At 49.6% G+C, this 71,936-nt stretch overlaps 3 pseudogenes; 1 reads left to right on the top strand and 2 right to left on the bottom strand.

Annotated features, from left to right (window-relative positions):
• The first annotated feature begins 7,071 nt into the window (after positions 1-7,071).
• Positions 7,072-7,785, top strand: LOC124975191 (uncharacterized protein C11orf98-like; annotated as a pseudogene).
• A 5,738-nt stretch (positions 7,786-13,523) lies between these two features.
• On the bottom strand, positions 13,524-14,760 carry LOC124975192 (polyadenylate-binding protein-interacting protein 1-like; annotated as a pseudogene).
• A 252-nt stretch (positions 14,761-15,012) lies between these two features.
• Positions 15,013-53,902, bottom strand: LOC124975193 (peroxynitrite isomerase 2-like; annotated as a pseudogene).
• Between the last annotated feature and the right edge of the window lie 18,034 nt (positions 53,903-71,936).

Consider the following 71,936-nt stretch of genomic DNA (forward strand, 5'->3'; position numbering starts at 1 on the left):
ACAGGACATGAGCTCAGTCAGGGTGACCTACCCTCACTGGATCAACTTTAACTGGATTGGAAACAGGAAGTAAACTACCTAATCATCAAGTCCATGTTCAGTGGTCATCCTGTGCCATACTGTGTTAATGAAAAAAATCAATGGATAACACATGGTCCACCTTTGGAGAGCTGTGTCCTTGTCAACAAGGTGGTCTTATAAACCCAGGATCTCAGTCTACAGTAAGTTTTGTTAGAAATAAGGAAATGTCACACAAAATGATACTATGCCCATAAGTGAGTGGACAAGGCAAACCTTTACTTCTAGTAGAAGGCTATGCTACCAGAACCTGCCTAGCAAGTGCCTGGGTGAGTTGTCCATATGCTTTTATCTCTAACCTAATGCAGTGCTGCCCTTCACTCTGACTTAAGGATTTTGGGGTTACAGTCTACTAAACTGACTAATTTTATAATTATGGCAGGGAAAAAGAAAGGATTACAATTGGATCCAATTAAGGCTGAATATTAGATTCTGAAAATGAACTACCAGGCCTTCTATTTCTGAAAACCAGAAGTGTTTCTCCAGTCATCTGGTGGTACATTGGATCTCAGCATGTTTGGCATCACCACCTGACCTTATTGATAGAGAGCCACTTGTAATCTTTATTTGCCCATCTACTATGAGGATTTTGCTTCATGTTCCTCTCTAAACAGTGGTCTATATAATTAAAGTGTGTCTGGGTGATGCTGGACTGGTTCCAAATAGTGATATGTCTGGCCCAAAGGGGATATTTTTGGTACCAGGGCTTGAACCCAGGGACAATTAACCACTGAACCACATCCCAAATATTTTTTTATTCATTTATTTTTATTTTTAATTTTGAGACAGGGACTCACTAAGTTGCTTAGGGCCTTGCTAAGTCCACCCATCAGCCACAGGGATCTGTAAAGAGTACAGAACCCCCAGGGACTGTCTTTTCAGTCCTGTGTCTGGGCTCCCAGTTGCCTTAGAGGGTAAGTGAACTTTTACTCATCCTAGAATTCCCAAGATGTTTCTGTCTAGGACCTGTTGATATTTTTCTCCCTCTTCCAGAGGCTACAGCCTGCCTTACTTTATCTTGCTGAGCAGAAGCCCCAGAGAGGGTTATAACCTCAGTCATGATGGCTCACAGGTATGTCTGATGATGTAACATGTAGCTGAGACCAGAGGGAACATAGCCACCACACCTAACATGGGCAGAGCCTGTCCTGTGCAGAGATTTCTTACCAGAGTCAAGTCCTGCATCTGTGTCAGGGCAGGCAGGAGTGTTCTGAGGTGGCAGAGGGCCATGGAATCACAACCTCAGAAAGCAGGACATATGATTCCCAGTACCTTCTGCCAGTTCTGTGTACATGGTACCAGAGGTAAGAGGGTGGGCTCTCAGGGTTGAGTAAATGGAGGGACCTCACAGAGTACTAGAAGTGCCAGCCTGCATGCCCTTGGTTGTTTGTCATATCTGGCTCAGGATGAGTGAGCTCTCATTGGGCAAGGATAGGGTCACCTTTATCCCACTCAACTTTGAACATTCCTAGCATCTGAGGGTCTGGCCCTATTGAGTGGTCATTCACTTAAAGTGTGGGTCAACAACTGTCCCCTTGGGTCTAAAACCTGTGGTGCTGGATGTGATATCACCCTAGCTATTCACCCAAAAATGGTTTGTCAGGTCTCTCTCTCCATGCCTTAACTTCTCACCTATGCAGCTGATAACCATCCTCTGTTGGTAAAGGTGAAGTGTGTCAAGATGGGTTGACAGGTCTGGCTACTTGGGGAGTGAGGTGAGATTCTCAGCACAGCTTGAAAAGTGCCTGGGTGTTCAGGGCAATTCCTCAGAGCCTTGTGGGCACTGTGCTTCACCACACTGTGGATTTGATGATTATTGTGTTCAATCCCAGACATTACTCCCTTCCCCAGGAGTGGTTTGCAGGGTTGGCAGTTAGGGAACTGAGGGTAGCCAGGGCTGAGCATGTTCTTCTTCCAGAATTTCCAGGTGCCAGGAAGCATCAAGGAGCTAGTGAAGTTCTGGAATGACATCCACTACCGCATGGATGTGAGGAGGCTGGATGTGGTGGTGCTGACCAACCTGTAGAGCTACTGCTGCAGAAGAGGTTCTGTGGGCATATGTCTGCACTGGTTCCACCAGGGGTTCCAAGGGGTTGGATATACCACCAAGGCCCCAGTGGGGAACTGGTAGAAGGAGCAAGAGTTTACAGTCACAACACCATAAGCAGTATGGCATCAGTGTTTCTTGCTGGCTGTGAGCCAGGCCCAAGCTGCACTCCCCCTGCCTCCTCAGGACTAGGTGGCTGAGGTCATCTTATGACCATATCCTCCCATCTGCCACCTGAGTCTGGGTGGGTGCTAGAGCCTGTGGCCAGTGACAGTGGACATGGATGGCAAGTGTGTCTCATATCTGGGCCTCAGGGAGTCTCTGAGCATAATAGAAGTGGAAGTGTGGCAAGGACTGAACAGGAGTAAGTCATGGAGGGAAGTACTGGGAGGAAATGGGAAGGCAAGACATGTTGCAGCTGGGTGAACAGGAAGTAAGTCTCAGGAGAAAAAATAATTATCAAATATTTAGAACTAAAAAACAGTCAAACATTGGATATAGCTAATGCAGTAACAGTAATTTAAAACACTTGTTAGTTAGCAAGTTACAGTGGAAACTCATAAAGTAAGCATTTAATACAAGAAATGGGAAACTAATAATAGAGAAATGGAAGGACAGAAATAATAAAGACAAGGACAGAAATTCAAGGACAGAAAATAGACAAAAGAAAGAACTAGCAAATGTGCAATGGATTCTTTAAGAAGACAAAATAGATAAACTTTTGGAATTAAAGATCATGAAAAAAAGGCAAAAAACACAAGTGAACATTATCAGGAAGTCACAAATTCATAGTAGAATTCATTAGAAAAATTTTATAAGTCCATGAGCAACTTGATGTAAAAAATGTTACAGCAGATGAAATAGACAAATGTATAAAAATATAAACTATCAAAACTTTCAAAAAGTAATAGAAAAAAGGAAACCTGTGTGTGGTATAATAAAAATAAATATTTGGTCTTCATACCCAGATCCAAGCTCAAAATTCTTGGGATTTTCCTGAGTGAAAAGAATGTCTCTTGTTCTTCTAAAGTTTGGGCTAATAAGGTGAAGTCTGGTGGTGCCATTGTGGCTTGGAGATGCATGCTGGTCACCGGGAACTGGGGCCTTCCAGCTTCATTCCCTGACCTCCAGAGCAAGGAGAGGGGCAGAGACTGCATTTGATCACCAACATCCAGTGATTTATCCATCTTTGTGAATAATGAAATTTCAGTACCACCCTCAAGGAGTTACTGGGTTGGTCAGCATATTCGGGTGTTGGGATAGTGGCACACTTGGCAAGGGCTTGGAAGCTCCATGCCCTCCTCCCCTCAGGCCTCACCTCTACACATTTTCCATTTGGCTCTTCTGAAGGGTCCTTTGTAATTACACTGTAATTAGAAGTAGAATACTTTCTTCAGTCCCAAAAGTTATTCTAGAGAATCACTGGATCTGAGGATGATTGCAGGAACCACCAAGTTTGCAATCAGGGAATGTGGGTGCAGACAACCTGGGGCACCCACCTAGACCCATCTGGCATTGGGTGGGAGCTGTTGTATGGGACTGTCCTTTAACTTGTGGGATCTGCACCAACCATAGGTGTCAGAATTGAACCAAATTTTTGGGCATTGTCTCCTCCAAATTCACATATTGAAATCAGAGACCCAGGGTGATGGCATTAGGAGGTGGACTTTGGGGAGGTGATTCGGTCATGAGAAGATGAAAATAACTCAGATTAAAGGCCTAAATGTGAGAGGGCAAAATGTTAAAAAATATGGACTTTTTAGGAGAAAATATAGGAGAATGTTTTTATGACATTTAGAGAAAGATGTGGTAAGATTCCAACAGCATAATATACAGAATAAGAAATAAATTTAACTTTGAAAAATCTAAAGTTCATAAACCAAAAAGATATTGTGACAAAGTAGAAGGACAAGCTGTACTCTGGGAAATGTTTAAAAACTACCACACTGCTCAGTTAATATGGGATGGGCAGAAGGAAGGAAGGAAGGATGGATGGATGGATGGTTGGATGGATGGATGGTTGGATGGGTGGGTGAATGGGTAGATGGGTGAATGGGTAGATGGAAGGGTGGATGGGTAAATGGGTGGATGGTGGATGAATGGATCAGTGAATGGATAGACAAATGGATGGGTGGAGGGATGAGTGAATGAGGGGACTAAAAGAGAGATACCTATTTAATTATTCTGCCTGTCCTGGTAATGGGAAGGAAGACTGAGTGGGATTTGTTTATTTTTACCATTTTTACACAGGGTATTAATATAAAATCTGAAGTAAAGTAAGACAGATCAGGAGACATCTGCCATCAGAAAGATAATTTTATTCACAGTTCCCAGAGAGGGAAGACACACACCACAGGGAGCGGGTGAGGACATAGGGGGAGCACCAGGGTCTGTTGTGAGGCAGAGGAAGGGAAGGGAACTGTGGATGAGTGTCTTTATTGTGGTTTTCCCACAAATAAATGGAAAAGCAGGGCATGCAGGCTTAGACTGGCTAGTTTGAGTAATTTATGGGTGCTGTGCTGCATGGAACTCTACCACCTCTCTGGTTCCTGGCCCTGGGATGACAAGGGCAGTGTCAATTGTAGCCTCCATGTGAGCCCAGTAAAGGAGATGGTGGGGGTGCTGGCCCTGGGTAGGCTGTTGTGTATTTGGAAATCATGCCTCCTGAGTGGGGGTGTTGTGTGGAGGAGGGGAGGAAGGCAGGAGGCCATGGCAGGTGGCCCAGGCAGGTCATGCAGTGGTCCATGACAGGTCACATCCAGCGATCAGATGCAGAACGGATGTGGAAACCAAGTTTGTAGGAACCAGAGCATGGTGCCCAAGCCCCTCCCCTCCCTGTCTCTTTATCTCTGTTTCCCAGTGAATGGCTGCCCTGTCTGTAGCCTCAGGACACAGGATGGAATCAGAGTGCCCAAAGCAAGAGTTCAGTTATTGGCGTACCTTATTTTTGGTGCCTGGCACCCAAGGCCCAGCAAAGTCTGCCCAAGCCATGATTCCTGCCTTCACCTGCTATGGCAGATAAGGGACAGACTGAGGGAGGTGATGCCCACGCCCCACCCCAGCCTCTAATGTGGATCATCCCATCTCTGCCCATTTGTCTCACAGGCTAAGACCACCTTGTTTCCAGAATGCTTTTCCACCAAACCCCCTACATGTGCAAATTGCCTCTGGCTTGGGTGAGTGAAATCTAGCCTGGACTGATTTTTGATTACTCATTGATGGTGCTGGGGATGGAACTCAGGGCTTTGCACAATGTCCCAAAATTGCTACCAGCCCTATGGACTACCTTGTAGTAGCAATTTTGTGACATTCAAATGGCAGCCCAGCTGTTAGATTTTCTGCTGGGAGTGGTGTTCTGACACAGGCACTCCAGTGGCCTGTGACATAAAATGCCCAGACCAGCATAGAGGTGCCTCAGCCCAATCTGCCTCCAGCATCCACTGTGCAAGGAGCCAACCTGGATGGAGTGGCTCCTCCCAGGCTTCAAATCAGGGAGGTCACTCCCTCTGGATTCACCCAGCCAGGCCTGGATTCATCCACCCAAATCTGGAGCCACTAGGAAGCCTCTACTTCTTGGGAATATTTGCTTAATCTCCTAGTGAGTCCTTCTACACAGCAGGCACTTCCCAGGAGCCCTAGTGTAACTAACAGAGTCCCCATTCTCAGCAGCCCGCAGGCCTGAGGGTGATAGAAAACCACCCACCCAACATGGAAGGACCAGCTCTGTCATTTGCAACCCCTGATGCAAAATGCAAACCCAGTGTGGGTGATCAAAAATTGCTGGGAACTTCAAGTCCATGAGGGTGGACAAGTGAGCCCAGCACAGGGTCCCCACTTGAATACAGCTGGCTTTGGGGAAGAGGCAGGAGACCAAGGTGTGTGAGAAGTTGTATCTACCCAGGCAGGGGGAGAAGGGACAGGGATGAGGGCCTCACGGAGGAGAGGGGAGGCACTATATAAATCCTGTTATTGCAGAGATAATATCAGAGCCTTGGAAGATAAAAAGTTGTTGCCATGTGGGAAAAGTCAGGACTGGGATGGAGCAGGTGAGTAATCTAGGTAGACAGTAGCCACTAGAAGCACAGGAAGTAGGAGGCTCTGGCCTCATCAGATCTGCAAGCAGTTCAGGCCAACTGGAACAGAATGCAGAGGGGCTTGGATGGCAGATCAGTTACCTGTGCCACCTGACAACTTTCCCCTCCCCTAAGCAGCTAGAAGCTATGCTATTTTCTCAGAGCTTCTGGGGGTCAGGAACTGGGTGTGGCTTAGCTAGGTCCTTTGGCTCATTGGCTCTCAAAGGTTTCAGTCAAGATGATGGTGGGGTTGGAGTCCACTGCCAAGCTTGTTCATGTGGCTATTGGCAGGATTCAGCTCTTTGCTGGTTGGTGGCCAGAGACCTCCCTCAGTTTCCTGCCCCATGGGCCTCTCCAAAGACCTACTGTGCTCCAGTATGACAGAGGAGAGAGACTGGGGTCAGGCAGAGCCACAGTCTTTTTATGACCTAATATTGGAAGTAACAGTCCATCACTTTTGCTCTATTTTCTCACAAGAAATGTGGTGTCAGGTCCAGCCCACACTCCTGAGGTGGGGGATCATCATGCTGCTAATGGGGCCAGTCTGTAGCACCCAGTGACTATATGAGATTCAAATCCAGGTGTTTCTCTGGGAAAAAAAAGGTTACAGTTGTGGTTAACACTTGTAGTCAGCAGACTTTAAGTAAAGGAGAACAGCTTTGCAAATGTGGGTGGGTCTCATTCAGTCAGTCCCAGCCTCAAGAACCAAACTCAGCTTTCCTGAGGGAGAGAATTCTGTGTCTGCTCCTGCTTGAGTCTCCAGCAGTTGTCTGCCTGTGACTTCCTTAAAATAAATCTGTTAATATTTACACATACATATTCTATTGGTCCTGTTTCTCTGTGGATATGGGCTCGTGCCTGGGAGGAAGTATTATGGCGGCTGTTCTGGAGGCTGCCCTGCTGGTTCAGCTTCCTGGGGCTGCTCTGGCAGAGTGCCACAGATTGTCAGGCTTGCACAGCACACATTTATTTCCTGTCGGTTCTGGAGGACTCAAGTCTGACATGGTGCTGTGGTCAGGGTTGGTGTCCTTGACTTGCAGATGGCTGTCTACATGTGTCTTCCCTCACAATGTGTCTAGAATCCCTATTTCTTCTCATGAAGACACCCACCAGTCAGGTTGGACTAGGGCTGGCCTGAGTGACCTCATTTTGACTTGGCTGCCACTATAAAGACAGTATCTCCAGGAGGACCACAGAGGAGTGAGGGGCAGCACCCGTGGGGGGTCCAGGGGGAAGATTAACTGGCCCCAAATGGAACTGAAGTAGAAGCCATTCAAGTGCTGGTGGGTGTCAAACAGAGAGAAGCAACTGAGGCAACAGGTGGTCAGGGCTGTGATAGATGAAGGGCTGATCACACAGCATCACCTCAAGAAGCAGGCATCCAGAGCATGCGCCAATATTACTCTCTCAGGAAAGAAATGCAGAAAACTCCTGCAGCAGATCTGGCTTGCTCAGAAAGAGAAGGCAGCAATGGAAGTGGAAATCCCTTCAAAACCAGTCAGGACTAGTAAACCACAGCCCAAATGACAAAAGAAGATCAAAACCCCCTAGGATGTAGAGATGGAGAATCTTGAGAATGAGAACTAAAGTCCTTACCTCTTCCACCAGATTTTCAACTGGAGCCAACAGGATTTGGTGGATGTTTCAGAGGGTTTTGAAGAAAGCATTACCTGCTTTCACTCATCCCTGTTCCTCTTACATGATGGTTTACTGACTTCCCCTGGAGGGATATGTTGGGAGGGGAGAGGGTAGAAAAGATTCAAGGGGGCCTAACTTCTGTTTATAATAAATCCCTAGAGCTTTGACTGATGTGTGTGATAAAGTGTAGAAATAGTAGATGGGCCATAAAAATGTCTATGGGTGTGGATGGAGACAGTATAGAAACACAGACTTGCTTGAGCAAAAATAATGAGGAGCTAGTCTTTGGTGACCTGGTCTCTGTATCTCTCCAACTTTCCATTTCTGACAATAATAGAGATTATTGTAGGAATGACATGGGGTAAGGATCCTAATCCCAGTCTTGCCTTGGCCCCTGTCTGACCAGGATGGGCAAGTCACTTTACTTCACGTTCATCTTGTTTCCTTTGCTGGATTATGTTTTCAATAAAATAAATACCAAACATCAAAAAAAAAGACTATCTCTAATACAGTCATTCATAGGTCCTAGGGTTAGGATTTCAACATATGACACTGGGATACTCAGTTCAGAGTACTCACAGACACATTGCCTGCTTACCACAGTCTGTATGAGTCAGTGTGAGCTTCCACAACAAAACACTATAAACAAGTGACTTAAAACACACATGCACTTAGGTTCTCACAGAGCTGGAGGCTGAAAGTCTGAGGCCAGGGCCGAGTCTGTCAGGTCTGATGAGGGTTCTCTTCCTAGCCTGTTCATATGGAGGAAAGAGAACGTGATGAATTTCTCGGGTGTCTCCTCTCTGGGCACTAATCCCTTCACGAGGGCCACAGCCTCATGCATTCATCTAACCCTAATCACCTCCCATGTTCCCATCTCCACATAGCATCACCTCAGGAGCTAGGCTTCCATGTGTGAATTTGGGGGCAACCTGGGATTGCTGTGGCTCATGCAATGGTGAGCCACCATTGACAGTTGCCCACCAATCCCTTCCAGGACCAAGAATCTCCATACTGGGGATACCTAGGTGATGGCCACTGGCACTGACAAGCCTGGTCAAGCTGCCCTGGGGCTTGGGTACCATCTGCTGCCTAGACTGAGAGAAGTGCTGGTCACAGGAGACCAAGTCACCTAGAAGCTGGGAGCTTGTTGATGCTTCAGTGTGGGGAGGAGGGGATTCCAGGGAGACCCCACTGACCCTTTTAAAACGTTCTTGTCATTGATTTCCCAGCCCAGGATCTTCTCCAGCAACTGAGTTATCAGGTTGCACAAAGAAACCCCCCAGAATGTTCCTGGTCTTTGGCATACATGCATTTCCCCAGGTCCACTGGCATCTGCTGCCCTGAGCTCCCTCCTGGGGACTCTACCCACCAATGGCAGTGTTTGGGAACCTTCTCTACTTCCATCCTTGTCCTCATCCTTGTCCTAGCTGTGTTCTGCACCCCCAGATGGGGGATAGGCAACCCTGGTGCTGGACTGGCCCCTGTTAACATGTACAGCCAGGGGCTGGTGAGGTCTTTAAGACCCCCAAGGCTATTCAACTGGCTGGGGCCAGCTAAGCCACAAACAGAAATGACCGCCCTGTGTATGGAAGACTGTGCTGATGGATTCAGAGTGCTACCCATGCCACCACCTGACCTGGGATTCCTTTGGTCATGTCTCATGGGAACTGTTTCTGGACATTCCCTGGTTAACACCATCCTGGTCAGACCCTTCCTGGAGTACTGCGTGTCCTGCTGTCCCTTTGCACACTTCTCTGGAACCGATTTTCCGGGAAATGCAGAGACCTTTGAAAAGAGAATCAAAGCAAACCTCAGGCCCAAGCTAAGTAAACCCCAGTATCAGCATGTTTGATCAGGGCATGAAGCCCAAAAAACAAAGCACACAGACCATGTGCAAACACTGGGATATTTAGATAAAATCACATATATTTATTCACATGCCAGGAATACATGCCTACTAATATGACATGTTTTGAAAGCACACAAATGCACATCAATCAAAGTTGCAAAAATCTGAAGTGTAGCAATCAATGCTGATTAGGTTCCTACTTTGATTAATGAAAATCAAATTTACAGAGAGATGCCTAGGAGGGACACTGGCTGAACCTGGTATGAGACTGCTCTCATTGTTGCTGGATCTCAGATCAGAATGGTGCTTCCTAGGAAGCAGACACTGCAGGTGGACAAGGCTGGTCTACCATTTACCTGTACCTACATGTTACCTTCAGGTAGGTGACTCCCAAATCTACAATGGAAGCCCTGACCCCTCATTTCCTATGCACTCCGCAACTGGTTGCCTGTGTTTAGACCCAGTGATGCCTAGTGGGGCACAGGCTCCATGCAAGGCCAGAGGGTGTCTGCCATGTGGCCAGTGCCTGAGGATGGCCCCTTCATGCCTCCTTTCATCCATCCCCGTGTTCTGGGCTGCAGGTCTGGTCCACCCTGGATGAACTTTCTTCAGAGCAGTATCCAAAGGACTAGAAAAACAGGTCCCTCTCTAACCACACCTTCATGCCAGGAGACGGGCAGGACAACAGACTGTGGGGTTCTCCTGGGGCGGCCACAAGAAAGCACCACAAACTGGGTGGCCAGAGAATATATGCTCTCATGGTGCCAGAGGCTGGAGACTGGAAAGCAGGAGTTGGCAAAGTGGGCTCCCTCGGGGGCCCTGGGAGAGGAGCTATTCCAGGCTCTTCCAGGGACACTCCACCTCACCAAGCCACAGCTAAGCTATTTACCTGTCCTTTCTAGAAAGGAGAGGAGAGGAGAGCAGAGCAGCATTCACAACCTGCCCTGGGTCACTCCAGCCTGCAGGCACCCCCTTCTTTTTCCTGTGATCCCCTGTCCCAGCAGCACAGATGAGATGGAGGGCACTGGGGAACCCTGCAGCTGCACTGAGTGCCATCTGTCTGAGGATGGCTTCCTTGAGCTGCCACATACCAGGAGCACATAGAAGTCCCCAGAAAGCCTGGGGGGCTGACAAGATGGGACCACAGGAGGCTCAGATGGGGTTCTGCCACTGGCCAGCTGTGAGACCTGGGTCAGGTGCTTCTCCTACACAGCCTCAGCCTTCCAGAGTATCAGCAGGTTGGAGGGATGCTACTTGACAGGTGGCATGGATTGAATGTGCAAGTGTCCACTGATGAAGCTCCCTGGGCAAGAACCACAATGACCTTGTCCATCAGTGAGTCCCTGCAACTGCAGTCAGGGTCTGGTCTTCAGCAGGTGCCCAGTCTAGATGAACAAATGAAGGATGGCAGGAGAAGTCTGAAGTGGAACAGCAGTGGGAGGGAGGGACAGCCCCATGGGAGGATGAAAGGACAAGAAACTATGAGGGTTTACCAACATCTGGGTAAGTGTCCCCGGGGTCAGTCACAGCTATAAGAAATTTACAATTATTAATTCAACAAATGCTCATGACTGCCTTGTGAAGTTAGTGTCATTGTTATATCCATTTTATAGGTGGAGAAACTGAAGCACAGAAACTGAGAGACTTGTTCAAACTCCCAGCAGCTGACAGGGCAGAAGACAGAAGCCAGGACTAGACCTGGCTGTGGACTCCAGGCTCTTAACCCCTGCAGTCCTCTGCCTTCTCACATTCAAATCGCCCAAGCTCCCCACCTCAAGGAACAGAGGAGGAAGATAGAGTTGAGCTGGGATGAGAGGCAGGAGAGGAGGGCTTCATCACACTGGGGACCTGATCTTCATCACCAGCCAGGAAGCACAGTCCAGACTGCAAACCCCAATGGCCCCAGGCACCTGTGTGTGGCTGGCCACAGAAGTTTGTGAAGGAACGAAGAAAAACACTGAGACTTCAGAACAGCACTGGTCCAGAGAGACCAGTGCTCCCCACAGAATCCCAGTGTCTACACCTGAGAGAGGTGGGAACCATCTCAGGGCCCCCCTGGGACCCTGAAAAGAGGGAGGGGGCCCAGCAGGTGGTTCCCACAGGCAGCGGTTGGCGACCACTTTCCCAAATTCCCCTTAATTTAGACTAAGTGGGATTGAGCTCTGTCTTACTAAGGCCAAAATTTGAATCACATATGATGGGGTGGTTTCTAAAATAACTTTGAAACTCCATGCAGAAAAACAGCTAGCAAAACAGAACTTGCCAAATCAAATTTCTTGTTCTTCTAGAATGAAGGGAAGGAGACAATTTGCAATCAACACTTCCATCGTGTGTGAATGAAGAGGTTCAAAGATAATGGAAAATTTAGTGCTCATTCCAACCGGGACCCGACACACCAGCCAAACCCAATGGTGCACTGACCCCAGACACTGCCTGTCTTTCCTATCAGGCACCTCCCAGCCATGCTTCTGGACCCAGGCAGACCTGGATACCCCTTTCCTGCCCCTCTGCCCGGTGCCATCTCCCTCTCCTCTGAACTCCTGCAGACCTTCATGAATAGCACCTTTCTGATTTCTTGCTGTCTTGGAGGAACTGTAATATCTGTTCTGCTTTATTGAGCACTTACTGTGTACCAGGCACTTGGTACACCTTATTCCTCTTAATCCTTGAACTGCCTCCATGCAGATAGTTATCTCTCCTATTTTTTCAAAGTATAATTTTAATTCAGACTGAACAAACAAGCAGAAAAGTGAGAAAGCTAACTGTATTAGCAGACACAGATATACCAAGTGTAAAACAGTGGCTTATTAACAGAACTATTTACATGCATATTTACAAGCAACCCTTTTATATACAAGTTTCAGTTAGTTGGAAAAAGATTTGACATTAAGTAAAAATACTACTTAAATAGGGCTGAGATGGTACATTATAGAAGTATTAGAAAAGTGATCCTCAAGGTATATCGATTACAAAGCAGATGAAAACTTGAATTACAAATATCTAGTAAAATTCTCTAATTTAAAAAAAAAAAAAGGTCAGTGCAACTCATGCTACAAAGCAAAAGTGAGAAAACCATATAAATAAAAGCAGAATAATGTTCTAGGCCTTTGGGCAATGAAGTTAGTGAGGTGAAACAAAAGAACAATTCTTGAATTAGAAAAAAAAATTATCAGTGAAGTGTGAGTTTGGTTGTTTAGTAGGGGAGTTGTAAGTTTTTTTTTTTTATTTTTTCCATTAATGACATTTTTAAAGCCCTTGGTATCAAATAGCATCTACATATGTAAATCGGTTGTTGATATATTCCAAAATTTTAAAGAGTTCATGATTTATGATTAGTATGACACATGTCAAACTGAAAATCTATAATAGTCATACCTAAAAAAAGAATGTTACATTTTTGCAGTAATATGTATTTCTAGGCTAAGATTTTACCCCCTCAAGAACTTAAAGTATAAATATCTAACCAGCTAGCAAAATTTACTTTCAACATTTCATTTATTTCAAAATCAATTTTGTTGCAGCCTAAACAATGGAATTAATTGTACATGATAAACTATTTTATAACTATACACATTTTAAGTTATAGGAAATAGTTTATTTTGGCAGATAGTGTTAAACAAAATTAAAGTTGCATACATTAGTAACATAACTCAACATCCTTAATTTGGTATAAGTGTGACACATTTTCTTGCTTTCCTGTGTTCTGCTAAATCACCATACCTAAACAGTTTTATAAAACTGATATGCTGAAATTTAACTTTACTGTTTTTGCTTATGATATGATTCCAAACAAAACTTTTCATAAGCTTCTTCAATCTCTGGGTCCATCTCATCATCAATATCACCCAAATATGGATCACCACCCCCTTACAAATCTGTTCCATTTTCTTCATAATCTGGAAAAAAGTCCTCTCTTTCAAGTAATTCTTGATATTTCTCTTGGTAATCTGGATCAGCTGCAGTGAAAGGAACACCATCAGTTTTATAAAATGTTGGTTCATTCATAAAGTAGTTAGGATCATTTTCAGGTGTTGCTTCTCCATATGTTGAAGTTGCATGAGCTCTACCCCAATTACTTGACTGGAGTTCTACAAGCTTCAAGAGCATCTGTTTTACATCTCTGCTGCAGTTTGCATCCAGGACAACATTTTCAATTCTCTGAATAATTTCTTCCATATCAGTCTTTCCTTTTTCCTTCCAGGCATCTTCCACAACTGACCCTCTCAACTTCAGTAATTTTACAGCACAAATTAAGCTGTCATTCATAGGATTAGAGAATAGGGCATTCAGCAATTCCCAGAGACCAACCTGAAGGATATCTGCTCTTGTAACCTGTCAATTTGTTCCCTTCATCTCCAAGTTAAGATAAACTCCCAGACAGAGTACAAATGAATGAAATCATTTTTGAGTCACTTCATCTCCTTTTGCAACTTGATCTTTAACTTCATATTCAGTCCAACATCTTTGAAGTAGCAATTGGCGAAAGTTGCCACTCTGTGGGTTTAATGTCAGATGATGTAACAGGTAATTACACAGGCGAGCTCCCATATAAGAGAAATTTGGGCTAGATGTAGCCTGTTGGTAGATGAGTTCCACAAGATCTTGCAAAGCATCATCTGTTGTAACCCAGCCATTCAGGCTCTCTGCAAACTGTTCGATTTCAGTTTCAAAACTGCCAGGCTGCCCTGTAAGATGATTAAAAAAATCTTGAACATATTCTGATAGAGTGGGATAATCCTCACAACCATCCTCGTGGGATTCTCTATAATTAGAAGAATAACATGATGGGTAAATTTCAGGGGCGTTGGCAGTTTAGACATTAACACAGGAGACACAATCACCTGGGGTTTAGCCAGGTGGGAAGTTCTCGAAGTTCTGTGGTGGGATTTTATACTGTGGACTAGGTGGAGCTCTCAGGGGCCTCCTTTGTTCTGAGTGCGCTCCGGGCCAGGGAGGCCACTGGAAGCTTGCGGTGGCCTCGCTCTGGGCCCATGTCGGCGGGGCCGTCCTGGGCTGGCGCATTGGCGGCAGCTGCAGGAAGCCCGGGGCTTTGGGCTGTGGCTGTGGCTCATGCCGCGACCGCTTGGCAGGCCCCGCTTCGTTCGGGAACCCGCCGCTCTCAGGCCCGCCCCCTCCGTGGCCCAGGCCCGGACTCCAGCCCGACCAGTACCTGGAGCCCAGTCGAAACCGTCCCCCTCCCCCTCCCCCCTCCCCCCTCCCCCCTCCCCCTCCCCCTCCCCCTCCCCCGACGGCAGCCGCGCTCCTGCTAGGACGTGGAGGAAGGCGCCCCGGGCCGGCTCTAGCCGCTGCACCTCACTCAGGCCTCATGGAAGAGCTGGGCGGCGGGCCCGGTTCCTCCGTGCTTCAGGAGGAGCGGACCGCAGGCTGATCCCCGCGGAGCCCGCCTCTCTATCGCTCCTCTTTTGTACATAGACTCTAAGGGCTTGAGAGGTTGGGCGTTTATCACAGACAGTTCCAGAGGAGTCACCCAAGGAACCTTCACCTGCACTCCGCAGCTTCCAGACAAGTGAGTCGGATGGAAGAGGACCCAGGGCCTGGTGGAGGGCAGGAGCACACTGCTTGGACCCTGCAACTGTTTCGACCCGGATTGGTCCTGTGTTGATTTCCCTGGACCATTCGACACACTGGTGACATCTGCTAAGTGTAGACTGTGTCAGGAACCATGTGAGTGAATGGAGGCAAATGGCGTGGTTGCGGAAAAGCCACCACAATGTGTCCCCAGGAGAGGGAGTCATGGAAGTGACCACTGCTGTCTGGGGGCATCCTCTGTCCTATGTGAGCTGGGTTCTGAGGAAGACTAGGAGACTTCTGGAAGGAAAGAGAAAAGATTTCACTGGGAAAGGAAATGACAGCCGGGCTCAGCAAGTTCAGAAATTGGAGTGGGTGAGGGGAGAGGTGGGTGGGTGAGGGCGAGCAGCTTTCTCTGGCATCACACCAGAGGCACAGGGATGGGGGTGTGGCTGGACACATGGGCCCATCTTCAGGTCTGTGGGCATGAGCTGTCCCCTCCAGCATCCCTCCAGGTTCGCCTTCCAAACAGCCGTCCACAAGTATCACCGTTCCTGCCACACCTGCCCTACTAAGGGCCCTGGCACCTCTCCATGATCTGATGTGACTTGGACAGCTCCAGTCTGCCCCCAAGCTGCCCTGCCACCCCAGAATTCCCGATCTTCAGTCCCTTCTCTGAAGAACATTTTAAAAGGACAGTATAAATTTATAGAATCATAAAACCAACAATATTGAAAGACAATTATCAAAATGTTAAATAACCAAATCAGTGATGTAGAAAGCCACTTCTCACTAACGTGTTAAATAGCAGGACCCAGAGAATAACCCTGGTGACTTAACAATGGCGATAAGTGCAAAAGATGTTTCAGAGTCTCTGCCAGAGTCACCATGGGCATACAGCTATGCTTGCAATAAATTCAAAAGTACAAGTCATACTACTGAGACTTTGTGGTTTTGTTGACTACATTGGTAACTGAAGGAAATGCTAGATGGCACATAGAGATTTGTGAAAATAAAGAAGTAATTTTTTTTTTTCTGTCCAAAATCACAGACTCCCTAAATTCTATCTCCAAATACCATAGGGACCTCACACTCCAGGTCAAAGCCCCAGTTCTGCACTAAGAACTCTCCCCATCCTTTACTATGATTCTCCCCAGGTTATCTTCAGAGGAGGGCCCTGGAGGAACAGGGTGGCTTCCTTCTGTCTGTTATGGATGTCTGCCCCCTTCAATAGAGAGCAAAATAAGAAGAGAGGGTGAGTTTAGATCAAGGAAGCTAAGCCAATCATCCCCAAACCCAGGTAAGAAAGGCATGGCTGCTTCTCTCACCCCTTGTGAGTTCCAAGACCCCAGCCCACCACCCCAGAGTATGGTCACCACCTCAGCACATAGGTGAACCCTGAACACTTGGCCAAAGAGCAAGACCTGGAGCAAGATGAAGGAACACAGTTATACCTGAGAATGTGTGGGTAGTTCTGCCTTCAAGAGGTGAAGCTTAGCCAGGCACAGTGATGCACATCTGTAATCCCAGTGACTTGGGGGCTGAGGCAGGAGGATCACAAGTTCAAGGCCAGCCTGAGCAACTGAGTGAGATTCTCAGCAACTTGATGGAATTCTGCCTCAAAATAAAAAATGGGAAGGACTGGGGATGTAGCTCAGTTGAAGATCACCCCTGGGTTCAAGTCCCAATACCAAAAAAGAGTTAAAGCTTAAGTTCTTCCCTTTCAGTCTGGGCTGGACTTACAGAAACTTCTGACAAATAGACCATGCAAAAATGATGACATTTCATTTCTGAGATTAGGTCATAGAAGGACTGTGCCTCCTTCCCTGCTCCTTCTCTTGAATCAATCATTCCAGGGAAGTCAACTGTTGTTTTGTGAGAACTCTCACCTAACCCTGCAGAAAGATCTATGTGGCAAGGGACCCAAGTCTCCCACCCACACTCAAAGAAGAAGGGAAACTCCTATTCAGCATCCATATGAGGAGCCAACTTGGAATTTTGAATGTCACAGCCTTTGAAATTTTGAATGTCACAACCGTGACTGCCAGCCTGATGATAATCTCAGGAAAGGCTGAGTCAGAACCTACCTCAGTTGGGCCACTCTCGGGTCCCTGATTCTCAGAAACCAAGGTAGCAATGTTTATTGGTTTAAGCTGCTAACTTTGGAACATTTTGTTAAGTGTAACAGATTGCTAATAAAAGCATGAAAAGAAGTCCTCAGGGGCTGGTGAATGAGGGGCCAGAAGAGGTGACCACAGCAGGAGTCACCCTGAGGCAGTTATCCGGAGAGGGAGACCACACAGAGGGCATGGGGCACATCCTCAGTGTGTGTGCTGAGCTGCCCTGCTGCTGAGGCCTGGGTCTCTGGTACTTCCCTGTCTAAAGGCCTATTCCCAGGTGGCTCTGGCAGTTCCCTCAGCTGTGGTAGGGAGTAAGAAACCACCCAGAGCTGCTGCAGGGTCCAAGGAGGTGGCTCGTGCAGTGCCTAGGGGTTGCCAGGCACCCATAAAGCACTCAGTAAGAGGTGGCAAGGACATCTGGGCCCTCTCTCCACCTCCAGCAGGACCAGACACCCAGGCAAGGCTGTCCCGAAGGAATCCCCCCTCCTCTTGACACCCAGAAGGCCCTGGAACCTAAACAGAGTGCCAAGCTGAGACTGGGACACTTGTACACTGCTTGGGCTCTGAGCTACATCCTGCCCCCACCTCAGCCAATGCCTGCTCGGGGAGGGGCCCCAGAGAGCACCTGACTTGGCCCACAATGAGGGGATCATGAACAGAAGCCACATGAAGATGGAGACCACCAGAAGCCTCTCAGTGGATGACTGGACAAGCCCAACGTGGTCATTCACCAGGAGGGCTCTGACTCACATAGACAAGGACTGTGCTTGTCACCATGCAGAGTGGTGATGTTCCATGCAAGAAATTGGTGACAAAGGGCCACATGCACATGATTGCATCTCCATGAAATATCCAGAAAGGGCAGGTCCACAGAGACAGATGGCAGATGGGTGGTGACCAGGGAGTGGTGCGGAAGAAGAGTGACCACCCAGTGGCTCTGCGGTTTCCTTGACAGACATAGCAGCTGACCAGCACAGTGCATGTCCTCAATGCTGCCAATGTGCTCACCTTAAATGACTGACTCTGCGTTGTGCAGATTTCACCTCAACTTCAAGACAACTACGTGGAGATACCACTTTTTACCCATCAGACTGGCAGGAGTGGGAGTGTGGCCCCCAGGCCATGTCAGGGAGGCTGTGGGGACAGGCCCTCCAGGAGTGGATGGGGAAGTCGCTCTTCAGGAGCAACATGACCATCAGACACCTCCCCAAGGCTGGTGGCCTTTGACCCAACAACTTCCCAGCATGTGTTGGTCCTACAATCTCCAGCACAGGCGAAGAATGACAGATACGTGGAACACGTGACAGCAGTATGTTGGAAGTAACAGAATTGTCAGGACACTGGAAAGAGCTCAGGCATCTGGGGAACCAGCTGCAGAAATGTGGGTTCTAAAAAGAACAAGGCTTTCTCTGTGGTCTCGCTAAGAAAGAAAGTAGGAGCAGATAGTGTGTGTGAACTTCATTTGCTTGTACGTCTGCAGAAAGAGTTGCACACATGTGTACGTGCAGAAAGTCCCCAGAGACCCACAGAGGGACTGGGAAGGATTCTCCTGAGGGTAAGGAAGAGGCCTTAAGGAGCCTCAGGAAGCTCACCTGCTGACATGCCTTCCCTTTGTTGTCCCCTCCCTCACTGTGCCAGAACTGGTCTGTGTCACCCTAAGGAGGCAGCACTTCTGGGACTCCATTGGACTGAATTGTGTCCCCATGAATTCACAGGTTGAGTTCCCAAACCCAGCACCTCAGAGTATGACTGTGTTGGAGACAGGGCCTGAGTTATCATGAGGGTTGTGTGAAGCCAGTTGGGTAGGCCCCGATTTCATCTCCCTGGTGTCCTTAGAAGAAGAGGACATTCAGACAGACAGATGCAGAGGGCAGACCATGTGGAGACCCTGGGAGATGGCATCTATATGACAGGGAAAGAGGCCTCACAGAAAGCCAGTCCTGCTGAAGCCTTGGTCCCCTTTGGTATTTTTCCTGAGTACACAGGTGTCACTGGGTGGTCTGCGTGGTCCTCTGGTCTGTTCCTTGCCCTCCCTTGGCACCGTGCTCATGGTCTGAGCCCTGCAGTCTACTTCCTGGGCTTCCATGTCCCTTGGCTGCCAACTGGCTTTGATTCAAGGGAAGGACCTGCTGGGGGCCTGGAGGGCAGAGGTCTGAAGATTCCCTGCTTCTCTTCTCTGCTGTGAGCTGTGACTCCTCTGTTGGACCCTGCCAGTGGCCCTCCATGAGACCCAGTTCCAAGCCCTGGCATCTCCACTTGCTGTGACCCTCCATCTCCACTGACAGTAGCAGTTTCCTGTCCTAGCCAACCTCTGTGTGGCCTCACTGCCCTGCATGCTCTCAGCTCTTCCATCTTCCTAGGCAGCAGAGTAGATGACACCTGTGGCCACCTCCAGGGGAAGACCCACTGCAGGGAGGGTCCTGTCTGCAGAAGCAGCAGCCCCAGGCCACCAACTGAACAGATACTCGATAGAACATGCTGTGGTCACCTAGAGGGGGACAGCACCACAAGCCTCCACAGCATTGGTGGCCCTGTAGGTGAAACAAGAAGATGGTGTAAACATGCCCCTTCTGGGCTTCAGGCAAAAGATGGTTTTCTTCCCACCAAGAACAGATATGGCAGTGGGTGACCAGTGCCACATGAGGCACATGTATGAGCAGCAACAGTCCCTTTCGATGCCAAAGCAGGGAATGACATCCTGAGGGACATGCATCACAGGTTGGCAGAGCTCTTTGTCTTAAAGAGGAAATGCCCAGGTCCAGGTCCGCTCCTGTGTGACAGGGAAGGGGTCGAGGACTGTGACCAGGACTGGCTTTCCCAACATTCCCTGTATTGAATCCCTCTGACTTAAATACCTGGGGTGTGTTGTTTCTCTGCTTGGACTCCCATTGATATCAGAGTATAATAAGTGAAAGAAAAGGGTCAGAGAGGCCAAAACACATTTGAAAAGCATCTGTCCAGTGTGAACTCTGTCCTCCAGTGGCCCCCAAAGCATTTTCAGCTGGGGTCACTGTTACGGCTGTCATATCTCTTTGCTCATCACCAACTCCCTGCTTGGCCACCTGAGCCACTTCCCTCCTACCCTCCTGCCTCTGCCTTACTCAGAGCTACCTGGACTTGGCTAGTACATGTAGGACATCTACATCACAGAGCCAGGTGTCCTGGGAGGAGGGTTATCAGTCAAAGTGTCTCCATCATCCAGCTTCCCTGGCCCAGGAGCCCCACAGGGACGTGGAGGATGGGAAACAGCAGCACACTGTTGCATTCATGAGGCAGCAGTGGGTAGCAGGGACCCCAGCCCTCCCAGCAGGTCCCTAGACCATGACCCCAGCACTGGCCAGCTGTGGCCAGAAGGAAGAGTCCACAGCAGAGCAGATGATCCCTGCTCAGAGTAAGAGGGAGGCGAGCAACCACCTTCTTGTTTTCAGAGACTGACATGAGATATTTGCTAGGTGACCAGATTTTTCTAAGCTCAGATGGAGACAGATGGTGCTCAGATCACATCACATCATTGTCAAGGACAGGTCACAGGTTTGGGCATTCAGCTGGGACCAGCTCTGCTCTTGGCATTGCAGACGAGCACATTCTGGACACGTGGTACTGCCTGAGGCAGAGACATTGCCACCAAGGCCATGGGCAGCAGAGGAAGGGCTGCAGCCCAGGCGCGCAGGACTACTGGCAGTGTGTGTTGCCTCACCGCCATGAACAGAGGCCTTATAATCATTCACTTCCTTGGTCTGTCTGAAGACTCTGCCCTGAGTGGGACCACAGCTGTCCCCACCTAGCCACCTAGCCACTACCACCTTGGATTCCTACCACTCCCATCTACCATGATGTACTCCACACAGGAAACCAGATGGCAGGATGTGCAGGGGCTCTGCAGGCTCCACAGGGTGGACCTGTTACCTCTGTGCCCTCCACTCCTCCCATGCTCTCCTCACACTGCTCCAGTCACACTCCTGCCTCAGGACCTTTGCACTGGCTGTTGATGCCTGAATGATTCTTTCCCGGAGGTACACAAGGCTAACTCCCTCCTCAGCTTTACGCCAGGTTCGAATGTCACCTCCTCAGCCTCCTCTGATGCCTGCTCCAGATGGCCTCCATCCCCCATGCCCCACAAGACCCATACTCCTCCCCACCCCACTTGGCCACAGCACATACACCTTCCAACGTTCTGTTTAATTCACTTGCAACCCTTCCTGTTCATCTTGTCCCATTACTGCATTGTAACCCGCAAGGACAGAAATCTTTGTGTTTAAGTCAGTAACACAGCCTAGAGAATGCCTAGCACACAGACTTCATGCAATCAATACCAGCTAAATGAATGAATTGCCCACAAGGAACCCTCAAAGGAGACTTAATCTCTTTTTGCACATGAGGATACTGACACTCACAGGAGTTCAGTACCTAAACCAAGGCCACACAGCAAGGAGTACAGAACAGGGATCTGATCAGCTTCCTTCCCCACACTTTAGTGAGGTAGATTGAGTCAAAAATGGTCTCAATCCTCTGCCCTCTGCTTTACCCACACCCTTTGTGGACAGGACCATGTAGCATCTGCTGTGTGGCATCTGTGCCCACTCCTTGCTCTTATTTGTTCTGGTCAAGAGGATGAAGAAAAAGTAAAGTCATGCCAGCTGAAGCTCAGACTCCACCTTCAACTGGGACACTGTCCCCACCATGGAGCAAGTCAGGCTGTTCCTAGCCATGTGATGACAGATGCATGCAAGAGTCCATCTGGGTTTCACCAAGCCACAGCTTTCCTGTGGACAAAAGAAGTTCTTGGTGCTGGCGGCTCCTGAGGGATGGTTGTTTCGCAGTGTTGCTGTGGCAGCAAATAGCTGATGCACTCAGACCAGAACCCATCTTTCCTGCGGTGTCAGCGGTCTAACTGTGAGTGGGCAGTTCTTGCAATGGCACTTTCTGGTGGGTTTGGAGCAGAGGAGGTGCCCACATATATGATGAGACAGAGGCAGGAGAGGCTCTGATTCCTCCATGGGAAGCTTGGAGCCTGGGCAGAAATTGCTGGATTCTCATTTGCCCAGCGACCCCTTAGCCATGGCTTCTCACCCATTGGCTTGCCATGTAGGTGTCACAGAGAAGGCCCTTGGTCACATTCTTCCTCTTCTCAGGATCAGACCAGGGAGGGCAGGTTGGGTGGGGTAGGTGGGAGATGTGGCCTTTCTTCCTTAATGGGGCTCCCCTGAAGGCAGACAAGGCAGGCACTATTTGGGAGTGATTCCAAGAAGCAGACAAGCCAACTGAGGGCATGCTGTAACCTGGGGCTCCACCCAGTGGGGACCCTGGGCAGCCTGTGTATGCACCCCAGCATCACCCCTTTGGGACCCCAGGCTTTGGTTTCCAGCATCATCTCTGGGGTGCTCTGCATGGGGGCCAGTGGATCCAGGTGGCAGAGGATCCCCAAGAGCTGCACAGCTTCAGCTGACCTGGGGACCATTGAGTACTTGATATCTGTTCTTGAACAGCCCATCCACCCTCCAGCCTGGCCGTCAGCCTGCTCTGGACACAGCAGGCCTCCCTGCCTTCGTCCTTTTTCCTTCTCTCCCCACAAGACCCAACTCCAGCATCAGCTCCTCTGTGAAGCTGCACCTGCCCTCCAGGTAACTGGTCACTTCTCCCCTGTGCCCAGTGGTCCTTTGCAGAGGCCTCTGTCATGGGGACAAGGTCTATCCACTGGGCACCTATAGTGGGCCAAGCATCAGGCTCAACAGTTCCTTACACAACTTACTTAATTGCACAATGGTCTGAAGTGTGGGCAGGAGGATGGGCTCCATCCAGACTAGGAGAAGCAGCTCAGGGTAATAAGGCCAGAACTGCAGGAGGAAGGGCAGAATGAGTCCTTGTCCTCACTCCAGCTGAGACGCAGCCCCACAGCAGCACCACACTCCTGGCCCAGTGTCTTTCTTGCCAGGACATCAGACTAGGGAGGACGCAGCAGTCACCTGGCCCAGTCACAGCAGGAGGTGCCGGGGGTGCACAGGGTGGGCACTGTGCTGGGTGCATGCAGCTGACAGATGGCATCCACAGCTCTGCTGTCTTCCAGACACACACTCCCACAGGGCACCGCCAGCAAAAATAGCAGTCTCATTTGAATGGTGTTACAGGAGGAAGAAACACAAACTCAACTTCATACAAATGAGAATATTCAGAAGAGGAAGGCAGTGACCAAACCAGGCGGAACATAGTCCAGGAATTTAGCATGATTAACTGAAGCCACAGCCCATCAATAGAATAGCAGGTGCATTATCAGTTTTGCCACAAATCATTATTCTTTATCTCTGGGTTTCACTGGCTCACCCACAGCAGGCTGCAGCATCCGCTTCTCTCCCAGTCAGCTATATTTTAATCAGTTACATTATGGGAAAAAGTCCCTGGAGAACATGTGGCATCACTTGGTGTGTCAGCTGCTCTCAGATCGGAATGGGAATATTCTGGGGGGCACCAATGTGGTGTGACACTGTGCAAGTTAAGTTATAGGAAAAATTAAACATCATTTGGATCTGAGGGAGGGAGATGAGCTGCAGACTGACTTGGCTTCAGAGGATAATTAAATGGCCTCAGGGTATGAAACCTGGAAGAAATCTTTGCAGGGACTCACGGTGGTCTGTAAATGTCCAAAATTCCCAGCTTGGTGCAGGGATCAACCAAGAAGATGAGAGCAAGATAGGGCCCCAGATTCCATGTATTGATTTAATACCGTGAGTATTATAAGTTGGTGGGAGCTTGGGGGAGGGGCTTGTGGGAGGGGGAGAAGAAGGAGCATGTAGTTCACACACACATTTCCTGAGCTGCATTCATGGGTCAAGCAGGGTGGTTCTTGACCTTGAGAGAAAGAAGAGCAGGGCTCAAAGGCAATTTAGCCTGATAGAACCCTGGGCACTCCACCACTGAGGGAGGAAAACCCCCCCAACACTCAGAGTAAGAAGAGGCTGAACACCTGATACCTGCACCTGATGGATGAGATTGACAGCAGTCTGTCAATAGCAGATACTCCTGGGAGAAGCACATTTCACACCCGGCAGGGCCACAGGGGCTGCATTTGGGAGCTTAGTGAGCCTGCAAGGGGGTCAGCCATGGGAGGCAATGGTGTGTTTTTCTTTGTTTCTTTTTTATTTCAAGACTGGAGATGGAACGCAGTGCCTCCCACACATCAGGAAAACACCTACCACTGAGCGGCACCCCAACCCTGGAGGCAGGTTTTGAGAGGTGCCCCTGCTCCCTCAGGGGGACATGCTGGGCTGGTTTGAGTGGCTCTTCTGACTGGCAGGAAGGGAACCAACCACTAGACTGTGTGCAGCTGGTCCGGCTGCCCAGGGAGCTGGCCAGGGGACAGCGTGTGTGTTCTGGGGGAGGCACATTTGGTGAGCCCAGGAGACTGAGTCATGCCTTCAGGGCAGTGAGAGACTCAAAGGTGTCAGACAGCGCTTCGGGCGGCATCCCAGTGTCGGGCCCCAGGCTGCCAAGGTGCCTATGAGGCAGACGGCGAGCAGGGAGCGCTTCCTGCCCAGAGCCACCAGCATAGGCTCACAGAGCAGGTGGCACTTAAGGGAGTCCTGGAGACTGGCTAGCATGTCAGGACATGAGAAATGAGAGAGTGGGCTTTAAAACTACAGAACTCCATGAGAGGAGCACAGAGGCAGGAAAAAAACACAGGCTGGAGAGGCAAGTGTCTGTAGGAGGGAGCAGAGGTGCGGAAAGCAGGGGGCCTATGGGCCAGCAGGAGGAGCAGGGACTCTTTGGTTGGAGAACAAAAGATTTGGAGGTGACAACAAATGCCAGAGGACTGGGATGACCAGCCTTTCCTTGAAGCACTATTTCAGAGAAGTCAGTCCCCAGCGACCACATGGACCTGGATGACCCCAAAATTTTCATTCCAGGACAGTCTCCCCTGAACTGCAGACTCAAATGCCAGGTAGCCTGCCATCAGCCACCATCTCCTGAGCACCTGTGGGCACCAGGACACAGCACTGAGGGTTCAGCAGTGACAGACCAGAGAGGGTCCTGTCCCCTGGTGCTCCTCTTCCAATGGCTTAGCTTGCTGGGTAATTAGGCAGGTCATGCTTTCTGCCTGTTCACTCTTCCTGTGCAGACTGGCATCTCCTCCTGGTCTCAAGAGAGGTCTGGGACCTGCAGGCCCCAACCTGGAAGACCAGAGATCTGCTGGGGCAGTGGACATGGCCAATTCCTCCAGGTGCCAAGCCCCCTTCTCTGCCAAGGTTTCTCAAGTCTGTCGTCCACCTTTTCCTTCTTCCTCATGACCACAGGCCGGCCAAACCTGTTGAGAGAGATGTGTGCACATGCCCACACATGAGAGTTCTGGGTCTCTCCCTGGACTCTCACCAGACTTGGTACCTTGGATCCCTTCTGTGCAGTCCCCAGGATGACTTTCCAGGACACAACTTTTTCATGCTGCTCCACAGCTCAAGCCATTCCCAGGCTCCCCACTGCCCATTAGAAAAGCCCAAGCTCCATGACACAGCACCAGAGGCTCTGGTTGTTGCCTGACATCTCCTCCATGTCTTCTCACCAGCTCCTCCATGCACACTCCAACTTATTGCTTCTGCTTCTATGTTACCCTCAATCACCAAGGTAGATGGGAGTTTCTCTACATCACCTCCCTGTGTCCTTACCTTTCATGATGTGATTTTGCAGTTCTTTCCACCAAAGGCAAGGAACACTTTCTGCACCTTGACTTTGCTTGGCCATGTGACGTGCTCTCACCAGTGGAATGCAAATAGATGTGACCTAAGGGGAGATATAAAGAGTGACACACAACTGAGCCTGCCCCTTGCACATCTGCCACCACCAGGAGAGGAGCTTCCTGTGAGTACCTGCTGGCTGGTGTATTCTCCCCAGTAGAATATGCAAGGAGGGCAGTCGCCCAGCACACCCAGACCTGAGCAGGAATGCCTGGTGTTGCATTATTCCACCTAGTGTTTGGTCATTTGTTACACATCATGTTGTGTCAGGAGTTGCAGATGCTGGTACTGGACTATTGTTTTGCTTATTTCTTTCCTTTTTCTCAACCTAGAATGTCTTTATATACCCATCTTGGGCTTAAATATGCTTCAAGTGGTTCCTCCACCACCCTCAGAAATGCTGCCATCTCCTCTCTCATCCTGCACTTGGACAAACAGCACTGGGACAGGTGGGCAGCAGAGCAGGGGCTGGGGTTCCTCTGTGTGCTGGGGCTGAACTCATGCCTTCTTGCCTTCTTTCAGCAAGGAGGATGGAGGGGGAGCATCTCCCATTCTTTGAGGCTCAGGCATGAAAGCCAACCAGCTGCTCTCTGGGCCCACCTGCTATTGCACCAATCTAAAAATCTGTGGGATACATTGGCATTCACTTTCTCAGCTATGCTGTGTCAGTCCCCAACCACAGCCCCATGCAGTTACTATGCAAGGAAGACAGAATCACATGCTATACCATGCTCTGGTATTTAAACTGCGTGAACACCTCCTGGGAAACATTGTATTTAGCAACTAGCCAGGCAGTGTTTTAATCCCAGTCTCTTTGTTCTTTCCAGCCTGTATCACACACCAGAGATTTAAATGCAAACTTGAATGTGTCTTCCACACATCTTTGACACTTAACAATCCCTCCACCTTCCTTGCCTAGTGGTGAGGAAGCCCTCATTTATCCCTGCTGCCTCAGGAGTCTATAAATAGAGGGAGACACACTCACATAGGCATACACACATTTGCACATGTGCATGCACACACGTGCACACATACACACAGAACTCTCAATGTTTCAAAATAGCACAGCTTAAAAGAGCTTCAGGTACATGTTCCCAGCCTCCAGAAGTCCCTTGGGCCCACTGACAGCAGTCAGAAGTTGCTGGGTTCCTTCATTAGTTATCTGCTTCCTACCACCTTCAGAGACCCAGGGAGGGCAACAGAGCCAGAGCCTGAGCCCCCTGTGCCAAGGCAATCCCAGTGTGGCACTGGGCTTCTCCTCCCATTCCTGTTCTTCTCAGGCCCATCTAAGCTAGAATGCAGGCTGCCTTTCAGGAAGGGGGGCCATGATCAATTAAATATCATTCAGTAAACATTTGCAGCAAACACTGTAGACAGTCTGCTTCCCTGCCTCACCAATTATCGAGCTTGACTTTGGGACCTGCTTTGATCCATGATGTCATTGCAGACACAAAGTGAACAGTGGCTTGAAGTATGCTTGTGAGAAGGGTCTTGGTCCCGTTCCCACCTGTCTCCTGCTGGGAGCAGGGCACACCCTGAGTGACTGCAGGTCCCCAGAGGATGGAAGCACATGGAGCGGGTGTGGACCCCAGTTACACTGAGAAGTTTACTCCAGATGAGCCCTGATGAGATCAGCCAGACCCTGACAGATGAGTGAGAGAAGAATGCTCATTTTTGTATGCCCCTGAGTTTTGCAATTGTTTGTTAAGCATGATAGCTGGCTCATTCAAAGGGGCAGGTTTCCTACCCTCACACATTCTCCCAGCTGTTCTTTTGAATATGAAATTAGCAGCAATAGGCATTGCTGATTTCATCAAAGAAAAGCATGCACTTGGAGTAGCTTTGTCAGGAATGGACAAATGGAATGGAGGAATGGAGGTCTCATTACATGGATCTGTACCTGTTGTCTTGCCCAGCAAAAAACAACTTGTTATTACTGATCAATAAGGTAGATGCTACCATATTGAACAAAGCTACCAAGAGAAAATCTGGCCCAATGACTAAAGTCAATTGGTCAATGCCAGGCTTGAGCCTGGGACCTTGGCCTTGATGCCATGGGCTAGCCATTTGCACTAATGAGCTGGTAAAAGGAGCTATCTGGGTATACTCAGAGAAAGTAGTAGAGAGCCAGCCCTCAGAAACCTGGCCTTCCAGTGGCACTGTCTGGCTGCAGAGGTGCTGAACTAAGGGTCCATTCTTCTGAGTAGGAAAGCAGAGCTGGAGGGTTTAGTGGCCAGGACACTCCAAACTTTACCAACATGGGCAAGCTGCCTGCCCACCCCACACTCCTTGTTCCTCACTGTCCTCTCCTGATGGTGGTCTTTCCTGTCAACATGTCTTCCCTCAGCTCACCCCATCATGGTCCTGATCAATTAAACCAGGAAAAAAAAACTTGTTCATCCAGTGAGTTGAATCTCAAATCACCCAGATAATCAATGTTTGACTGCTGTGCTAGAGAGTGGAGCATTGATTTGTTGCCCATCATTGCTAGGCAACCAGAAGATTCTGCACCATCCTTATCCAATGAAGCCCTCCATTGAGAGCAGGGCAGCCCCATGTGGTGGTTTCTTGAGTACTGGTGGCACGTGAAGTCAGGGAGCCACAGAATGAGGGGGACTTTCAAATCTCAAGACTCTGGTGTGCTCCACCCAACACCCTGGCTCCAAGTAAACCACTTGTTTAAAGATCCTCTTTATTCTAGAAGTTTTCAAATAGTTCCACAGAGAGATGTCACAACAAATATCCCCATACTCACAGTCTAGCTCTAGCGATTATTGATCCTTGCTCAGTTCAGTTTCATTCTATCCTCACCCCATCCCTAGACTGGATTATATTTGAGCAATTTATTCAGCCTCTCCAGAGGTATTTCAGTGTGTATCTCTGAAAGGGTTTTTTAGAAAAGAAAGAAAACCACAACACCATTATCATGCTTGGGAAAACATAACCTTGATTTCTTCATCACACCAAATATCCAGTCAAGGTTCAAATGTTCCCAAACATTTTAGAGTTTTTTGCAGGTTTATAGGAATCAGGATCCAAACAAGTCTCAAACATTGAGGATTGGTTGGTATATTTATTAAGTTTCTCTATGTCTACCGGTGTTCCTTGCAGCTTATGTGTTGAAAGGGAAGACCATTTGTCCTATGGGGACTCTCTTCCTGAGTCTCTGCCCTGGGCTGTGGTTCATCCCACTCCTCCTCTACAGGTATCCCATGGGGTCACCAGTCAGGCTGAGGTGTGCTGGCTTGTAGCACTCCATCACCAGAACCAGCACCAGTCTTCATACCTGGGCATCTCTCTGTTGTGTAAGGTGAGCACCTGCTGGTGGTTGAGTGTTGGGGACTGGCAGCCCCGGGAGTGAAAGGAGCCATATGCTAGCATGGGCCAGGCAGAGGGAATCCATCTGGGATGCATGGAGATCCTTGACAGTCATGAAGGAAGGGGTCCAACCCCCTCGAGAGGCAACATCCCACTCTTCTTGAATAACAAGTTTCTAACTTTTTTTTTCTTTTTTTTTATTGTAAACAAATGGGATACATGTTGTTTCTCTGTACATGGAGTCAAGGCATACCATTTGTGTAATCATAAATTTACATAGGGTAATTTTTCTGTTATTTTTTCCCTTTCCCCCCACCCCTCCCACCCCTCCCACCCCTCTTTTCCCTCTATACAGTCCTTCCTTTCTCCATCCTTATCCCCAACAATAAACCTAGCCCTAACCCTAACGCTAACCCCTCCCACCACCCATTATATGCCCTCATCCACTTATCAGCGAGATCATTCATCCTTTAGTTTTTTGAGATTGGCTTAACTCACTTAGCATGATATTCTCCAATTTCATCCATTTGCCTGTAAATGCCATGATTTTATCATTCTTCATGGTGGAATAATAATCATATATATATATATATATATATATATATATATATATATATATATATATATATATATACCTCAGTTTCTTTATCCATTCATCAATTGAGGGGTATCAAGGTTGGTTCCAAAATCTGGCTATGGTGAATTAAGCAGCAATGAATATTGATGTGGCTGTATCTCTGTAGTATGCTGATTTTAAGACCTTTGGGTATAGACCAAGGAGTGGGATAGCTGGGTCAAATGGTGGTTCCATTCCAAGCTTTCTGTGGAATCTCCATACTGCTTTCCAGAGTGGCTGCACTAATTTGCATCCCCACCAGCAATGTATGAGTGTACCTTTTCCCCCACATCCTCGCCAACACCTATTGTTGCTTGTGTTCTTGATAATCACCATTCTAATTGGGGTGAAATGGGATCTTAGTGTAGTTTTGATTTACATTTCTCTTATTACTAGAGATGTTGAACATTTTTTCATATATCTGTCGATTGCTTATACATCTTCTTCTGTGAAGTATCTGTTCATTTCCTTAGCCCATTTGTTGATTGGATTATTTGAATTCTTGGTGTAGAGTTTTTTGAGTTCTTTATAGATTCTGGAAATTAGCGCTCTATCTGAAGTATGAGTGGCAAAGATATTTTCCCACTCTGTAGACTTTCTCTTCACATTACTGATAGTTTTCTTTGCTGAGAGAAAGCTTTTTAGTTTGAATCTATCCCAATTGTTGATTATTGCTTTTATTTCTTGTGCTATGAGAGTTCTGTTAAGGAAGTCTGATACTAAGCCAAAAAGTTGAAGATTTGGACCTACTTTTTCTTCTGTACGATGCAGGGTCTCTGGTCTGATTCCGAGGTCCTTGATCCATTTTGAGTTGAGTTTTGTGCAGGGTGAGAGATAGGGGTTTAATTTCATTCTGTTGCATATGGTTTTCCAGTGTTCCCAGCACCATTTATTGAAGAGGCTATCTTTTCTCCATTGCATATTTTTGGCCCCTTTGTCTAGTATGAGAAAATTGTATTTATTTGTGTTTGTGTCCGTGTCCTCTATTCTGTACCATTGATCTACCTGTCTATTTTGGTACCAATACCATGCCGTTTTTGTTACTATTGCTTTGAAATAGAGTTGAAGACCTGGTATTGCGATACCCCCTGCTTCGCTCTTTCTACTGAGGACTGCTTTAGCTATTCTGGGTTTTTTATTCTTCCAGATGAATTTCATAATTGTTTGCTCTATTTCTGTAAGGTACATCATTGGGATTTTAATTGGAATTGCATTGAATCTGTATAGCACTTTAGGTAGTATGGCCATTTTGACAATATTAATTCTGCCTTTCCAAGAACATGAGAGATCTTTCCAACTTCTAAGGTTTTCTTTTATTTCTTTCTTTAGTGTTCAGTAGTTTTCATTGAAGAGGTCTTTCACCTCTTTTATGAGATTGATTCCCAAGTATTTTATTTTTTTCGATGCTATTGTGAATGTGGTAGTTTTCCTAATTTCTCTTTCTGAAGATTCATCTCTTATGTATAAAAATGCATTGGATTTATGAGAATTGATCTTGTAACCTGTTACCTTACTGAATTCACTTATGAGTTCTAAAAGTTTTCTGGTGGAATTTCCAGGTTCCTTTAAATATGTAATCATGTCATCAGTGAACAGGGATAATTTGAGTTCTTCTTTTCCAATTTGTATCCCTTTAATTTCTTTGGTCTGTCTAATTGCTCTGGCTAGAGTTTCAAGGATGATGTTGAATAGAAGTGGTATAAGAGGGCATCCCTGCCTTGTTCCAGTTTTTAGGGGGAATGCTTTCAGTTTTTCATCATTTAGAATTATATTGGCCATGGGCTTAGTGTAGATGAACTTTACAATGTTAAGGAATGTTCCCACTTCCCCAATTTTTTCTAGTGTTTTGAGCATGAAGAGATGCGGAATTTTAATGAATGCTTTTTCTGCATCTATTGAAATAATCATGTGATTCTTAACTTTAAGTCTGTTGATATGGTGAGTGACATTTATTGATTTCTGGATGCATCCCTGGGATAAAACCCACTTGATCATGGTGCACTATCTTTTTAATATATTTTTGTATGCGATTTGCTAAAATTTTGTTGAATTTTTGCGTCGATGTTCATTAAGGATATTGGTCTGAAATTTTCTTTCCTTGATGTGTCTCTGTCTGGTTTAGGTATCAGGGTGATATTGGATTCAAAGAATGAGTTTGGGAGGGTTCCCTCCTCTTGTATTTCATGGAATACTTTGAGGAGTATTGGAATGAGCTCTTCTTTAAAGATTTTGTAGAACTCGACTGAGAACCCATCTGGTCCCAGACTTTTCTTTGTTGGTAGACTTCTGATGACCTCTTCTATTTCATTGCTTGAAATTGATTTATTTAAGTTGTGTATGTCCTCCTCATTCAGTTTAGGTAATTCATATGTCTCTAGAAATCTGTTGATGTCTTCGAGGTTTTGTGTTTTGTTGGAGTATAGATTTTCAAAATAGCTTCTTATTATATTTTGTATTTCACTCATATCTGTTGTGATATTTCCTTGTTCTTTCTGAATTTTAGAAATTCTAATTGCTTCCTAACAGAACTGAACCTCCACATGAAAATCAATTAGTAGAAGGCTTAGGCTGCATTTGGGGGGAGAGCAGGAACATAATAACAAATTGCTCAGCTACTTCAAACACAAAAATGAACATTTCACACCTTTACTAGAGAAGGAGATGAGGGCTCCTTTAGAGAAACCATTAGATCAATTTTCCAAGTCTGACTAACTAAAATTCTTCAGAGCTGCTGAAGGTTTCTTCTGATGACAAAGGAAAATCAATGTCAATACTTAAATCTTGCTGAGTTTCCATGTTGCAATCAGTGATAAGGGAAAGCCACATGGTCCCTGAATTTAGCACATCCACAGAGACCGCTCTAGGACAAAATGCACAAACACTACTAAATTACTTCAAACTTTCTTAGTTTTTAATTAACTGGAGTAATTTTGTAATAATCCCCACAGCTTGTGTCTTAAAATAGAAATCAGTTAAGGATCAAATCCATCTTTCCACTGTGTTTCTCTAGTCCTGGGGCTCAACCCAGGAGAGGCCAGCTCCACCAGAATGGTACTCAAAGGCTCCAATAAAACACACCAAATTGTCTGACTTCACTTCAACCCTGGTAGTTGGTAACAAGTGTCAGAAGCATTTAATTAGCCTGGGTATTAGTTCCTGATTTAATGGGCCCATCTAGTCACAAACATGTGATATGTGGACCTGCAGAGACATAAACTTCTGAAGGGTTATAAAGAGCTTTCTGAGAATGAGGGGTTGCAGCATTTTCTGCAGCACCACTGAGCCAGCAGGATGGTGCCCTGAATATAAACCCTGGCATTTATGTGCCTTGGAATTGCTTTTCAAACAAATCTGCTCACATGACCATGTTTGAGCCTTACAAAGTCCTGTTAAGCAGAACAATTATCCCATTTGACAGGTTAGAGAATCACCATCCAGTCTGAGGTCAACAGTCAGCAAGTGCTAAAACCAACACAGAATCCCTCTGCCTCCCTTCAGAGCCTCTGGTGCGGGCTCCAGCCAGCCTGGCACTGGTGGGGGCCTAAAGGCAGGACTGTAGACTTTCTCCAAGTGCCGGGCAGCTCTAGGGGCCTGGCACTCTGGAGAAACAGCCAATAGTCAGAGGAGGACAGCCTGGGAGAGTGTCCTGGGATGAGAAGGAGAGGGTTCTAAACCCTGGGACTGTGCTGCAGTCTGGCTCCTCCATGGACTTGGAAGTGATGAGGTTTACAGAAGCACAAGATGGTTATTTCCACACCATCAGCAAGACCTCTCTCCATGGGACAGACCAACATTCCTTCATCTCTCGCAAGGGAATGGTGGCTTCCACTCTGAATGACCACCCCCCATGGAGGTACACTCAGAGTCAAGACCCTCTGTCCTCCATCTTGGCAGGTCCCCAGATTCCAGGCAGGCTCTCCACCACTGAGGAGCATGAAGCCACCTCTGTGTCTTTGCAGGCACTCAGGGGAAGTCCTCAGCCCAGACCCTCCCACTTAACCCCAGAAGAGTGTCACCTTAAACTGAGAGGCTGCATCTGTCATGCCCTCAGTCTGTGTTCATGAGGTCTGCCTCATTGGCAGTGATGACGGCAGAGGAAATGGTTTGGAAAGAAATGTGGCAGCTCCTGCAGAGAAAAGCAGCGAAGTGGGATGACAGAGGGGACATCAGCTCCCCCTGTTTCCTCCTTGCAAGTGGGTTTACAACCTAAAACTCCAGAGGTCCCCACATGCCCCTCACAACTAATTCCCAGGGGGAAACCTGGGCTGCTTTGGCCTGGAGCAGGTTAATGCAGCTCTCCTGGTGAAGTCCCAGCAACTAAGGTCTTTAACGTCCCCTTTTGAATGCAGCCAGGGGTGAGAACCACCCTGAGAGGGAGCCTCCCGTGGGGGTGTTCTCCATCTGGCTGCATGCTGGGATCTCTGGGAACTTTAAAGAGCGCCTGAAGCAGGGGCCCAGGCCTGGAGCATGGCTCGGGCAGCAGGAGCTTAAACAGCCTCCAGGTGAGTCTAATGTGCAGTGAGGTTGCTCTAATGCTTTTACTCTTTGCTGTAAATTGAAGCCCTGGAAACTCTGGGCCCCTTTGTCTTGCAGGAACTCATACAGTTCTGTGTAGCCTCAACTCACAGGTAAAACAGACCCTGGAAATCTCAGCAAATTGGAAAATTAACTGACTCCCAGGAATGACTTCACTTCCTTCATGATTAATAATGATCCCCAACCCTGTGTGGTGTTTGAACACCATGTGATCCCTTCCATTGCTCTCATTGGAGAATCGCCAGCACCATGGGACAGTAAGTACTTTATTTTTTTCTGAACCTCTTTCCTTGTGTATGAAGTGGAGCCAAGTGACTGGCCATGGTTGCTGGGTTTGGGGAAGCCAAGAATGTGACCTGGCCTCCTACCCTCAGCTCAGGCCCTCTACCTCTTAGTCCTCATGACACCCCTCACTGGAGAACTGGGAGGGGAGGCAGGCTGCATGGAGGCAGGAGGGGTGTCCTTTTCTGCAGTGCAATAACATCAGAGAGTGGAGAAGATCTGTGGCCACTGTGAGCATGAGGTTTGCCCATGGCTGAGCCTCAGGCCACTATCTGGGACAGGAGCCCTTCCAGATGTCCCCTTGGGATCACAAAACATGGGATTGGTGCTTCACACTAGAGCACACCAACAGGGAGGGCAGGGACTGGCCTGCAAGGCAAGACCAGCTAGGGTGAACCCTGAGGTACAAAAGGCAGGGTGCCTCTGGAAGCGGATGACCTGCCACATGTCCTCCTCTTGTGACACCTGGAACTCCATGACATCTTAATGGAACTCTGCTGGACTGTGGCAGTCACTTTGTCCTGGATGTCTCTTTCTACTTGGATATGACTCTAATAGAAGGATTTCAGAGTCACCAGAACATCACCTCCTACTCCTTCCATGGAAGCTATTGGAGGATGTGCTCCAGCAAAACAAGAGAAGAAAACAACAAAACAGGTCTAAGTAACAGGAGATCCAACCACAGTAAAAGAGTGGAAGAAGTCCCAGAATGATGAAAAAAGGAAGGATGATGGATACAACTGCTCTAGATTAGAGAGGAAAAAACAAAACAAACAAACAAAAAAAAACAGGTCTCCAAGAAAATAGTGGAGCAGGTATATTACCTAATGTCTATGCCTATTTGGAAGATATGATTGATAGACATCAGAAATCTTTCCAAAACATCTAAGTAAACATTAGCAAAAGTTATATTAAACTGTCTGAACTAACGGCCAGTGTGTCCTTGGGAACCCATCAGTACCTCTGAGCCACTAATCCACAAGAATCACAACAAGGCTGTTTCCACCAGAACAGGAGCACATGGTCCTCAGGTCTCAAGTCAGACAGTCTGACCTGCCCAGCGCTGCTGACCTGAGATCACACAGTGCTCTGAAGGACCTGACAGCAGGGCTGCCATGTGACATGCAGGCCCACGGCCAGCCATGCCATCACTCTGTGCCTCACCAATACTTCAAGGGAGCTCTGGAGAAATCTCCCTTTGCCTGCAGCCCAGGACAGCCTGGAACTCAGGGAGACCCTGTCTCAACAGAAAAGGCTGTGGGGTGGCCCAGTGGCAGAGTGCCTCCTAGCATCCCCAGTGTCAATCAGTCAACCAGGGCATCAGAGAGACACTCAGGCATCCAGGACCAAGCCCCAAGAAGAAATCCATAAAAAGTCAGTGATGTAAATGATTTTTTAAAAATATCTGTTTCAGCTGTAGATGGACACAATGCCTTTATCTTATTATTTATTTTCATGTGGTGCTGAGGATCAAACCCAGTTCCTCACACATGCGAGGCAAGTGCTCTACCACTGAGCCACAGCCCAAGTAAATGATTTTAACAAAGTCATGTGATACAAATATATTTAAGGGCCCACTGTGATTTCTATATATTAGCAAAAAATAATTGGAAAATAAAAAAAAAAACATTCATAATAGCAGCCAAAACCACAAAATTCTCAGAGATAAAATTTAACAAATGATATATGATACCAAAACCTCACTGATGGCCATGAAACCTGGCTAGGAGAGACCTAGATCAATCAGTCCAGCCTCATGATGGATGGGCCAACTTCCTCCTCTCCCTGTGGGGTGACAGCTCCATGCTGCTCAAGGCTGCAGCTGCCCCTTCTGATGCTCACAGGCATAGGCATCCACATGTCCACAGTATGAAGAAGCTGACCATGGACTACACTTGAGTACTCAGTCAACAAGATTGTGCCTCCTTACAAATTCACCTAGAAATTCAAGTGATCCCAATAATTGCTCTTCTAGAAACTGAGAAGCAGGTTCTACATGGGTCCCAGAAGAGCCAGAAGAATTGTGGAAAAATGGAACTGCTAGACAATGAGTATCAGCTAACTTAATACAAAGCAAAGCGTGGAGTCTGGAGGTCGAGCCCCACCCATGGACTCACAACCCTCAAGTGGAAGGGAGTCTTTAAGTACCAGTGCTGGAACCAAGGAATGTGGTGGGGGCACCTGGCCACCACTGCACACTGTAAGGAGCAGTTGGCCCCAGGCCACAGACCTCAAGCCAAAGGAAAGGTCAAGAAGCCTCTTGAGGAAGGTGAGATGGAACTCTCTCCATTTTGGCTTAAGTAAAAGTATTTGACGGGACACAGAAAACACTAACTACAAACCAAGGAACTGATAACAGAGTTATCAGTTCTGTTCTTCTAAATGTACCATTTAAGAAGGGAGGGTGGATCCAGGACTGGAGCACAGACCCAGCAGACCCTGAGGGCAGCAAGCATTCACCCACAGGATGGCAGGTTAGCCTCGAGCCCAGGAGGGTGGCAAGCCCTGCATGTCTCAAAGTGCAGTGTGAGGCATGCAGCTGGAGAGACAGAATGAGACCCTCACAGGAGACAGAAAGGGCTGGGGAGGATCTGGGTGGGAGATTGCCAGCAGGGTGCAGTGGCCACATCTGTGATCCCAGCAGCTCAGGAGGTTGAGGCAGGGGGATCACCAGTTTGAGGCCAGCAACTTAGCAAGACCCTGTCACTAAATAAAAAAATAGAAACGGCTGGGGCTTAGTGTGGTTTAGTGGTTAAACACCCCTGGGTTCAATCCCTAGTACACACACAAGGAAAGAAAACAAACCAAAAATGTGGGCAGCAGCACCAGCCCACAGAACCTATCATCTCCCCAAGGCCCAGCCTCCATAGGTGCCCAGACATTGCCCAGCAAGCACTGCAGAGGAGCAGTCAACCAACAGACCATGCCCCCAGTCCCCAGACCCACCCCCCAGGTCCCACCCTCAGTCATAGCCATGCCCCAGCCCCACCCTCAGCCCACAGTTACATCCCTGGCCCCACTCCCGCCTCTTGTGGGTCCCTCTGGGGGAAAGGGCAGATGTCGGGGTTTCTGAGACCCCCAGCCTTAGGCATGGTCAAGATGGCACCTGATGCTGAGCCAAAAGCAGCCAGCTATACAGTAAACAACCAGCGAATTCCAATGATTGGCTAGTTAACGATGTGACTAGAGCATGCCCCCCTCGTGTACCCATCCTATGATTGCAGCTGTCCGCATTTATCTCATGTACTCTCCCCTGATTGGTTGAAGTGTATATAAGCCTGGTGGGTGGGAGAGTAGGGGAAGAAGCTGAGGAAGAGGCAGAAGCGGCGGGGGCTGAAGAAGAGGGAGAAGCGGAAGAAGCGGCGAAGGCGGAGGCTGAAGCCAAGCTGGAAGCTGGGAGTACGCGGAAGCTGGAAGAAGCTGGGAGAAGGGAAGCTGGGAGTGCGCAGAAGCTAGGAGTAAGAGAAGCGTAGGAGAGGGACTGTGCACAATAAACTTCCAAAGCTTCAGACATTTGTCGTGTCTCTCTCTGCGGCCAGAGGGGACGCGATAGGCAGACACACACAGGCAGTCACTTTCTGACCACTTTCCAGCCCTCCAGTTCAGGGACATGCCTCAGGGAACCCTGTGGGCACCTGAGGAGCAGAGTCTTCCTGCAAGGATCTCGTTCTATCTGTCCACCTGTATGTATCACACTGCACACTGGGGTGGGGGGGGTGGGAGGATCGTATGCAAGCTGACCACAACTGTGTGGATTCTCAAACAGCCAAAATGTGTTCCACCAAGGAACTGGGACAGATGAAGTGGCCCAGTGATGGACAGCAGGTGGCAGGTGGTGTCTCCTTGCAGGTGTGGGCAGCAGGTTAGCCCTGGGAGGGCAGGCAAGCCCCACTGTACAGTGGGCAGGGGACTCAGAGAGGTTTTGGATGCAACTGTGGGTCTTCAGGAGGCAGGGTGCGAGGGTCAGGATGATGGCTTCAGCAGGGCACCAGCACAGAACCACAAGGGCAGGACTACACCCTGTAGCACGTGGACTGAACATCTGTTTCTCCATCTGCAGAGCTACTTGTGCTGCATATAAGTGGCTGAGGGCAGTTTCTGGCTGTAAGAGCTCCTGCCAGACACTAGGAAAGGTGGCTCTGGGTCCTGGGTCCTCTCTGAACCTCTGGGGACAGCAGGCAGCCCTGGATTGTCCAGGCTGCTGCCAGGTGTGGTGGGCTGCAGCACAAGTGGATGGACAGCAGATGGCAAGGACAAGATGGGCATGGTCAGGACTGGGGAGTAGAGCCCACGGGCGGCATCCAGAAGCCTGGACTCTGCAGGGTCTTCAGAGGACACAGGGAGGCAGCCCGCCCAACATGCTAGACCCAGGTGGCAGTGGGGAACACATCCTAGGAACAGTTTTGCCAAGAGTGTATTCAGGAGGCCCTTAGGCACTATTCCTGACCACAGACAGCATGACCCCAGCCTGCCTGTCAGTACCGGGGGATAAACAGAAAGCCCCCTCCCCTGGCCACACCTTGAGGACATCAGGTTCAGTGGAGAGAAGCCAGACACAAGAAAATGGCCCCAACTTTGGAAGTGTCCAGAACTGGCCAGTTTGGAGACATGGATGAGTGTCTGTTGAGGGCCAGGGCAGGTGGGGACCTGGGGAGACAGTTGGGGGCACAAGGTTTCTTTTGGGATGTGAATATGCTCTAAAATCAACTCTGTGGTTACACTAAAACTCACAGAATTGCACACTTTAAGGAACTAATTGCTATAGTACATGAATCGTATCTTTAAAAGCTGTTAAAAATATGTCCACATGCTGAGTAGCAGATGTATGGAAAACCAAAACTAAAGGGGACATCGAAGAAGTGGATACTCTGCAGACCCTGCCCCATCTTTACAGGGCAGGGCTTTGGTGCCTCAGACTAGCAGCCCAGCCCTTGGTCAGGCCCAGAGTGCTGGACTACCACGTGAGATTCCCAGCCCTGAACCTGACAGCTGGGCCAGTTTCCAGCAGCAGGACAGTCTCCTTCTTTGGGGTCCCCACAGAAACCTCTCTCCCCTGGGGTCTGCACGGCACACACCAGGAGGGTACACCTTTGGCCTGCAGCCTGCACACCTGCCTCTCTGGTGAACCCTGGGGTGCCTTCTGCCTGGGGAGCAGGAGCCCATTTCCTCCAGACCCACCTGCCCCTGTCCCTTTCCTGCCTTCCCTGTGTCCCTTCTGTGGGGGTCTTAGCTGCCAGTGCCACTCTGTCTCAGTCCTCCTCATGAACCTGGCTGGGGGTGGTGGTGGGACCCCCCAGCACATCATTCATCTAAATAAACCTCAAAGAAGAAATGCAAAACAAAAACAAAAAAATATTAGAAAGCAACTTGGAAGGAAAAAAGGAATGGAGAAAGAAGAAAACTAAAACCGTCACAAGTAACTCAGTGAGAAACTGTGTGCAGTCAGCACCTGAAGCTCCAGCTATTCAGCAGTCAGGGGCAGGAGGAGAGCCCCTGGCAAGAGTTCAGAATCAGCTGGGGGAGCAAGGTGAGACCCCATCTCAAAAACAAAATTGAAAACAAATGCACTCAGAGAGGCAGGAGAAGCTGCTGTACCCATGGATGAAACCAGAGCAGCATGTTTAAAAGGGCGGGCGGGAGAGGGAGAGGAGACAATCCATGGAAACAAGCTCTCCAGCACAGCTCAGAATTCCACCACAGTGTGGAGATGGTGATGAGGAAGTTTTCCGGAGAGCAAGGCAAAGGACCAAAACAGAGAAAACAGCCTGGAGAGGCGGCTCTCGCACTGCGACGGCAGGCATCTCGTTTCTGATGTATGGAAATGGGCTTAGGTAACTGGCAAGAGACTGGGGCTGGACGTGTGAAAATAACATAACAAAGCAGATAAAAAGGCCCTTCTTTTGAACACCAAGAAGGTGTATGAGAAAAGAGCCACCTCTGGCCGCAGCAGAGGCAGCCCAGGAAAGCATGTGTGCTCAGGCCTGGGGTTGAGGGAGCACAACCTTCTCCTTCACAAGAAGAGGAGTATGAGTCTGTGTGAGGCTCACCAAAGAAACATTCACCAGGAGCAACAAACACACTGTCAACACAGATGACCCCAATACTGAACCAACCCGAGCTGCAAGGATGTGGTGGGATGGCGGCACCCACCGAGCCTATGACTCCCACCAAAGGTCAAGGGGTAGAACAGGACAGTGTGGGGACATTGTGACCAGGCTGAAGGATTCAGGATGCAGTAGAACTCACGCTCAGCAAGGCCATGCCCCCACAGCACCTTCGTTGTGAAGAAATTCCAGGCCAGGCACAGTGGCACATGCCTGTAATCCCAGTGACTTGGGAGGCTGAGGCAGGAGGATCACAATTTCAAAGCCAGCCTCAGCAAACTTGAGGTGCTAAGCAACTCAGTGAGACCCTGTCTATAAATAAAACACAAACTAGCACTGGGTATGTGGCTCAGTAGTCCAGTGCCTCTGGGATCAATCCCTGGTACCCACCCCCCAAAAATTCCAAACACATGGTCATGGCAGGGTCACAGCCTTCTGCCCAGCAGCACCTGGCAGGGCAGACAGCTGCTCACCAAGCACCAGTCCCTCACCTCCCACATTCTGGACCCTGACTCCAGCATGATGTGTTTCCACAGTGATTCAAGGGGAAGATGCAGGCCTGCTTCCCACCTGTGGTCAGTCAGGTCAGCAGAGTGCTGGGGTAGGAAATAGATGCAGCAGCAGAGGACCCAGGCCTGGGTGCTGGCTTCTTAGGTTACACCCCAGGCACCCACTCCAGTGCACTGCTTCCTTCCCCTGGCAAAAGAGGAACATTTTGTTTAATTGATAAAACCCAAAGCTAGTTCTCCAGAAAAAATAAAACCCTGAAAGAACAGATGGCCACTGGCGAGTGTGAGGAGGATAAAGAGGCTGACCAACGAGGCAGCAGGGCAAGTGACTGAGGAGGAGAGCTGGGCAGAGGGAGTGAGGCAGGCACACAGGACCCACAGAGGCTGCCCGACACTGGCAGCAGCCAGGGCACAGGCCTGCTCCCACAACCAAGAGGCCTGACCTGCCCAGTGAAAGCAGAGCCACTGAGAGCACTCTACCTGGACTAGGAGGAATGCAGCTGGGGACTAAAGATGCCACCTGATGGAGCCAGCACAGGAGGACCTCCCTGGCCTGCTGGGCCCACCCTGTCAGACATGCCCAGTTCCTGCATGGGCTGCTTCAAGTGGAGAAGCAGAGTCCTCCAATAGAGGCTGCAAAAAGTCTCTGGAAGCCAACCCCCTACAAGGTCTGTGGGCTGGGAGGGTACCCATCAGCAGAGTGCTCGCCCAGCACCAGGCACCAAGAGCTCTAAGCACACTGACCACACAGTCGCTGGCCTCACCAGCACTGCCAGCTGGTGCTCCCAGGCTACTTCACACGTTCCATGTGACTTTCATGTAAAAGTTTGGAACCTCGGGTCCTTTTCAGAAGCCCATCCAGAAAGGGAAATGCTCAATAAAAAGAACCTGCAGACAGAGGTGCATGGGACCCTCCTGCAGACAACAAGGGCACAAGAGCCCCAGAACCTGCACTGGGTGTCATGGGGTCAGGCTGCATGCCCTGCAGTGGCGTCCATGAGGGACCCTGCTCATGCCCTAGAGAGCCAGGACTGCAGCAGTCACCAGGTGCACCCATCTGGGACGTCAGGGTTCTGACTGTAAAGGAAGCTGCAGGAGCACAGGAAACACGGAGCAAGAACCCAAGCCATGGAATGAAAGGAAACCTGGCAAGAAAGGTGGCTACAGAGAAGCTCCCATCACCAATCATGCTGGAAAGCAGACCGCAGGTGGACAACCACAGTAGGCCACGTGTCCACCCACACCAGCAGCAGAACCCATGACCCCAGCAAGTTTGAGCCCTCAATCAAAGGCTGGATTCGAATGTGAATGAGGGACTGTCTGCTGCCGTCAGATTCAGCACCAGAGTGAGGCCAGGGACTGGGGCAGCAGCAGCACACACAGGAGTGAGCCAACCTGGACACTTACACACAAGCACGAGGGTGTTTGTGAGAGGGAAGCAGCCTGGCAACCACCTGCCCATCAGCCAGGGAGGAGCCAGGAGGCCCAGGAGATGGACTTGGGGGAGGAGACACAGGCACCTGCAGAGGTCCTGCTGGCCATCACACACACACCACAGCTATCTTGCGGAGGGCTGGGCTCACCTGCTGCACATGTGGCTCCTTGGTGAAGGAGATCCTGGTGATGGAGTGGGACGTGATGCACAGTTCCTGCCTGTTTACCTCACCCTCCTCCACCTCCACAACACCTGTGAGGGGTGGAGCTCAGCTGTAGCCTCCCACTCTGGCTCCAGAGAGCAGCTTCCTCCCCACAGGAGGCTGGCCTCTGAGTCCTCCTCCCCACAAAGGAGGCTGGACTCTGAGACTTCCAGCACAAGGCCCTTCTTGCCTGCACATGGCCTTCTGGGCTTTGAGTGTGTTACAGTACAGGATGGGTACTCTGGGGGGCTGGCCTCTGCAGAGGTGCCCTGGACCCAGCCCTCCTCCCAGAAGCCCCCTCTGGAGCACTGTGGGGTGGACATACCCACTGGCTTCCACCCACTGCCATGCCCACCAGGGCCTGAACAGCTCCTCTCTAGGCTGGGTGCATCCTGAACATCCAGGAAGGGAGCAGTTTTTGGACAAGTGGGCAAGGTCAAGGTCATGCAAGCTTTTTGAGAATAATTTCTTTTTAGGTACTGGAGACTGACTGTCGGGGTTTCGGCCGGACCCCTGGCCCTAGGTGTGGCAAGGCCAAGATGGCGCCTGGCAGGATGCCAGTGCGGTTGAGTATAGCTAGCTTGTGCGCAAACAACTGATGTCGCTTGAGGAAGTTTCAGTGATTGGTTGAGGCCCCCTCATGGACACTGCATGCCTGTATATGCTGCCTGTATCTGTCCACGCTCTCCCCTCGTGCTCTGTATGATGATTGGTTGCTTGGAGGCATATAGTGAGGTGTAGCTTCCCCCAAAAGAGGAAGAAGAAGCAAGAAAGAAAACCACGGCAGACGCGCACAATAAAGAGCTGAAAAGAACCAGGTGTCGTGTCTCTCTGCGGGCAGGGAGTGCGATAGGTGGTGCCGAAACCCGGGATTCTACAGGTAAAGTAAAAGGTAATTATTTATTTTCATATTAAGACCTTGAGTCCGTCATTGGTATTTCATTTTATGACTTTGAGTCCGTCATAGGTAGTTCATTTATGACCTTGAGTCCATCATTGGTAGCCGGCAGTGAAGGGTAAAGAACCCAGAAAAAATTAAAACTTCATAGATAGATGCAGTGGTACCAGATTGTTTGTGTTGTGTGTGTTATTTTTGTGTTAGTTGTGTGGTTTGTTTTTGTACTTGGATTAGCTCTTAGTGTTGTGAAATTTAACCATGGGAACAGAACTGTCTAAAATTAGAATGCAACAGCCTCTCAGAGAGCTGCTGAAAAATCACGGAACTCCGTTAAAAGTTAAAACAGCTAGAACGTTTCTTGATACCATAGAAAAGGTTTCTCCGTGGTTTTTGGAAGAAGGATTGATAAATATCCCTCAATGGGAGCAATTAGGAGAAGATCTGCGCACAGCAGAGAAACAAAAGTCGCTTCCTGTGGGAACTTTAGCCATTTGGTCTTTGATTAAATCTTGTTTGTAGCACAAAGAGAAACGAAACCTAAGAGGACCTTTAGAAGAGGGAAGTCAGGTCTTAGAGGAGATTAAAGAGGAACGGTCTTGTTCTCATCACTCAGAAGGGAAGTGTGACTCAGGCGGGGAGGATTCAGAAGAGGAACTTTCAGGGGAGGAACTAGAAAAGACATTTGGGAAGCTAACAATGCGATCTGAGCGCTCTGAGCATCCTCTAGCGCCTGTAGCGCCTAGTGCACCACAAATGGAGTCTATAGAAAAGGAACCTTATAGTAGACATCAAGGATGGGCTTCTTTAACATCTACCATTTATCCAGTGTTTGAGGATGCACAGCAACAACGTTATCACCAACCTGTAGATTTCAAGATGGTCAAACAGCTAAAGGAAGCTGTCAGTACTTATGGGCCTCAATCAGCCTTTACGGTGTCTCTGGTGGAAACCATGATGTCTCTAAATCTGTTGCCCTTGGATTGGACTAATCTAGCTAGAGCCACATTATCAGGAGGACAGTACCTCATGTGGAAAACAGCTTGGCAGGAACTTTCAACAGATACTGCAAGGCGTAACGTAGCTGCAGGAAACCCACAAGTAGACAGAGACATGCTAATGGGAACAGGACCCTATGAGGGAGTACAGGCACAGCTTAACTTTCATCCAGCAGTATATGCTCAAATTGCTGTGGCTGCTACCAAGGCCTGGAAAACTTTACAAGGAGCAGGGGACTTACAAGGACAATTGTCAAAGGTGACTCAAGGAAGTAATGAACCCTATGCAGACTTTGTAGATAGGTTGATACAAACGGCTTCAAGAATTTTTGGGGATGCAGAACAGGCCATGCCACTGATTAAACAATTGGCATATGAACAGGCAAACAAATGGTGCAAGGACGCCATAAGGCCATGGAAAAATAAAGATTTAACTGCTTACTTAAGAGTCTGTAAGGACATTAATGAGTCCACTGGAAATAGCGCAGCCTTTGTTGCAGCCCTTGATAGACAAACTACCGCACTTGCTGCAGCCTTAGGTCAACGAGGGGGTGGAAGACGAGGAACTCCTGGGGCTTGTTTTACTTGTGGTCAAATGGGTCATTTTAAAGCAAATTGTCCTTCTGGGTCTTCCGGACATGGGTTAGGGCCTGGATTGTGTCCTCGTTGCCGGAGAGGGAATCATTGGCTTAATGAGTGTCATTCAGTAAGGGACAAAGAGGGGAATCCTTTACCAACTAACCCCAAGCTACAAAAAAACGGGGTGAGGGGCCCACCCCGGGGCCCACAACAAATATACGGGGTAATTCAACAAGTACCACGGCAGTGGTATCCACCAACAGAAAAAGGGATGAAACCCAAGAAAGAAGGGCCACCTCAGGGAGCGCAGGACTGGACATCTGTGCCACCTCCAGACTCCTACTAACGCCTGAGATGGGTGTACAGATGTTAGACACAGACTGGGATGGCAATATTCCTACAGACTCAGTAGGATTGCTCCTAGGCAGAAGTTCTTCTACTCTAAGAGGTCTTATAGTCCACCCCGGAGTAATTGATCCAGACTTTCAAGGACAAGTTAGGGCTATGGTTTCTTCACCCAGAGGGATTACAGTCATTTCTCCAGGAGACAGAATAGCACAAATGTTAATTTTGCCTAGCCAGCATTCCTTATGGCCTAGTAAGGAGACAACAAGAGGAGATAAAGGATTCGGGTCTACAGGCGGACCCTGGGCTAATTTTACTGTGGACCTCCAAGATAGACCCATTATGCAATTAACAGTAGGGCATAAACCTTTTATAGGATTACTGGACACAGGAGCTGATAAAAGTATAATAAGTGAGGCAGTTTGGCCCAAAGGTTGGCGTGTAGTTACAGCTAATCAAAATTTACAAGGGTTGGAAGTGGCTCAATCGCCTAACCAGAGTGCTGCTTCACTGTCTTGGAGGGATAATGAGGGTCATTCAGGGGTTTTCCAACCATATATTTGTAAAATACCTATTTCTTTATGGGGAAGGGATGTCTTAACTCAGATGAATGCTAAGTTGACAACAAACATTAATTCTAAACCTGCAACACGTATGATGAGAAAAATGAAGTATACAGAAGGTCTAGGATTAGGGAAGGAACAACAAGGGTCTTCACAGCCCATCCCCCTTCCTCCTCCAAAAAATGATTTCAAAGGGCTGGGTTTTATGTAGGGGCCACTGTTATTACACCTATTCCAATAGTTTGGAAAGATGATAAGCCGCAATGGATTCCACAGTGGCCCTTAACTACAGAAAAATTACAAGCGGCTCATAAATTAGTACAAGAACAAGTACAGGAAGGTCATTTACAACTTTCTACTTCCCCCTGGAATACACCCATCTTTGTCATTAAAAAAAGGTCTGGAAAATGGAGATTATTACATGACTTAAGGGCTATCAATGCACAGATGTTTCCTATGGGTCCTCTACAATGGGGATTGCCATTAATAACAGCCTTACCTAAAAATTGGCCCACCATTATTTTAGACTTAAAGGATTGTTTTTTCTCAATTCCATTACATGCAAAGGATTGTTGGCGATTTGCTTTTACTTTACCTTCTCTCAATCATGCACAGCCTGATCAAAGATTTGAATGGGCTGTACTGCCTCAAGGCATGACTAATAGTCCCACTTTATGTCAGATATATGTAGACAGAGCCTTAAAACCTACAAGGGACACTTTTCCAGATTTATTAATTTATCATTATATGGATGATATCCTTATCTGCCATAAAAATAGACGATTACTAGAAAAGGCTTTGCAATTCTTAATATCTACTCTACAACAATATGGTTTAAACATCTCTCCAGAAAAGTTACTAATGGGAGAAACTCAAGAATATCTGGGCACTAAACTTACGGCTACTATGGTAAAGCCACTAAAATTAACTATTAGAACTAGTGAACTTAAAACTTTAAATGACTTTCAAAAACTTCTTGGAGATATAAATTGGATTAGGCCATATTTGAAAATTACCACAGGAGAATTAAAACCTTTATTTGATATACTTAAGGGAGATCCTGATCTTTGTTCCCCGAGGATCCTTACTCCAGAAGGACAAAGAGCTCTTACATTGGTGGAACAAAGATTACAGTCAGATCATACAGAAAGATGTGATCCATCCCAGCCTCTAATGTTAATCATTATTCCAGAACAACATAGTCCATATGGAATTATATGGCAAGGAGGACCTTTACAAAGTATTAATCTCCCAGCATCGCCTACAAAACAGTTACAGGCATTTCCAAAAGCCACAGCTCAGTTGATATATAAGGGGTTAGAAGCCTGTGTTACAATATTTGGAAGCCACCCTAAGATTGTTATTGTCCCCTATACCAAACTTCAAATACAGTGGTTAGTTCAACATGATGATGATTGGGCTGTTTTACACTGTTCAACTACAGCAACTTTTGATAATCATTATCCTAAACATCCTTGGATACAATTTTGTAAAAACACTCCTGTTATATTCCCTAAAATTACCAGAACACAGCCTTTGCCAAATTGCCAAACGGTCTTTACTGATGGTTCAAAAAATGGAGTTGGAGCTGTAATAATTGGAAATAAAACAGAAACTATAATTCTTCCTCCTTCATCTGCCCAAGTAGTAGAACTTGCTGCAGTAGTTTTAGCTTTTAACATTATGATAGAACAGCCTTTCAATCTATTATCTGACAGTCATTATATAGTACAATCAGTGCCTTGTTTGGAGACTGTTCCTTATATCCCTGATGGGTCCACTGTTGCTCCTTATTTTCGTACTTTACGTGCCTTAATCTTGGACCGCAAGTATCCCTTTTATATAGGACATATTAGAGCTCATTCTGGACTGCCTGGTCCACTTGCCGGAGCTAATGCTGAAGCTGATAGGGCAACAAAAACTGTTTTTGCTTTTACTATGTTAGAACAGGCTAAAATGTTCCATACCCAATTTCATGTTAATTCTACCACCCTTAAAAGAAAATTCAATATTTCTAAAGATGTTGCTAGACAAATTGTTAAAACATGTCAACATTGTGCTCCTCTATTGCCAGTACAGTCTGTTGGAGTAAATCCAAAGGGACTATTACCTAATCATATTTGGCAAATGGATGTTACTCATTTTTCAGAATTTGGAAACCTTAAGTATATTCATGTTTCAGTAGACACCACTTCAGGGGTGATCATGGCCTCTGCTCACACTGGGGAAAAAGTTAAAGATGTTGTACAACATTGCTTACAAGCATTTGCAGCCTGGGGCGTCCCAAAAATCATTAAAACTGATAATGGGCCGGCTTACACATCCAAAAGTTTCTTACAATTTACACAAACTTTTAATATACAACTCATCACAGGAATTCCTTATAATCCTCAAGGACAAGGTATAGTGGAATGCACTCATTTAACGTTAAAGAATTATCTAATAAAACAAAAAGGGGGAATAGGTGCTGACTTTAGAGCACCTAAAGATAAACTAAATCTAGTACTTTTTATTTTAAATTTTTTAAATGTGGATAAGAATGGACATACGGCTGCAGAAAGGCATGCTAATCCCACAAGTACTCAAGTGTGGGTAAAATGGAAAGATATTCTCACAGGAACATGGAAAGGCCCAGATCCAGTTCTTCGGTGGGTCCGAGGGTCTGTTTGTGTTTTCCCACAGGATCAGCAAACACCGATCTGGATACCTGAAAGGTTGACTAGACTGGTGCATCAAAACAACGATGAAGAACATCGTGCTGATAAGCGCCCTATTAATGATGACATTGACACCGGTGAAGACTCGAGACCTGTGGGCAATAGTTAAAGCTTGGCCATATCCTTTACCGCTAACTAACACCTCCTCTACCCTCCCACCTTTGTTTTCTACAGAACCTAGGACTGGATTGCCAACTGTCATCATGGATCCCAAGGAAGAACCTTATAATTTTTCTACCCTTTCTCTGCCAGGTACCCTTTGCTTTGATATCTCTACCAATAACAAATTTGTTAATGACACTTCTCTTAGGCCTTGCATTCAATTACAGCGTGAAGTGCAAGGGTTATTTTTAAGACAGTCTACTAAAGGGATTGATTTCCAAGAAAGTATGACTATAACCCAGGGTAAAGTTACAGGGACAAGTAAGATTACTACTTCAGGGCAAGTTGTCTTTCTTGAAGGATTAATTCCAAAGCGATTGAAACTGCCATCTACTGGATTTCGTACACCTCGCATTTTCCCTCCTTGTGATCCCAAATTTTCTAGTCCTCCCATTTGGACAGGTTGTCAACATGCTAAAAAAGCAGCTCCTATTCAACATGGATTTTATTTCACCCCAAACTTTACATACCAACAATCTGTGAATGATTTTATCAAAAACCTTGTCTACTCTGGCTTTCACCTTAGTTCTCTACGTATAAATCCTTTTGATAATTGGTTCCTATTTACCTCCCAAGCAGGATATACTAATCTTCAACCTTTGTTTGCTCTGAAAGGGGGTTCATTTAAGACCTGTTATTGGTATCGCACTTCAGACTATACTGGCACAGGCCCTTCCCAGGCCAGTAAGATAGCTTGTAACGATACTATAACATTGTATTCCACTCCTGTGTGTGTCTACCCTCCTTTTATGTTCCTATTAACTAATGTTTTTAATGGCACGACTCTCAACTGCTCTGGAACTAACTGCTATCTTTCTCAGTGTTGGAACGCAACCAAATATTACCGAGCTGTCATTATGCGTATTCCTACCTTCTTGCCTATGCCAGTCTCTGTTAACAGATGATGAATTGCCAGTATTGCTTTCCAGAAATAAGAGGGACTTTGGAATCACCGCAGCAGTCATTACCGCCATAGTTGCATCAGCGGCAGCAGCCGCTGCGGCAGCTGTAGCCTTAACTACGTCTGTACAATCTGCAGCCACAATCAATAAGGTGGTTCAACAGACTGCTACTGCCTTATCTACTCAGCAGACAGTGGATCAACACTTAAAAGCAGGGATTCTTTTAGTAAACCAGCGAGTGGACTTACTTCAAGAACAAATGGACATTTTACAGGAACTGTTAAACGTGGGATGTATTTATCATCTGGCGGGACTGTGCGTTACACCTGTAGCTTACCATAACTTCAGCTATGCAGCAAACTTGTCTAGAATCTTGTCTGTTCAGCTACGTACCAACTGGTCTTATGAATTTGATAATCTTACTGCTATTCTTAGATCTCAAATTGTTAGCCTTAATGCTATTAGAGTTGATGTAGCTCCAATGTCTGAAGTGCTAAATTGGTTATCCTCTTCTTTCAGTTTTGTAAAACAATGGGCAGGTATGGGAGCCTTTTGTATGCTCATGGTTATCACTGTTATCTTCCTCACACGCTTTATCATGCGCATGCGCCGAGATCAAGCTAGAGATCGTATCATCTTCCATCAAGCCATGGCTGCCCTAGAGGCCGGCAGTTCCCCACAAGTATGGCTCACGATGCTGGATCGCTAGCCAGATGGGTAAGGAAGGAGGTGACCCCGTACCGACCTAAGACAGGAGCTGTAGCATGCTCTGCAGTTATCCGATGACGGGTAAGGACGGTGGTTGACCACTCCGCCTAAGACAGGCACGGTCACGAGCTTTCCTTTTCTTTTTAAAAGAGAAAAGGGGGAACTGTCGGGGTTTCGGCCGGACCCCTGGCCCTAGGTGTGGCAAGGCCAAGATGGCGCCTGGCAGGATGCCAGTGCGGTTGAGTATAGCTAGCTTGTGCGCAAACAACTGATGTCGCTTGAGGAAGTTTCAGTGATTGGTTGAGGCCCCCTCATGGACACTGCATGCCTGTATATGCTGCCTGTATCTGTCCACGCTCTCCCCTCGTGCTCTGTATGATGATTGGTCGCTTGGAGGCATATAGTGAGGTGTAGCTTCCCCCAAAAAAGGAAGAAGAAGCAAGAAAGAAAACCACGGCAGACGCGCGCAATAAAGAGCTGAAAAGAACCAGGTGTCGTGTCTCTCTGCGGGCAGGGAGTGCGATAACTGACCACCAGGGCTTAGGGCCTCACTAAGTTGCTGAGGCTGGCCTTGAACTTTGGATCCTTCTGCCTTAGCCTCCCGAGTCCTGGGAATTGCAGGTGTGTGCCTTGACCTTGCAGTCTTAGTGACTGAAGTAATGAGGGTGGTAAGGGTGGCTGATGAACCATTTCAGAAGGACCTCAAACGGGCAAACCAGACTTCCAGAAAAGGCCCTTGCTGCCAGACTGTCCTTCTGAGGAGCCCTGTTTCTCAGGAGGCGGCTGCAGCCCACACGCACATCACGCCTCCATAGTCTCTGAGAAGCACACCTGGGAGGTCATCTGCGAGGCCCTTGCCCCTGCTCCACTGGGTGTGGACAGTACCTGTGTTCTGGGCACTGACGAAGGCTACCTTGTTGGTGTAGGGCTTGAGGCAGATGAAGCCACACTCTGTGCAGGATTCTGCGTGTGTCCGGGTGGAAGGAGTTGAAGTTGCAGGTAGTCAACACCTGGGGCAGGCACCGGGCTTGCCAGTGCCCACACCCAGGTGTGGAGGCACCCAGCAGCAGCCCGACACACAAGTGGTCTTGGGTCCTGCTGTCTCTGTCCCTCCAGGCCCTGGGGTCCTGGCTGGTTATCACTGTTCCCAGTCCTGTTGTTCCCCAACTTCCACCCAGTTCTGTCCGATGCCCATGGGCACTGCACAGCTCTAGGATCTCCTTCTGTTGAGCCCAAGTCCAGCTGGTTTGTGTGGTGGAGACAGAGCAGGCATGGGTCCCTGGCCAGCACACACCCTGCAGCAGATTCAAGAAGAGGGACACAACTCTGCTAGGCAAGCACCCAGACCTAAGCCCATTTCCTGCACGGCTCAGGATGCCACGCTACCTCTCACGGCGAACTTTGGACAGGTCAGGCATCACCAGCCACACCTGACCTGGGGCACCTGCATGCAGGATGTGCACTGCGGAGTCCAGGGTACACGCGTGCCCACCTGTGCTGGCACCAGACCCCACTCCACTGATCTCCCATGCTAGTTACAAGACGAACTTTCTGATCCTCTGGTGCAAGCCTCAGTTCAAAGAGGCTGATGACATTGGTCTGCATTATCTCTACCACCCAGAATCCCACTGTTATGGGTTGGACTGACCCCTGGCACCTCAAGAGTCCACCCCATGGACAGCTGGTCCCTTGACAGTCCACCACTGCTATGAGGATTGTGAGCAGATGGGTGTGGCTGCCCTGGGGGTACATCTTCCCTGTGCTCCCTGCCCTTCTCTGCTTCCTGACCCCACCATGAACTCCCTCCACAGAAGCCTTCCCCATGACACTGTCTCCCCTCAGACACAGAGCAATGGAGAAGGCCCTCTGTGGACTGAGACCTCAGGGACTTGAGCCCCACAGACTTTGCCTCCTCTCAGCTACCCTCAGGTCTTCTGGTCACAGTGAAGCAAAACTGACTCAAACACTCCTTAGGGTCACATGCCCTTGTCTGCTCAATCACAGCGGTGGTGCCTGTGTCCAGCAGCCTGGGAGGCTGCAGTGGAAGGATTCCTGAGCCTGGTGGTGAAACAGTGTTTTTAAACAAGATCTTCTAAATATCTCTGAGACTGGAGGTGTTATAAATACAAGTGGAGCTTCTAAAATCTGAAACTCAAAATAGTGTCATGTCAGGACTTGGAAATGCTTAGCCTATGGAGTACTCCAGCTTAGATTGTGCAACTGCAGTCTGTGCACACATCCTAATCCAACACTGTGCAGCCTGGAACAGGTCTGGTCCTGAGCTCCAGACTGACTTGCTGCCTCTGTCACACAGCAGAGGCTGGAGGAGCACAGGGCCCTCTCATTCCAGAGGCCCAGGAGCCTCTGCCTCCTCCAGAACAGCAGGGCTCTCCTAGTGAGTGTGCCATAGACCCAGCTGAGGACCTCACTGTGGTGAAGACTCTGAAACCACAACTCTAACAGATTCCTCAATTCGCAACCAGCTCAGGGCAAATCAACAGTTAAGTCACACCCCTTGTTCTCAGTGACACTGGGGCGACTAACTTCCACACGGGAATTCAGTTCAAGATCAGATGAAAACAAGCATACACTTGCTCCACGCTTGGTTCACAGCAATGACCCTGTGATGACCCTGCGGCTTGCCTAACACCTTCACACATGTAATGGACTCAGAAAGACCATGCCGCCACTCCTGCCTCAGATGACCTGCAGGTTCTTGCTGGACCCTCTCTGTTCTGGATCAGCCTAGAACCAGAAGCCCACTGTGAGGGACTTATGAGAAGTTGAGCATGGGCTGGCCCATGTGGGAGATGTGCACCTCCTCCAGGTAATGGAAGGGCTGCAGGGTCTGATAGTTCCTAGCTCCCAGAGGGTCAGACAGCCATGTGCCCAGCACCCAGGACAGTGGCTCCACCACTGACTCCACCACTGGGTTCATCTTGGGAGACTCTGAGCACAGAAGGACAACAGTCATCAGCCTCCTCCTTTGTACCTTTCTGGGCTTCCTGTGGAGAGGCACACACTGCCAGAGCACATCTCAGATGGGCACCACTGGCACCAACAGGGCCATGTGGTCAGAATCTCACAAGTGACCACAGAAACACAACCCAGAGGAGCCAGGGGTCCAGGGCGGACAGCAGCTCCTGCATGGGGTCAGGGACCTGGAGATGGACAGCGGGGATGAAGGGCTCAGGGTCTTCCCCAGCTGTGCCTAGTAAGCCAGTGCCACAGCTGGACTGAGAGGCTTGGGGTTGGGCAGAGGTGGGACAGTGGGTGGTGGGGACTGAGTGCTGCTGAATGGCTTCATGTGACATGAGGTCAGCAGGGTGAAGTACCTCTGCATCCCCCACCTTGAACTGCTTGTCAGGGCTGCCTCTTGTGGGCCAGGGATCTTCCCAGTGCCTGTGTCTGGAGGCTGGAAAAGAACACTAGGGATGGCAGGAGTGCAGGGGGCTTTGCCCACCCTCCAGGCCATCTGTTAGGAGCCTGGGCAACAGTCGCAGGAACCCTGGGCACCAACCACAAGACAGTGGAGGTGGAGGGGTGGCCTGGCCAGATGGCAGGAGGGGCGGTGGGGGAAGGGCCAGGTTCAAGACCTCCAGGTCAGAGTGGTTGGACATGGGATGGAGGGGTTCTGAGTGTTCTGGCCTGAGCTCCTGGAAGATCAGCTGCCATGCTGACCTGGAGATGCAGACCAAGGATGAGCTGGAGGCCCAGTGCTGGAGGCCCCAATGCAAAAGCCAGTGCCTGGGCACCTTCCTCCTGGTTTTTCAGGCTGACTGACAGCTGCTCAGCACTGAGAAGGGGTGTTCCCTTCACACCTGGGCCTTCCAGACTCTGGCCCCACAGCAGGCAGGCTACCGTCACAGCCGGGCCTGCCTCCACACCAAGCAGGGCCAATTTATGAGACCCTGGCCTGAACAGACTGAGGTCGAAGCCCTGCCTGTGGCTCTTACCAGCTGACCTGGTCCTCGGGCAGTGCTGCAGCCCAGGTGTGGGCCAATGCAGCAGCCTGGGCACAGAGGAGTTGACAGGGGCTGGTCTGCCAGTGATTCAGTCAGGGGACTAGAATCTGACCTTCTGCCCCTTGCAGAGTGGTGACCTGCAGCCTTGACTCCCAACACACACCTGAGCCTTCCAGAGATAGCAGCATAGGTGCCCTGCTGTGGCCCTTCACAGAGGCCAGCATGAGCCGGCGGCACCAGGGGTCAGTGCACACAAGCACTTGGCTGGAGGACAAGGAGCCTGCCCTGGAGGCTCAGGAAGTGAGCCTGTTCCTGTCTGCTCAGGAAGTGCTTGTCCAGCTTTGCCCACACACTGGAGATTGGCAGCTCATGTGAAAGCCTTCCTGTTGGCCAGCAGGCTCCTCAGGAGGTCCTGGGTGTCCCTCTACTCAGCACGCCGGGGCCTGGGATGAGCCATGCCTGCCCCCTGGTGGGGAGATGCTCAGTAGCAGCAACAGAGCTGGATGCCACTCAGGAGGCAGGGCCTGGTTTGCGGGCCAGGAGGGACCACATCACTCACTAAGGGGACATCTGAACCCACACCTTGGTGGGCATGACCCCACCTTCCCCAGACCTGAGGCCACCCTCCCTAGCAAGCAGCCCACCCAACTGTCCTCATCTCTGTCCCTCTGATCCAGTACTAGGTCATGCTGCAGCTGGCTGGAGGCCCAAGGGAGACCTGTTGCCAAAGCCTGGAAGGCAGTCCTCAGAGACAGGGTAAGGAAGACAGAGTTTGAGACACACTGGCATCTGAAAACTGTCCACAAGTCAGAGATAGAGAGAAGCAGAAGAGAGGCAGTGACCTTGCTCCTCTTTCCCTCAGTCTGTCTGTGGTCTTCCTGGGAACATGACCAAGTAGGTCAGAATGATCTCCACCTTTTCTGGAATTAACAACAAGAATGCTATGACAAAAGCTTTTCCCTGAGCTTGATTTCCAGGCAAAATATGTCACAGATAGAATTCACAGCCACCAGAATGTGGGGTCTATGGGAGCCAGCTGGGAGAGCCAGGGTGTGTCTGGAAGATGGAGGGAACCAGGCCAGGGCTGCTGGAGGCAGGTGAGTGGCCCCTGTTTACCAGAGGAGTGAACAGTGGGCAGGCAGTGGTGGGGAAGAGCCCCTGTGGCCCCCTAGGCTGCCAAGAAGAGAGGCTGGGTAGGCTCCACATCTCCTGAGGTGCAAGGCAGGACAGCATCTCACCAGGCAACATGACTGACCCTCAGCAACCCACTGGTCCCAGATACATGTTGTCCTTGGTGCTCAGAACAAAGGGTGTGTCCACCCCTGGTTTATCTATTCATTCTGAGACAGGGCCTCAGCCTCCTGAATTGCTGGGACTGCAGGTGCATGTGCTGAGTCCAGTCACTTCTTTGAAGAAAGACCAATCACCCAAGTGCAAGAACTCAGGGAAGAAAATACAGGTAGGCCACAGGCTGGCAGAAGCTGGGGAAGGAGGAGAAAAACCAGCAGGAACGCCACCCACAGGGGTCACGGGGCAGCGCCCAAGACACTCAGAAACAGAACTGAGAACAGCAGGCAGACCAGCACTGCTTTGGGACGAGAACCACACCTACTCACCAGAGCCAGAAGCCAGGAGCTAGCTGTCATCACTGCTGTGGACAATCACCCTCCTGACTGATGAGAGGTGAGTGGATGCAGTGTCCAGATGACACAGCCAGAAGCCAGGTGCTGGGCTAGCAAACAGACCCAAGCACACACTGCAGAGGCCTGGCCACACTGAGGGGCTGCAGGGGCTTCTCCACACAGAAGCCTCGAGGCAGAGGTCAGGCACAGGCATCAGGAAAGTTGTGGTCTCTGAAGCGTGCTGAGTGCCAGAGGAATTTCCAGCACCCCAGGTGACCTAGACCATGGCTGGAGACCAGGGCTCAAGTCAAACATGACCAGAGTAAGTCTCCCACCTTATGCTAAGGGCCACTAGGTGTCCAGGCTGCGGGGCTCCACCCAGGACCTGAGTGGCCCAGCAACCAGGGTGCCAGGGCCATGACAAGAAGAGGTCACTTGCTGCTCCAGTCTTCTGATTGCCAGGAAAAGCCAGAAATATTGGTTTGGGGATAAAATGACCCAATTTCTAAAGATTTTTTCAAACTAAAAGAGCTCCTTCTGTTGTGGTGTGAGTCACATACTCTTGTCCCTGGCTATCCTGTCCACCAGCCTGAGGAGCTTGGTCTCATGACATGGGCAGGTGAGGCAGGCCTGATGCCCTACAGTCAGGGCCAGTGGTGCCCACTGGCTGCAGTGTGGCCTGAGGTCAGATGCTGACCCAGGAGTTTCTGCTGCAGCCCTCTTCACTGCTAACAGAGGCTCACCAACAGAATTTGCAAGCACACAAAGTCTGGCAGGGAGACAGAAGAGATGCAGGAGCCCATGGGGGTGGGTGGTGCAGAGGGGGAGAGTGGTGGGCCTGGGAGGGAAAGGAATTTTGTGTGACAAGTCCTGGGGGTCTTGTGGGCATGGTGGGGGCTGAGGGTGAGGCCTCAGCTGGGTGGGACTCTCAGAAGCCAGGCTGCTCAGGACCATAAGCTGCTTGGTGCCCAACTGATCCACTGGGCTGGTGGGAATCAGGCAGGGCAGCGTACTGCCTCTGGGTGAGAGCAGGTTTGCGCTCTGTCCACCTAAGTTCTGTGACACTGAGTGGCCAGGTCTAAGTAAAGTCTTGATGAAAGGAGCTGTGCCTGGGGGCTCAGGTGAGGAGAGACTGCAGTTGGAAGCCCAGGGCTGGCAGGACAGAGTTGCCAGAGCAAGGGGGGCTGCTTCTGACATCACATGGTCAGGAAAGTGCCCAAAGGCAGGCAGGAGGAAGCCCCCACACAGGACTGACAGTAGAAGAGGTGGGCAAGCTCAGGAGAGACAAGGCAAGGTGTTCAGGCCTGTGTCAGGGAGAGTGGGAGAAATACCTGGACATGGTCAGCACTGGACAAAGCAGGTAGGTAAGGTGCACCTGTGCGCCCACTGAAGTCTAGCAGGTTCTCCAGGAGGCACAGGCCCTGGACCACTTGCAGGCACCATTGAGCCCTCCCAGCCTCTGCTCCACATGGCCTCGATGTGGACACCAACAGCAGACTAGACAGGGATACCTGAGCCTGGGTCCCTGGTTCCCTGCCAGCTCCCACTCCCTAGGTCCTGGCCACTGCCCCTCAGCCTTGTTCTCATGAAAGCAGGCTCTGGCCTGCTGGTATCTGCCATGAGCTGGGATTGGGCTGGGGCCCTGTGTGGTGGTGGGTGTGGGCACAAGAGGGGGCTGGGGGCAGAGCAGGACTAGCCTGAGCTGGAAAGTAGCAGCCAGAGGGTAGTTCCAGGAGGTCCTGGGGCAAAGGTGAGGTGAAGGGGAGGGGTTCCCACAGCACTGCATTTCTCCCCAGGGGTCTGCTGCCCCCTAGGGTCCAGGGGAAACCTAGGCCAGCTACTCCCACTCCACCCATTGCCTCAGGCCCTTGTGTTAGTGTCCTTGGCCCCATGTGGACTGTGTGACCTGCAATTATTTCTTGACCTCTCTGATCCTGGGAGAGTGAGGGTGTTGTCTGCCCCTCCCATGACTGGCTGGCTCTCAGGACACCCCTCAGGCCAGTTTGTACCTGCCTATCACACTTCACCCCAGTCCCTCCCAGTCTTCATGGGTGCTGGACTCTTGGCCTGCTGACTTGGGTCATCCCAGCCTCTCTGACTGTGGTGTGCCCACTCTGGTCTTGCACACTGACCCTCCAACTGGCTTTCCTGCCTGGAGTGCAGCCTTCCAGGCTCCACCCTGATGGGAGTCTGCTACCCATGCTTCCTCTGCTGTAGTCACCCTGAGCTGCAGCTCCCAGGCTCCTGCCCCGCCTTGACAGGACAGTCAAGTCCACGGGAAGCAGCAGCCACTGCTGCTGGTCCTTGTGCTTCCCTGAGGGCTTGCAGTTCACCCATTCTCATTTCCATTTTATTTTTTAAATAACATTTTTAATTAAAGTTTTTGCAAAGGTAAAATATTAAACTTAAAATAGGTCTTAGTACATGAAAATACTAAATTCTCTAATTGTATTCCAAGATGGTCTTTAAAACATAATATCCCATATATCACAGAAGAGCTACCTTGATCTGCAATTGTACAGAAAGAATTTTGCAAGCATAATAAATATATTTATGCCCTTACACATAACAGTATGTACAACAGTAGTTGACAACAGTAGCTCAGAACAACCCCCAAGTTGTAGCCCTGTGTATACCATACTGATTTAAGAAAATCTGACTGAAGGAAAGAATAGTTAGTAACACAATATAATTCTTCCTTTAAAAGAGAAGGAATATAGCTTGTTTGTCAAAATAAACAAAAATAATTTGATCTGTTCTTCTTAAGCCACAGAAAAATAATGAGTAATTTAGCAAAATAGAAGATTAAAATTCAAAACTAACACAAACCTGTGAGGAAACATATAAAACTACTTTTTAACCAACAAATTCAAAATTTGCTATAGCTGATTCAGACAGGTAGATGGGAGACAGACATTATGAAATGAAAATGTACAAAGACAGACCAATAAAATATTACATTGCACAAAAGCTCAGAAAAGATCAAGATAAAATAATCTGAAATAAAGGAATTTTCTCAAGTGAAAGAAAATGCTAAAGTTATAAAGGGAACTCCTAAGAAGAAATTACATGTTTTCCTATACAAGACATATTTGCCCCCTAATAATAATAATGAATTATTGCTATGATAATAAAAAAATTACTCTTGGAGGGAGACAATTCTTTTTACTTCTCCATAAGAGCAAGGAAAAAAATCCTTGACTTTCACTATAGCAAAAGAAAACCTTTATACAAAAGCTATTATATTTTCATATTTTCTAAAACCAGGATCTATTTTGCTTCTCAAGAACACATTTTCATCACTAAACACAATGCTCAACTCTTGTTTCAATCATAGAACATGAGTGGCTTTGATTTTTAAAAAGCTGACAGTGCAAATTATGATGACATTTGATTAACAGAAATGTGAACATCTCAAAAAATATAAAAACTTATCTAAAGATCCCCCTCATATAACAGATATTTTACTCTAGAAATGAATTGCACATTGAAGAGTTGTTTTAGCCACATGTGGCGCTCTACAGAAATTAAATGTGCTATCAGACACATTTCCAATTCTGATCAAAAGTCAGCAGTGGTTTTATTTCTCCTGATTATAAGAGCAATGTGTTTTACCTCAGAAAGATGAGAAGACACAGAAGAAGTACAGGAAGGACTCTTAGAAATCTTTACTAACCAGGCATCCCACGTGGGCAGAGGAGCCGGTCATGGTGGGCACGCCTTCCACTCTGTCCCTGCCACTCAGAGGCAGAAGCAGGAGGACCGCAGTTTCCCAGCCAGCCAGTGGCAAGGGCTGTGGAGGTGGCCCGGTCCCTAGTGCCTGTGTGCGTATGTGCATGCGTATGAAATAAAGGTCAGCGCAGGATCTGTTTCTCCAAGGACGACTTCCAAATGGCCACCAGCAGGCTGGGGTGTGGCTTGGGCAGAACTTGCTCAGTCCTCCAGGTCCTGGGCTCCAACCCATCCATACACACACAGGCCAGTGGGACAAACCACTGTCCAGCTCAACCAGCTGTTAGGCAAAGATGGGCTGGACCTTCTCATTCCAGGATGGCTAGTCCCACAACTGCAAGCATGGCGGCTGTGTGAGCACCAGAACCTGGTCAGGCATGTGGCCTCTTAGCAGAGACCTGGCAGGTCCCAGGGGTTAAACATGGAGTTTCTATATTACCTGGCAGCTCTAGGCAGAGGCCCAATAGATCTGGAAATGGGCAGTGGCCTTCTTCATCCTGGCCAAGAGGTTCCTCTGTTGGCAGACAAACATGGAATACTGTTCAGCCATGGGCAAGAGTGACCAGTGCCCTGCACCAGGGTGGCAGGACCCTGCACACCATGCCAGGCACCCTGCTGAGTGAGGTGTGTTGGACAGAAATACCCTGCACTCTAGGTGGAAAAGTAGGTAAGGAGTGACCAGTGGATCAGGGGACACAGGCATGATCTGGAGTTAGACAGTTGTGAACTGTGTGGATGTACAGGAGGCAGTATCCCACTTCTAATGGTTACGCTCAGCCCTGAGTTCAGGGCTGTTTCTTTGTGTGGAGGTGAGATGAGTAGAGCAGCTTCGCCTACCTGAAGTGGCAGTTTGAGGCGTTTGGTACATTGGTGTGGTGACCCCCCTCTTGGCCCACCCCACCAAGCCACTGACCTGCTCTGGCTGCAGGTGCTGTTCTGGATGCTGCACACATGGTCTTGCCCAGTCTGCGTGTTGTGCACCTGGCTCCTTCCACTGGCTGTTCTGAGGCCTCCACTGTTCATGTGTTTCTCTCAGTGATGGGGTGGAACCCGGGGCCTGATGGCTATTGGACAGCTGTTCTGGCTGGGTCCCATCCCAACCTGTGCACGAGTCTCAAAAAGACTCTTCTTTGATTTGTGAACTGACTTGGTGTGCTCAGGAGAGCGGCTGGCCCGGGGCTCAGGAGCACTTGTCTGGGGCCATGGTCTGTCTCCCTTGAGGTGGTCCCAGCTCCATTCTGCTGCTCAGTCAGTCAGTTGTCTGGGAAATGTTCTTTCCATGGGCCTTGGCTCCTTCATGAATGGATGATGGGGCTGTCCTGCTGCAGAGAGACAGGAGTGCCAAGTGAGCCCATGCTGTCCCTTCATGCAGCCCCAGGTCTGCTGGGCCCTGTGCCGAGGTACATCCCTGGGGCCTCCTCTGTCCTTGGGCTGGGCACCTCATCTGCCCTAGGGTGGGTGGGACTGACCCACGGGAGATGTGGCAGTCTCCCACCAGGCTGTTGGCTGGCCGAGAACCACTGGGGTGAGGGCCTAAAGGAGGTACCTGGCTCCTGTCACCACCTGGCCATTTCCCACTGCCAGTGCCTGACCAGCAACTCTCTCTGCAAGCATCACGTGGGTCAAGGTGGTATCCCTGTATGCAGTGTCTGCAGGACTGGCCGTGGACTATGTGCGTCAGGTCCAGCCCACCTTGGTGCATGCCCTGGTGGACTGCCCGGGGGAGTTTGTGCGCAGGACCTGGCAGCCTGGCTGAGGAGGTGTGGTGGATGGGTGAGCCTCTGGGTGCAGGGCTGTGGGCATGGCTTGGGGTGCTGGGATTCAGGGTGCTGATGCAGGGCAAGGGAGAGTGGACAGCACTGGGGCAGCGCCCAGCTGGCTCCTGCTGTCTGAATTCTGCACTGTCTTGTTTCCTGCCCCTCCCTATCATGCCCTGCCCCAGTTAAAGACCTGCAAACCCTAGAAGGTGGCCAGTAGTGTGGGCCACTGGCCTTGGGAGAGGCAGGACTCTGGCCCCCTCTATACTGCCAGAGCACCCTCTCCTCCTCGGATCCCAGCCTCACCCACTGGAGGAGGGCTGCACGGACTTGGAGGTGGGTATCAGAAGCAGATCCTCTGCTGTCTCCATGCTCCACTGGCCACCTGGGCCTGGGCACACTGTGGGTGCTGCTGGGCCTTGGCATGAAGGAGGGCTGCACCAGTAGAGTCAGTGGTGGGGCTCAGTACCACCACTGCTGGGCCTTATGGTCCCATCTGGATGCTGGGCTTGCTTGGGGAGGGTGTATTCCCAGGAGAGACCTGAGGCTGCTGACCTCCTGCTTCTTACTGCAGAATCTGGCATGCCCCGGTCCCCATGAGGCCAGCAGGGAGTACCCTGGGCAGCACTGAGGCCAGTCCAGGAAGCGGGGCTAAGGTGTAGGCATGCAACCCATCCCTCCTGAAGGGCCTCAAGTCCAGGGTTCCTTGGCTTCTGGAAAGTTCGGCCTCTGCTCCCACTCTAAGCAAGTGTCCGAAGCTGTTCAGTGACCCTGTAGGATGGCTGTTTGAGGCTCCTTTGGGATGGCCGGCAAGCAGGGGGACATTTGGGAGCCCTGGTGCAGGTGACCTCTCTCCTCCACCCTGAGCCCTCCCTTCTGCTGCTCAGATCCTCAGGTGCCTGCAGTCCAGTCCTGTGTGCTCATTGTGTGGCTCATGTGCTCCTGCAGCTGACTATGTGGCTAATGTGCTCTGGGCCTGTGGGGCTGGTCTTTGCTCTCACAATCCTCTCTTCCCTCACAGACTGACATTCATAGGTGCATGGTCAGCAGGGACCCTGGCTTCCAGGCACACTGGCTGGTGGCCATGCTGTGCAGTTTGGGCTGCTTCCTGAAGGCTGTATTCTTCGTGTTGTTGCCAGAAAGATGAACTGCCTAGCTGGACAGAAGCTGTGGCTTGGCCCCTGGGGTCCACCCCTGGAGGCCAGCAGCACCTGGGAAGCAGCTCTCCCCTCTGATCCCCATTCCTCTGCAGACCCAGACCCCTGGGAAGGGTGAGCAGAGAGGGGCTGACTTCAGTGCAGCTGCAGGCCCTCTCCTGGACCCCTGTCAGGAATTCAGGGTCAGCTCCCTGATGACTCCAGCCCCAGAAGGGCCATCTCAGGACACACGTTGGCTTTGGTCCTTGTGGGCAGTTGGCCCTGCACAGTTGGTCTGAAGGAGACTGGCCTGCTGAAGCTTGAGGACCGAGAGTTCCTACTGGCCTGGTCAATAGCAAAAGGCTCCCATGCTGGTGGTCTTACCAATTTCTGGAGGGAGGGAGTGTCCCTGACTGTGGTGGGTTCCAGACCAGTGTACTGACTAGTGGACCTCTGATCCCATGGTCAAGCAGGACCCTTTGAAGCTTCGCATTGTGAAGAATGATCGTGAGCCCTGCTTTCCCTGTGCCTCCCTTGTCCTGCACCCTGAGGGCTCGATGCCGGGAAGCCCAGCCCCTGGGGCACAATAGAGGCTGAGGCTGGTCCAGGCAGAGTTCTGCAGCCCCAGCAGCCCAGCCCAGCCCTGTGTCCCACATGGCTGCTTGAAGTGCCCTTCCCATCTGGTTCCTGTGCCCACACTGTAGCTGCACCTGCCCCCGGGCCCCAGTGGGAGACCACATGCTGGGGTCATCTAACTGGCAGAGAGGGTCCAGCAGGAAGCAGCCCCAGGGTTGTGTGGCCTTCAGGTCCCATTGGGGGTCACAGACTGGAAATAAAGTCCAAACCGAGGTTTTCATTTTAGTTGACCTGTTTCCAGTGATGTGTGAGGATGCTGTGTGAGGTGTGGTAGGCACTCTGGTCTGGTCAGGTGGAAGGGTACAGATACCTGCTCAGTGATGTGGGAGGAAGCTGTGTGAGGTGTGGTAGGTGCTCTGGTCTGGTCAGGTGGAAGGGTGCAGATGCCTGCTCAGTGATGTGCGAGGATGCTGGTCAGACAAAAATGTGCAAACACCTCTCCCAGTTGAAGCTGCTGACAGTTCAGGGTTTGATGTGGCAGTAGAAATACAAGGAACAGGGATATTGCAATGGGAGGCTACCAGTCTCCAGGTGACCTCAGAACATCAAGGAGCAGATGGGATTGCCTGACTGTTCAGAGGAAGAGGAACACAGGGGTCAGACCTCACAGGTAACAGGAGGGCTGTGTTTGCCCTCCTTCAGCTGTGAGATCCCCTGACCATTGGGCCCAGGACCTCATTCCTCTGGAGCTGGATCACAGTACCAGTGAGAGCCTGGCCTTGCAGGGCAAGCCCTGTGAGGGCCTGGGCTGTGAATGAGTGGCATACTGAGGAAGCAGGGCACACTGAGCCTGGGATCCCGTGGAGGTGTCTGGCCAGTGGACTCTGCTTCCCACCCCGAGATGCAGCTGTCTACCTGTCCCAGAGCATGGCCTTGAGGCAGCTGCCATTCAAGAGGATGCAGATTCTCCCACACCACCTATTTCTAGACACCAGCCCTGCAGGTCCCTGGAGCTGAGCTTCACATGGGACCTTGAGGGACTGTTATAGTTTTCTACTCATGTGAGCCACTGGGAACACAGAATGCAGACTGAGTGTGGGAGAAGGAACACATTCTGCCAGGCAAGCAGAGGTTCTGCACTCAGTATGCAGCACAGAGGCCTGGAGGGTGTGCTGGAGTGGCATGTCCTCCCTCCCTGCCCCACTGACAGCCTGGACCTTGGCAGGAACTCCTGCAGAGCAAGGCCCTTGCCCAGGGCTGGCAACTCAGGTCCTAAAGTCCAACTCCATCTCCACAGGCACAAGTGAGTTGGTGCCACTGGCCAGACCCCCATAGGGCCCACAGCCATGAACACACACCTTGACTGCACACTTGTGGTCCTGCACGGGACCCTCTAGGGCAGGGCTGGTTGTCCTTTCCCACAGGCCTGCAGAGGCTCCTGGGGACCCTGACAGCTGAATCAAATGGACCACAGTGAGGGCCTTCAAGTCCTCCCAGGGACCTTGTGCTTTGCTGTGCCACCAGAGGCTCACACATGTGCACACACCAGGACAAAGGCCTGTTTGCTCCACAGCTGCAACCAGCCCCTTTCACTCTATCCTCCTGTATCCATCTGCTTCCAGGTCAGCATAGGGCTTAATTTATGAAGCAGGGACTTTCTCCAGGTTGGGTCACAGGGCACTGTTGGAAGGTGTACACATCACAGGGTTGAGACACCAACCACCAAGGCTTTCTAGCCCTGTCTGGCCCTCAGGACACTGCAACCCACCCTACCCTGCCCAACCCCCAGCACCCCTGCTGCTGTTCTGGCTCCTTCCCCATCCTGGGAAGCCCCACCTATTCCTCTCACAGCCCCCAACCCAAGGCAATGTGGACAGGGTCCCAGAAGCCTCTTGGCAGCCATGTGAAGTCAGCTCAGGGGGACACTGCTCTGCATGACCACCAGCAGGGTGGTCTTGGATCCACCTGCCTGATGGGCAGCAGCCTTAGCAAAGGGTGCAGGGGTTGTGGGTCTGCAGGCTTCTGGGCTCCTATCTGCACCTCCCAGAGCAAAGGCTGTGATCTAGTCCAGCACAGGAAGTTCTCCACACCAAGGGCCCAGAGAAGCGGCAGGTTGAAGAGGCAGAGATCAGTGGTCTGTCTCCAGAAAGAGATGGCCTATCAGGGCAGGGACAGATGAAGCATCAGTGAAACAAGCAACATGAGCCCAAGGCAAGGATAACTAGGGATATCTTCAGGGCCCCAAAGTGGACATGAACAGGTGCAAAGAGAAATGTGTCTTGGTGGCAAAGTTGGACACCCCCCAAAAAAGCCACAAATCAAATGTAACCCTTATAAAAGCAGCAGAATGCCTTCCCCTGAATCTAAACAAGCTAACTAAAGGTCACAAGGGAGAGAGGAGTAAAAATAGCCTGGACCACCCTGAAATGGATAAGGGTGAGTGTGGAGTCTGCTGGAGGGCTGGGCACCCTAACAATGGCACCTGAGGGGGAGTGGGAGGGGGGGTCTGGGATAGCCAGGAGGGCATGTTAGCAGGAGGGAAGAGGTCCCACTCTGTGGAGCACAGAGCCAGCTTGTGCATTGTAAGACAGCCCAGGAGGCTGCTGGCCACTTGCCTCCCAGGCTCTGCTCTGTGAGCAGGCAGAAGCCTGGGGTGCCCAGGGGTGGGGCCTGACAAGTATTCCCAGGTACTGGCAGCAGAGTCAGATACAGCCCCAGTCCCCAAGTCCCCCAACATGGGGCATGTGCCAGCTCAGGTCCTTGCCACAGGCCACACCTGTCCCAGGAGTGGACACAGACCTGAGCTCTCCTCTGAGCTGAGGTGTCCCCATGTCCTGGGGCTGCAGCTGCCTGAGCCTGTTGCCCATTACTGTCAGATGTGCTCCCAGGAGAGGCTTCTGGAAAAGGGGTCTACTGTTGTGTAGGTGATACCAAGGCTTGGCAGTCCTGGGGGCCATTGCAACACCTGAATCCACTCCCAGGCACTCAGCAGCAAGTGGGGGAGGCAGAGATGAGCATGGGCTGGAGCTTGGTGGCCAGGAAGGGTCACCAGAAATGAAAGCAAGCTGTCATGGGTAATGAATAGAACAGACCACCACCTGGCTCCTGGGGCTCCTGATTTGGGGAAGAGGCCTAGACTCTTGCTCTTAAAGGTGATGGAAATGACCTTCATTCTTTTTCTCTTTTTGGAGACAAGGTCTCACTACATTGTGGGGGGGTGGGAGTGGGGCTCAGGCAGTCCTCCTGCCTCAGCCTCTGTCCCGCAGTGGAGTCCTGCAGTGATGGGACTCCAGGTGTGGTCACTGCACCCAGTGCTGTGACCCTTTGCATTCCATCTTTTGTCTGCAACACTGCAGCCCACCCTATTGAAGACTGATGGGTACTTTAGATCTTGTTAAAAAACTGCAGGAAGAAAGAGAGGAACTTGCCTATTACATGATTTTTTCTTGCAGGGCAAGGGGTGAACCTAGCAGGAGCTGCCCTGCTGAGCTCCACCCCAGCCCAAGACTAAGTTTTTAAGGAAAAGACTGTGGGAGGAAATCAGCAGCAGCAGATAGAAACACATACCATCGAAACAAGAGGTAACAGTCAAAATTTTCAGCCATTAAAATAAAGGCCTTTTATTTGTTTTTTCTACTTCACTCCAGGAGCATCTGCACAGGGTTGCCTGTTAACTGAAGCCTCACAGGGTCTGGGCTCTGGAGTACTGACTATGGCATCACCTTCTTGTAGGTGATGTGAAGATGCTGGGTCAATGGCTGCGTGGTGTTTGCCATGGACACCATCTGTTCAAGTTTGCCTTTAAAATTCAGCCTGAATTTTTGGGTAATCTGAGGACAGAACAAGACAGATTGCCTTGTTTGAAAGGCCAGGACTGTAATTTCTTGTTATCATTATTATATTCTTTGAACTATAAGCATATTAATATTCTCACTGGATTTCACTTTAGAATTGGGAAAGAGAACAGGTTAAAAAAAAAAAAAAGAAAACTGGGAGTAGAACAACAAGTGCTTGGGTTCTTCCCCACCAAGACCCCAAGTCTGTCACTGGACAAGCTCTCTAGCAGGATGAAAGAAGTGTCAGGGCATTGCCAACCATGTTGAGGATGCCTTCAGCTGCTCCCCAGTCTTGCCTGGATTCTGATGCCAGCCCAGCCATCGTTGATACCTACAAATATGTCAGAAATATTGATGGCATGTGGAACCTCTCCAACACTGGAAAAAGTACCAAAATATGAACTGAAAACTATGAAAATGCAAAGCTCCCTCAGTGGTGCCCTCACATCAGCCCTTCTCCAGGCCACACTTGTCCAATAGCAGCAAGGGAAGCCCAGTTCTAGCCTCCACCACCTCCACGCACCCTGAGAGCTGACCAGGGGCGGCAGCCATACAGACAGGCTGTGGGCTGTCTGGATAGTCCACCAGCCCTCTTTGTTGAAAATGTAACTTTAACATTTACCATCCCTGAAAAAGAGCCAGCAGGCCTCCAGGGGCACAAGGCCTCAGACCTGATGCCCATCAGAGCACACCAGCTGCTCAGGAGACAGGCCAAAATAGGGCCTCTGATGAGGACCTTCTCCCTACAGGCTCTCTCCAATCTTGGGAAAGAGAAGAACATGGAGCCAACAGCACATCCTAGGAATGGGCCGGCTAAGCTCCTGGGCCAGCCCCTGCCCCACAGCACTGTCCCCTGACACCTGCTGTGGCATGCCCAGGACTTGGCTATGACATGTCTGCAGCCAGACAGCTGTGGGTTCAGAACTTACTCCTTCATCTTGCGTCTGTGGGTGGAGAACTGACCTCTCAGCCTCCACTTCCTAATCTAGAAAATGGGGATAATAGCACTTGACTCTGAGGGCTAAGGGGAGAGGTGGGGAAGTCTTCCGGCAAAAACCCAACATGGCCGTGCAATGGATGGTGTCTTTACCACTAATGGATGTTCTCTTAAGCTCTCTGCAGAACCAGCCAAGGAAAAGTCTCTGCCTCTCCTTCGGCCTCACTTCCACAGTCCCCAGTTCCCAAGGCCCCTTCTCCAGGACGCACTGCCCCTAACTCAGTCCAGGGTCCCAGGGACAACCGTCCATCCCTGCCCATCTCAGAGTCGTCTTCCTGCCTGGACATCCACCAAGGCCTGTTCAGGGATCCTCTGCAAAACTCAACGTGTCTACTTTGAGCACTTCCTCTTCCTTTCTGGCAAGGGAGGGGTCTCGACCTAAGGTCATGGGATGGCAGAACACATGACAGCTGACACCAGGCACAGGACAATGTGAGCGGGTTGTCAGTCACTCGTGTTCCCACCATGGGGTGGGGAGACACTACATGCCATGCAGGGCCACATGGGGGGGCTTGGGGACAGCATAAACAGAGGCCACAGGAGGCAGGCTTTGTAACATCCAAAGGACAAGGATGCCCCAGATTCCCACTGGAGGATGTGATTGACTTGTTTGAATAATTCCACAGACTACCAAGAAGCTGAGGCCCCTGACTCAGGGGTTAGCGGGAACTGCCTACCATGCTCTCCCTGAGGAGGGTGGCTTGACTGGAGGACACTGCTCACTAGAGCAGAGAGGGATGTGGGACTTGCAGCCAGTGCCCACGAGGCTCTCCTGGCTTCACCAGATGGACAGCACAGTAGCCTGGTCTATAATGCAGTGATATGACCAGGGCCTGGCTCCCTGTTGTGCAAGGACCAGAGGAGCTGCACAGAGCACACTCCTAAGACCAAGTCCAGCACAGGGAAGGCACCATGTCCCCTGCAACCACATGGTTGACCTGGCTGGTGGGTCAGAAAGTGGGTTGGGAATCAAGCCTGGGTTGGAACATTAACTCTGCTCTTCCTGTTGTGTGGACTTGGTCTCAGGACTGAGCAAGGGCTTGGGGCTTCTGGGTGCAACCTCAGAGCAAGCATGACATTGGCTGCTCAGGCTTTCTCCCCAGCACCAAGGGGAGGCAGAGAGGAGGGCTTGGGGGGCCTGCAGGACAGGTTCAGCCACTCACTGGGCCCACAAGTCCACCACATGACTGCCCAGAGTGGACACCCCAGAGGCAGGGTTGCCCCCTGGGTTGGTGCTCCCCACACACTCCAGTCTCTATGATTGACACAGTGCCCCTGTTGGTATCCTTCTCTCCTGTCCTAGGAAAGAGGGCACCTGGGGAGCCCCTGATCCTGAGGTTCCTCTGGAGGCCACATGAGTGAGGCTTTGATCCCAGGCCCACGTCAAGGGCACATGCATTTGGCTTCTCATTTTCCCTAGCACAGACCCCTGAGGGAGTGTCTGACTGCTGACCACCAGCGCTCACTGTGGGTCCCAGAGGACAGCGTCAGACCCTTGCTCTCCCATCAGCAGCTGCCCTCTGCAATCCACATCCTTGGGATCCCGCCCTGGGCCTCCTTCCCTTTCTCCCAGCAACATGTTTGCTCTTTATCTGTCCCTCTGCCTTCTGCCCTCTCTTCTTCATCCTAGGACCCCAGATCCATGTGGTAGGTCCCAAATCTAAAGCTTCCTAAGGGTTGTCCATGGGAAACTCAGTTGTTCAATGCTCTTCCAAGTCCTGGGCACAGGACCATACAGAGGAAGCCAGTGGCTGGTGGCTTTAGAGGAGGGAGTTTTCACACAGGAGAAGGCACAAGGGTGGAGTGATGTGGCCAGAAGCCAAGGAATGCCTGGGGCTCCCAGGTGCTGGGCTAGGCTTCTCCTCCCACAGAGCTGCAAGAGGGCACTGGATCCTCATCACCTGGTGGGAGTGCATTTCTGCTGCTTTAAGCCATCCAATTTGCAGAAAACTGTGCCAATGTGGACACTTCTGGAGCTTTGTGGGGGCCAATGCTCCTATTCCTGCTGTGTGAGGTCCAGGGAAGTCCTTTGCATCCTCAGGATCTGCAGAGAGCTCACATGGGTTTGTGGTTTTGCGTCAGTATGGTTTTATATTTCTGAGGTGTGGCGGATCCTCCAGCTAATATCCTACAGGAAACTGAGGTCACAAGCTGGCATTAGCATAGCACCTGACCAAGAGGCCTCCAGGGAGGCAGAAAGGGCAAGCACAGGCCTTTTAGGATGAGTTTTACATTCACAGTTTAGCATTTTAAAGTTGAGTGAGATTTGCTCAGCGGGGCATGATGGTCTCTTTGTACACCCACAAATGCTTAGCTGTCCATGCAGCTCACAATTAATAGAAGATGGTTTATCAAAAAAGACCCCTGTATTTTTTTCAGCCTATCTGTATCAAAAAGCCATACAAATGGGGATTAGTCTTTTTAATCATGTTTTCCTTTGGGTCTTCTAAACAATTTTCATAGTGTTTTTCTGTCTGGGGGAAAATTTAAGATGGGAAAAGATTTATCTGGAAATGAGAATGAGGCTAGCAACCAGCTAGAGGGTAGGCAGGGTGGTAATTACAATCTATGTGTCCAGAACATTCTGGAGGCAGAGCTGTAGGATGCTTGGTTGTGGGAAGTATTTACAATGTGTTTTCATAAACATTTTCTTATCCAAGCTTAACAACCCAGAGAGAGAGATATGTTTTCTGACACCAAATTCCATCAACATCTGATTAAAAATTTTTCTCCCTTTGGTGGAGAAAAACCTTAAAAGCTGCTCTGGGCCACTAAGAAGGCTCAGTCAGGCACACAGGCCCTCCTAGGCTGGCAGAGAGGTGAGATGAAACTTTCATCGAGGTGTGAAATGAGCAGACATGAATTTCTCAGATAGGAGTCACACTGTGTGTGTATAGATACTTCCCCGGGTAGATCCAGGGGACTACTGGTCCTGGGATGCACTCAAATAAAAAATGCAACTGAAACTGGGAGAATTTGGAGTCTGAGTTATCCTCTCTCTACTCATATCAAGCTCTGGCCTCTGATAGCCTTTTCCTGTGTGTCCTGTGCCATCCAGTCTCCAATCACAGCACTGAAGCTGTCCTTGGGGAAATTCTTTAGCTAACTGGACTTTGGATAGCCTGCTTTTTATTCCTTACCCAGTGCCCCCTCTGGTCTGTCGCTGTGAGAGCTCCATTGCTTCCTCCCGGCTGGTTAAAACCAGCAAGTCCATCCCATCTCCAGCTGTGTGACCAGTAGCCACGCAACCCTGAGCTTTGAGCTAGCCTTGCAACCCCCAGTCCGGATATGGCACTTGGAAGAAAGTGCCCACACAGCTGCCTTGGAGGAGTGAGTTGAGAATTAAGCTTGGAAAATGAGCAAGCTGGGAAGAAACATGGTGGCTGA

The sequence above is a fragment of the Sciurus carolinensis genome, unplaced genomic scaffold, assembly GCF_902686445.1.
Source record: "Sciurus carolinensis unplaced genomic scaffold, mSciCar1.2, whole genome shotgun sequence".
Lineage (NCBI taxonomy): Eukaryota > Metazoa > Chordata > Mammalia > Rodentia > Sciuridae > Sciurus > Sciurus carolinensis.